The sequence below is a fragment of the Oryctolagus cuniculus genome, chromosome 16, assembly GCF_051225735.1.
Source record: "Oryctolagus cuniculus isolate XC-2025 breed Fujian yellow rabbit chromosome 16, ASM5122573v1, whole genome shotgun sequence".
Classification (NCBI taxonomy): Eukaryota; Metazoa; Chordata; class Mammalia; order Lagomorpha; family Leporidae; genus Oryctolagus; species Oryctolagus cuniculus.
This window is the reverse complement of record NC_142882.1, coordinates 14,960,794-15,032,882: the sequence shown is the minus strand read 5'-3', so window position 1 is coordinate 15,032,882 and position 72,089 is coordinate 14,960,794. Positions and strand designations below refer to the sequence as shown.

Genomic DNA, 72,089 nt, shown 5'->3' with positions numbered 1-72,089 from the left:
GGCAGAGAGAGAGAGAGAGAGATGTCTTCCATTTGATAATTCACTCCCCAATTGGCCACAACAGCCAGAGCTATGCCAATCCAAATCAAAGATCCAGGAGCTTCTTTTGGGTCTCCTGTGTGGGTGCAGGGGCCCAAGGAATTGGGCCATCTTCCACTGCTTTCTCAGGCCAAAGCAGAGAGCTGGATAGTAAGTGGAGCAGCCAGGTCTCAAACTGGCAGCCATATGGAATGCCGGTACTTCAGGCCAAGGTGTTAACCTGCTGTGCCACAGCACCAGCCCAGAAAATACAGTTTACCAATAGTTCTGCACATGATATATCCTTCCATGAATCAAGACACCATACGGTGCACTATGATATCCATAACATTGTGAATTTTCCTGTGGGTCTTGGGTTGATGGTTAAAATTGCAGAGTTTTCCTAGAAGAGTGCACTGACCAATGCTTGGTCCTCAATGAAGAAATGATATAATGGCCTACCGACTTCAAGGAGGTGTGCTTACATTTCAATAGGGTTACACACAGATGGACCTGATATCCTTCTGAGACGAAATTGTGAACCTCTGAAATAAATATCAAACTTTAATTTCACTTCTTGACTATACATAATGTAGTCTTACTTACACATATTCTACGTTGATGTCTATAGAAAATGAAAGTTTGTAGAAGTCATCATACTCTTAGATTGAGCATATTTGCTCCTGTAGCAGTTGAGTGAATAAAATAAATGCAGCTAATGGATATGTTTTTCTTTTTATAGTGAAATGTACACGGTGTTGACATTACCTGTAGCTACCTGACTGTGCCATAGAACTCCAGAACATCTAACTCCCATTGAGTGAGAGAGGGAGAGAGGAAGGGAAGAGAGAGAGAGAGAATTTTCTAAACACCAATGTCCTTTCTCCAGAGATTGATTTTTAGCTTGTTTGTCAAAGATTAGTTCATTGTGTTTATACAGATTAATTTCTGGGGTTTCCGTTCTGTTCCATTGATCTACATACATATTAATATGACAATATTAGGCTGTTTTCATTTTAGTTTCTCTGTAGTATATCTTGAAATGTGGTATTGTGGGGTCTTCAGCTTAATTTCTATTGTTCAGTATTTCTTTAGCTATTTGAGTCTCTTGTGTTTCCCTCTAAATTTTAAGATTTCTTTATTTGAAAGGCAGAGTTACAGAGAGAGATGGAGAGACAGAGAGAGGAGGAGAAAGAATCCATCTGCTGTTTCACACCCCAGATGGCCACAATTTTGCTCAACAGGGAAATATGAAGAATTTCAAACAAAGAAACATGGAGTCTTTTGCCCCTTCAGATGCAGAACAGTGCATCCATGTGCAGATCACGAGTACTCAAACCAGGCGAGAAGTCACTGCCTCCCCAGGCTGGTGATCTTCTTAGCCTTTGAGGAATACCTGGGGATGTCTCTGGCCTGCATGGCTCTGTGCTTCTCAAAACAGTGACCATTTCCACCATGCTGGCCAACACCATCTCTGTGATTCTGGTCTTCTGAAAACCTGGAAGAACAATGAGGTGATTGCTGGTATCAGCTTTTAACTTCATCATTCCCATCTGCTCCTTGATCCAACTGGCTCTATGTGGCATCTGGTTGCGAACCTCTCCTCCATTTATTGAGTTAGATGCACACTCTGAGCAGGGTGTCTGGCTATTTGAAAGAATTATTAAGGGATTCAAAGGGAGATATAGACTCAAATACAATAATAACAGGGGACTTTAATACCCCACTTTTAGCAATGGACAGATCAACCAGACAGAAAACCAACAAGCAAACAACAGAGATAATTGACACTATACACCAAATAGACCTAGTAGATATCTACAGAGCCTTCTACCCCACAGATACAGAGTGTGCATATTTCTGCCTGGTGCACAGAACTCTCTCTATGATAGACCATCTGCTAAGTCATAAAGGTAGCCTCAGCATATTCAAAAAAGTGAAATTATACCATGCATCTTCTCAGACCACAATGCAATGAAGCTCAAAATCAACAACTCAAGAACCTCTGTATCATATGCAAACATGGAGAATGAACAACATGATTCTGAATGACCACTGTGCCATAGAAGAAATCAAAAAATCTCTAAAAACAAATGAAAATGACAATACAACCTATGAAAATTTATGGGATACAGCAAAAGGAGTATTACGAGGAAAGCTTTTCAGAAAACTCTAAGATGGTGGAATAGGGAGGAAGCACACTGATAGTCCCAGAAAAGATAGTTTAATAAAAGTGGAGATACTATAGTCTCAGGGAAAAAAAACTGAGAGAAAACTCAGTTAGGGGAAAAAACTGAGAGAAAACTCTTCCAGAACTAGTGGGACACGGTGGACCTACATGGAGGGCACAGGCACCCAGGGCTTGGGACCCCAGCCACCTCATCTATGCACCAGCACTGGAAAGGGAGATGAGGCGAAACCACAGTAGCCTGAGACACTGGCAGAAAAGCAGCAGGAAGTGCCTAGAGGGGAGGAGGCTTGAAGCCCCATGGGGGAAAGTTCACCAGCCTAACTAGAGGAGAGAAAATAAGTAAATAAAAGGGACAAGTACAGACACGATTCTCTCCACTTCCCTTAAAAAGGCAGGGAAAAATACAGCTGGCACCATTTTGGACATACATAAAAGCTGTGCCAGCTCAGGGCTGTGCCCACCCTCAGCCAAGCAGAAAAACCTGACTCTGGTGGGGAGAAATGACAGGAGACTAAGATCCAGTGACTATGTGGAGCTTATGAACTGGGACTGCGGAAAAAAAAAAAAAAACAAAACTGAGGGTGTGTGGGAGAATTCACAGTGTGCCTGAGATGTGAGTACTCTCAGTGGGAGAAGCCAAAAACTCAGTAACCTCAGCAACCCGGTGGGAGACATTGCAGGGGAATCTGATTACACAGAGGACTGCACAGATCCTTTGTGAGGTTTTTGGGACAGAGCAGATGAATATTATACCCGTTGGAGCTAGCGCTCAAGTATTGATTGTCATCAAGGAGAAGAGGTAAGCTGAGCAGAATTATTTCCCTTCTGAAAAGAGAGAGAGAGAGAGAGAGAGAGAGAGAGAGAGAGAGAGAGAGAGAGGTTTTACCACGCCAAACATGGGTGTGTCACATTTGGCACACCTTTAACCCTGAAAAACTGAACAGAGCTCTCTGGCCACACCTACCACAAGCCTCTAGAGAGTCACCAAAAGCAGACAGTCCACTTAATCTAGAGTCATAGTATAACCAGAAAAGCCACCACGGCGAGGGAAAAAAAGAAGAAACCAAAGAATATTTATACAATGCCAAAAAACAAATGCAGAAACAGAGGAAACAAGAACAAGGAAGACATTATGATGCTCCCAAATGGACATGAAACTCCAATACAAGATTATGAAGACGATGAGATAGAAGAAATGCAAGATACGAATTTCAAAAAATTTATGATAAGAACATATAGAAGTTATCAAAAACAAATGCATGAACTACCGAAATCCATACTGGAAGTACAGAAAAATCTCTCTCCTGAAAATGAAATCTTAAGGAGGAATCAAAATGAAATGAGGAATTTAATAGAACATGAAATTGAGATATTGAAGAGACATCAAAATGAAATGAAGAATTCAATAGAACAAATGACAAACACATTGGAGAGCATTAAAACAGAATCAGTGAGATAGAAGACAGAATATCAGACTTAGAAGACAGAGCACAGGAAAGTATACAGCCAAACCAAAGACAAGAAGAGTAATTAGAAATCTAAAAAATATTGTTGGGAATCTACAGGATACTATTAAAAAACCCAACATTCGGATTCTAGGAGTTCCTGAAGCATGGAGAGAGAAACTATTAGAAGGCCATTTTAGTGAAATACTGTACTTACAGTATGGACTTCTGTAGTTCATGCATTTGTTTTTGATAACTTCAAGATGTTCTATTATAAATTTTTTAAAATTCATATCTTGCATTTCTTCTATCTCATCGTCTTCATAATCTTGTTCATTTAGGAATGTCATGATGTTTTCCTTGTTCTTGTTTCCTTGATTTCAGAATTTGTTTTTTGGCATTGTGGAGATATCTTTGGTTTCTTCTTCTTTTTTTCCTCACTCTTGTGGCTTTTGTGGTCATACAATGACTCGATTAAGTGTACTGTCTGTTTTTGGTGAGTCTCTAGAGGCTTGTGTTGGGTGTGGCCAGAGAGCTCTGTTCAGTTCTGCAGGGTTAAGGGTGTATCAAAGGTGACACACCCAGGTTTGGCGTGGTAAATCTTCTCTCCCTTTTTTTACTCAAAAGGGAAATAATTCCACTCAGCTGAGTTCTTCTCCTTGATGGCAATCAGTGCCTGGGCGCTAGCCCCAGTGGGTATAATATTTGTCTGCTCTGTCCCAAGGACCACACACAGGATCTGTGCAGTCCTCAGTGTAAGCTCAGATTCCCCTGCAATGTCTCTCACCACATAGCCAAAGTTGCCCAAGTTTGTGGCATCTCCCAATGAGACTACTCAAGTCTCAGCCACACCATGATTTCTCCCACAAGCACTCAGTTTATTTCTTTCACAGTTGCAATTAATAAGCTCCATATAGTCACTAGGTCTTAGTCTCCTGTTATTACTCCCAACCAGAGTCAAGTTTTTCTATTTGGCTGAGAGGGGCGTGGCCCTGAGCTGTCACAGCTGTTACGTATGTCCAAAATGGCACCTGCTCTATTCTCTCACACGGCTCTGTAAGGTGAGTGGAGAGAAAGAATAGTGTCTGTACCAGTCCCTTTTATTTTTTTCTCTCCTCTAGTTAGGCAGTGCACTTTCTTCCATGGGGCTTCAAGCCTCAGTCCCTCTAGGCTCTCCCTGCCACTTTTCCACCAGTGTCTCAGGCTACTGTGGTTTCGCCTCACCTCCCTTTCCAGTGCTGGTGCATAGATGAGGTGGCTGGGGTCCCAAGCCCTGGGCGCCTGTGCCCTCCATGTAGGTCCACCATGTCCCACTAATTCCAGAAGAGTTTCCTCTCAGTTTATTCCCTAACTCTTCCCTGAGACTACAGTATCTCCACTTTGATTAAACTATCTTTTCCCAAACTGTCTGTGAGCTCCTTCCCTATTCACCATTTGGAGCCTTCCATCTGCAATGCATCATCTACTACTCAAATATACAAAATGCTTAGATATAAATATGTTCAGTGTTGAAATTCTAGGCAAATATAACTTATACAGGTAAAGCCAGTATAGTAGTATTTCACGTGATATGACTTCATGACGACATTTCTTAATGGTTTGCTTTTTAATGAATATTTTCTTAAATATCCATTTCATAATTCATTTATTTTATATTAATTTTTAAAAAAGAAATATTTTTAAGAATAGGTAATTATGTTCTTTAATAATACTGAATGATGATAAAATACTCAAGTGTTCTAAGGGCTTTGCTAATGAGTACACCCATCCCAGATTCTTTCACACATATCACTGCCAAACATAGAACACAGTAGCTTTGGAGGATTCTGGGCTGGAAATTGATTGTATTTCCAAGGTAACTCAGGTTATCCTATGGTAAAATATGAACCCCAAAATTGTGAGAGATCAAAGCAGTAAAGATTTACATTAGTTTCAGAGTGAACATATAACAGTGGTTTCTTTAGAGAGGGGGTTGTGTCCAGCGCCGTGGCTCAATAGGCTAATCCTCTGCCTGTGTTACTGGCACACTGGGTTCTAGTCCTGATTGGGGTGCCGGATTCTGGATTCTGTCCTGGTTGGCCCTCTTCCAGGCCAGCCCTCTGCTGTGGCCAGGGAGTGCAGTGGAGGATGGCCCAAGTCCTTGGGCCCTGCACCTGCATGGGAGACCAGGAGAAGCACCTGGCTCCTGGCTTCAGATCAGCACGATGCGCTGGCTGTGGTGGCCATTGGAGGGTGAACCAACAGCAAAGGAAGACCTTTCTCTCTGTCTCTCTCTCTCTCCTTTACTGTCCACTCTTCCTGTCAAAAAAAAATAGGGGGGGTTGTGCTCCCAGAGACATGGAGAAAAGATGAGGGAAAGACCACTGCCCTGATGATGCTATGTGCAAAGTTCATGCCTTCTCAGTTGGAATCGCAAAACTTATACAGCCTGTGGGAATCTTGCATGTTTTCTTCCATGCTCTTAGCAAGGAGTAACTCTCCTTAAAGCAAGGGGCATGTGAAATGTGATCTTATCTGTACTCAGAACAATGGAATGCAGCATGGGGATGGCCTCATCCACAACAATGTTCCATGTTGTTGCCATGATCCACACCGTACCCCTGTGAAGAAGTATTTTTCCACAATCTGTACATTGACAAGACTCTACATCATCATGTAATAAGCACACATTTGCAGAGGAAACTGATGCTCCTCTTGAAAACAATAACACTAGTTACTGGGGAAGCCTTTTCTTCACACATTATAGATGTATTTGTCTGGATTTTATCCCTTTATTATCTGAATACATCACTAACATGTACAATATATTTAGGACTCGTATATGCATGTACATAGCACAAACTCATTAATTAAGCTAGTTGGAAAAATTAAAGTCTAGGAAAAGGCAAATGACCATATGTAAAAATTAACCTCAGAAATTTATTTCACCCTCTAATTTCTAGTTTTATTTATAGTAATAGGACTTGAAAATGTCTGTGTCCCTACTTATAGACAGTCCTTAGAAAACAAGTGAATTTTTCAAAGGATTCCAAAGATATATTCCTCATATATCCTAAATTAGAAATCATATGACCCAGAAAGCAAGAGTTAGATCAAACTATAAATAATTTAAATATAGTCAGAAGATTTGGAAGTTTTATTTTTGGTCATACCCAGATTCTCATAATATCAAAGAAAATCACACTCTCATTAAATAGTCCAAGGGTAGAAATGTAAAATAATATAAGTAAATATACATACAATTGCATTTATAAACTGTATACATTTTTGTAAGTTTTGACCTACCAGATAACACAAGGTGTCTTTAAACAGAAATTGTGAACTCTGATGATCTGTGGATCGACTTGTATTTGTTGAATCAAAAATTGACCTTGAATTTCATTTATTCAACTTAAAAACCATTTTTAAAAAACCTACACAAAAATCACAGTAACCTATCCATCCATGTTTTGCTTATGTTATTGAAGAACTACAATTAGCTTCCATAAAGATGCATCCAACCATTGCCACTCTTGCAACTACATTTATTGATCGAGTTAAATCAATCACCAATTTGTTGTAAGGGTGCATGGACAAATGTTTTTCATCATTTGAGCTCATGTCACAGTGGCTACCATACTACAAACACAAAAACTCAGCTTCTACCAAAAAGAAACCTTGACGATAGGAAGATTGAGGGAAAATAAGGACTGCTGAGTACACTTGCATCCCCCACATCTCATTGAGTGCTCTCTCTCTTTCCAGTTATGACTGTCCTACAGCTTCAGCACTTCCAAGGAAAATCCAATTTACAAATAGTGTTTGGGATGATATATCCTTCCATGATCAAGACACCTTGTGGCAAACCATGATATCCAGAGTGTGTGGATTTTCCTCTGGGTCTTGGGTAGTTGGCTAAAACTGGAGTTTCTCTGCAAGAGTGCACATGACCAAAGCTTGTTCATCAGTGCAGAGATGATAGAATGGCCTACTGCATTTAAGGGGGTGTCGTTCCGTAAGAAGAACCAGAAACAGAGGGGGGTGAGAAGAGATGAAGTATGAACCTTTACTGTATTTTGATGCACTATGAACACAATTAGTTTACACAAGATGATGTATAATGGTAAGTTCAGGGATGACCTACTGCCCTTCTCTGGGTGTGTTGACTTATTAGCAATTCATGAAGCCCGTTTCTCTGTTAAAGTACTATGGGCTGAGAGATATTAGGCAGAGCCATGAAGAGGCTTTTGGGGTGTACATATGGTCATCAGTGGCAAATGTGACCTTTCACCTTCTTGATGAATGGTCATGTGGAATGATGAAACTGAGTGTGTTTTTTTAATTCCAATGTTAATTCTTTCTACAGTTGCCAAATGCCTCAAAACAGTTGACTGGCCTAACAACTCTTGGCCCCTGTGAACACAGGTTTACAGAGCTCTGTTCCAGCAATGCCCTAGGGAGCAATGAGAGTCCAAAGCATGTTTTCCAAAGCTGTTTTTCCCCATAATGGAGAGTGGCAGGTGCATAGCCTCAGGGCAGGGTGATGCCATGAGTTCCTGGATGGGACAGAAATGAAGCAATAAAATATATAAAAGCCAGAGTTCTTCTTATCAAAGGGACATTATGGCAAGGCCTCAGCCCTGAGACTCTTTTGATATTTCTTCCTTGAGATTCTGGTTGTGTCCCTGTGTGACTCAGTAGTTAGCACATATTGTCTACAGCTTGAGGGCATACAGAAATACTAGCATCAGTTGTGCCCTACATAAAAATCTGGTCTCCCTACGGGGGTTGAGGCAACAGACATAATCAAAACAATTTTCTCTTAATATCAGCAAAGACTCCAGCCTTTAACTTTATGTTGGGTTCACTTGACATGTTGTTTTCTGTGATTTTTCTCAACATACTCCTGAATTCCTCATACAGTTCACAGGACATATCTCCCAGGAACTGTTATAATTCCATGAGACCAAGTGTCTACAGAGATGGAGTCCTGGTACTGGGTGGGATTTTCCCCCTTTACTTCCTGGAACCAGAATCAGACATGGTCCGGTTATCTTTTTTATCCAGGCCAATGGATAAAATGGAGACATACAGGTAAGTCCAACATTGATTTATGTGTCAACTGTGGTTCAGACTGTGAGAGAGTGTTTCCTTCTATCTGTGAGTTGTTGATTGCACTTAAGAATTTAAAAAAAAAATCATATACAGAAGCGGCAGGAATGCAAATCAATGAATCAATGAAAGCTGAGTTCCTTCCCTTTTTTTGCTTTTTGCAACCTTCCCTTTCCATTTTCTGCTTGCTCTCCACTACTGCAGAGAGTGAGAAACAGACATTTTGTATTCACTCTATTGATCTCACCTCCTGATCAGCCTCCAAGAGTCTTGAAATTAATGTGCAGGGACTTAAGACCCGGCAGCCTTCTATATGGGGAAAGAAGAAGTAAACTCATCAGCTTGCAGCTGACAGCAAGTGCTATGAGTGAATAAAAATCACCTTATAGGGGAATTAATTGCAATTAAGCAAAATGATAAAAGTAAGAAACACTTCAAAATGTTTCAAAATGTAATGCTCTTATTTTTCATTCAGATAAGTTAAAGTAAGTATGGAACAGTTTTCAGTAGCATATTTTTTGATGGTTATACTTAGTGTATTATAAGTAAACACTGTTTCTGATATAAAAAGCTTTTGAAATCAACCGTTTACTCATTGGAGCAAAATTTGACTATTTTTAGGTAAAAAAGCAAAGTTTCAAATTCTGTAAGAATAATACAAAATTGTGTGAACCTTGAGAAAAATGCACTTGCCCTAAAATCAAACACTGCCATTTGCAAAATATGTAGACATAGTGCATGAATGTAAATCATCTTGAAATGACAATCTAACAACTACAACATTCAAACACATGAATCAATGCACCTAAACAGCAGATAATCGCATAAATTTATTTAATCCCACATAATCTATTGACAAATATGTATTTTATTGACACTCAAATTACATTTAAAATATAGAAGTAAGGAAAAATTTCAAAGAAGAGGCAAAAAGCTATCCACTGTGTGAAAACAAAACATCTACACTCTTGTTCAGGTAACATTTGTGAGCCATTACTAATACCAACAAATTATAATTCTGCATAAGTCATGCAGAAAATGTTAAAGAATAAAAAAATGAAATGATAAAATAGAATTCAGTGATGTGGAAAACAGTGTATAAAAGTAAGGTGAACATTGTAAATATTCTGAAATTTCACATTCTGAAAAAAATGCTCTTTTTCAAGGCAAATATATTTGAACAAAATTGCTTCTGTGAATGATGATACAGGAAAATTACAGAAAGGGCTCATGAAAATGGCTTTGGTGAATAGATTAGAGATGTTCCCAAATGATAAAATGACTGATAAGTCAGATGGTATTCAACTATTTCAGAAGGTACTGAAAATAGAGATGTTTGCCTCTTGGGTTCCACCCCTAAGTAGAAGTGAAATCCCATGTTGGGACACATCAAGGCTTTTTTTTTTAAGGGATCGAGTAGGTGAATGTGATCATTACAAAATTTTCTTCAGAGGAGTCCAAAGGGGAATCCCACAATTTCCTAGAGCCCTTGGAACCTCACTCACATCTCCTCCAGTTGCCAGAGCTGAGACACCACTCAGTAACAGTCTGAGTCTGACCATTGCTGCTTCACGGCATGGCTGTGGTGTTGCTCTGAATTCCTTGGCCTCACCCATCTCCCTGATGTTGCTCCTCTCTTTAGGTGGCTGTGGAAGAACTACCAATACGTGCTGGCCTTCCGCTTTGCTATCCAGGAGATCAATAAGGACCCCCAGCTCCTCCCCAACCTGACCCTGGGTTTCCAACTCTACAATTCTGTTACCAGTGGCCAGTTCACCCTGAGGAGCACTCTGCACTGGCTGACTGGAAAGCACCATCTCATCCCTAACTACACCTGCCAGACACAAGGCAAGACGGTTGCCATAATTGCTGGAACCACATCAGCATTTTCAGCTGAAATTGGGACAATGTTGGAGCTATACAAAACCCCACAGGTAAACGGGTTGTGAATTCTTGTGAGAAATGCTTCCATCTCCCACCAGACCTGTGACATCTAAGGCAAGGTCCTGTGGAAGCCAAGTGACATAATCCAGTATTAGTTGAAACAGACTTTGGGGAATTCCTTGGATTGTGAGAAAGGGAAGGAGCAGTGGAAGGTGAGAGCCTCAGCCCAGATCCACATCTAGGGCCAATGTATGATTGTTGACTTTCAGAGAAAATACACACAGCAAAGAGATATCCTAGGATGACTGCATGTTAGATATGCATATATAAAGACCTAGGACAGTACTGTCCATTTGGAACCCACTTAGGACAATGGCAGTTCCAAAGATCATCAAAGAGTGTTTGGGGCTGAGCTAGATTTAGATATTTCACTCTCTCCCTACGCTCAGTCCTTCCTTCCTCACATTCAGCAGATTCCTTCACAGGGCCTCCAGTTCACTTTCCATGTTCTACTCAGAGATTTCAATCTTAGTGTGTGTTTCATGGACGGAGAAACAAAGACGTAGGTAGACAGTGTACACCCGTTCACTAGTTTAACAACCAAATCCTGACTATGGTGCTGGTGCTGATTGTCCTTCGAAAACCGAGGGGCCTGGGACTCAATTCAAATCTCCCAAGTAGGTGTCAGGAACCCAGTTACACAAGCCAATTAATCTTCTCCCAAGGGTCTGCATTCACATTCCCAGGACTTTTAAAGGAGACCCACTTCAAACAAGTAGCAATCTACACACATCACCAGCAAGCTCAGACAGGAACGGTATAGAAAAATTCTTTGTGAAAAGCAATTTTAACAAAACTCTGAGATCAAAGGTGAGTGTATTCTTCAAGGCAATTTAGGTTATGCTAGCAAAATTAATGAAATTCAAACTATCAAGAAATCAACACAGTAAAAATTGTCTCAGAGGTAACATATAACACCAGTTTCAGGGGGAAATTTTCCACATACAACATAGGGTGAGAAGTGCGAAGGACCAATGTCCTGGTCCAAAATCCATGCACTCTTCTTCCCTCAAATGAATATGAAGATTTACAGGTATCTTACACATTTTTGCATGCTGTGAATGAGGATATCCATTCTCATCCTGAAAGCAATAAGCATTGAAGCATGGATTTCTCTGAACCCAGATGATAGAACATGGTCTTCTCTACCCACAAACCTCAGATCATCATGGTTTTCTTTCCATTCAGATCACATATGGTCCTTTTGATCCCATGCTAAGTGAGAGAGACAAGTTTCCATCACTCTATCAGATGGCCACTAGTGACAGCTCTCTGGCCTATGGAATGCTCTCCTTGCTGCTACATTTTGGCTGGATTTGGGTGGCGATCTTTGTATCTAATGACATGAAAGGAGAGCAGTTCCTCCAGGATATTGAAGCTGAGATGGTAAAGAAAGGTGTCTGCTTGGCCTATTCAGTAAAGCTCCCTGACACTAAGTCAAGGTATGAAGAAACTGAAATCTCTTTCCTAGAGGGGATCCGAATTTCATCAGCAAATGTGCATATTCTATATGGTGATGTGATGGGCCTCTATACCGTGGAATTTCTAAGCAAATACTGTTTAACCCTGGGGAAGGTGTGGATCATGGATACAAAGTGGGAGATAGTTGTGAAGGAGACAGACCACATGCTGCACTCTTTTCATGGAGGCTTCTCATTTTCACACCACAAGGGGGAAATCCCTGGCCTCAACCACTTTGTCAAGACAGTGGACCCTTCCCACTACCCAGAAGATTTCTTCCTCAGTCAACTATGGCTTCATGCTTTTCACTGCTTACCTCCTGGGCCACTTTGTGGAACAATTGGAGTCTGCCCACCAAATGCTTCCTTTGAGTTTTTCCCAGGACGCATTGACATGCTGACCATATCTGACTCCAGCTATTTCATCTACAATGCTGTGTATGCAGTGGCCCATGCCCTCCATAAGATGCTTTCAGAGCAAATGGAAAAGAGATCTCCAGGAGACGCATCTCAACCTAGGATTCTTCCATGGCAGGTAAACGTCTCTCAAAACAGGATATGCATTGCACTTCTGATGGCATTCTCGGGTATTTCTATTGTAGTACCACATGACCATGTTTTCATGCTGAGATTGGCATGATGATTAGTGGGCTCTTTCACACCACACCAGGCATAGATACACCTTTAATTGTTATCTGTGTGTGGAGGATTTTTTTATCTGCTATCGAACACTTAAAAAACATTTCCTGCTATGGAACTTGTTGAAAATATTTAAAAACAGTATACATACTTAGAAATGCACTTAAGTCTACAGATAAATAGTTTTGGTCATCTGATCACACTGATAACCAACACCCAAATATACAACATAGTATTTCTAGTACCCAAATGAGCTCCGTATCCCCCCCCACTCAATTTCTTTTTTCACATGTGAAAGAGGAGCATATTGTCATTAACAAGATATGATCTAGTGAAGCAATATTAAAATTACATAGCCAATGATCTGACACCACAGAATTTTATACTCTATATATTAACTAGGACAAATAAGAGAAACATGATATTTTTGTAGTTCAGGCTTATATAATTTACTGTAATGACCTCCAGTTTTAAATGTCATGATTTCATTCTGAATCATGTCTGAGTAATATGCAAATATATATCACAATTCCTTCACCCAGTCATCAGTTGATGGACATCTAGATGGTTGCACTTCTAAGGTATTGCACATTGAGCTGCTATAGAATTCTGAGTGCAGGTGACTCTTTCATGTGTTGATGTCATTTCCTTTGAATACATTCTCAGGTGTGAGACTACTGGGCCATGTGGTAGAACTAGTATTGGTTTTCTGAAAAATTCCTCTCCTGTCTTCCATTATGGTTGTACCAGCTTACAATCATTCCCATAAAATGTATTGGGGTATTTTTTTCCAGACCCTCAGCAGAATTTATTTTTCAAATTTTGGATAATATTCATTCAAAGTGGGGCAAGTGAAATCTCACTTCAGTTTTTATTGGCACTTCCCTGATGGTTACTGGTCCTGAGCATCCTTTCATGTTTCTCTTGACCATTTTTATTTCATCCTTTGAAAAATGCCTGTTCATATCTTTAGTTCACTTCTTAACTAGATTGTTGGTTATGTCGTTGTTAAGTTTTTTGAACTCCTTATACAATCTGGAGATTAATACTTTATTGGATCCATGTTTTGCAAATATTTTCCCCCATTCTGTAAGTAGTGTCTTCACTTGAATGAGTGTGTCTTTTGCTGAGCAGAAGTTACTTAGCTTAATGTATATTGTTGCCTTTATTGCCTTTATTTCTTGGATTTTATCCAAGAAATTGTTGCCTAGGTAAATATCTTGCAGTGTTTCCCCAATGTTTTCCTCTTGTAGTTTGATGGTTTTGGTTTAAAGCTTAAATCCTTGATAAATTTTAAATTGATATTTGTATAGGGTGTAAGGTAGCAGTCTGATTTCATATCTCTAGATGTGGAAATCCAAATTTCCCAACACCACTTGTTGAAGAACTGTCTTTTTCTTGGGAATCAATTTAGCTCCATGTAAAATTTTCAATTCATACTCAATAATGACAGATCATAGAAGAATAATGTTATTCACTGTAGGATGAAATGCTATAAAATACCTTAATAAAGCTCATTACAAAGACTTGGAAGAAGGAAATGATTAAAACTACTCTTTTGTTTGGAAGGATTGCAAAGCTAGGAAATATGGACTATCATGTATCCCACAGCAGCTAAAAATCTATTTGGTTATAAATATTCCCTGTAATCTCAAAAGGTAGCTGTATTCTCAACAAAAAATAGTCAAAGTGCAAAGAGAGAAATAAAAGCCATGGAACAATAAACTCTACTGAGGTAAAAAATGTTATACAAATAAACTACACATACACAGCATACACATTTTTGTAAGTTAAGAACTACCAGCGGCAGCCAGAGATGTACAAGCAGATTTGGGGAAATGTTTATTTAGAAAAATTATGCTTGGATTTCTAATTCATTGAATTTAATTCAACTGATATTATTTTCAGTTTTCTTAAACTTTTAAAAAATCATTTCAAAATCAGAATTACTATGAGAAAGAGAGAGGCAGAGAAAAGAGGAGACAGATCTAGCATCTGCTGATTCACTCCACAATGGCTGCATGTACCAGGATTAGGCCAGGTCAAGCCAGGATGCAGGAGCATCAGTTGCTCTCCTACATGAGTGCAGGGGCCCAAGCACTTGGAACCTCAAGTGCTGCCTTCCCAGGCACATTAGCAGAAAGCTGAATCAGGAGTAGAGCAGTTGGGGTTTCCATCGGCACTCACAGGGGTGCTGGGAATTGTGGAAAGTGGCTTGACCTGCTGCACCACAAGATCAGCCCAAATGTTGTTAAATTAAAACAAAATTTACTGATATAAAAGAACAGATTTCATGTATTTCATTGATACAATTTTAAGAAGATAACCATCCTTTCTTCCTTTCCCTTCTCAGTCACCCCTTCTTCCATTCCTTTTTTCCTTTTAATTTTTGCAACAACGTAATTTCAATTTACTTTAAATCACAGAGTTAATGCCTCACTAATCATGATGTTCCTCAAATGAAAAGTAGAAAGATAACTGCTCCAAGGAATTTACACAAGGGCGATAAACACAAATCAAAGCCTGAGATGTCAGTTTCATTTTTATATATTGTGTTTTTTTTTTCTTCTATTCTATATTATATAGTACCCATCACCAAAACACACTTATATATTCTATTTAAGGAACTGGTATATTTCACTATGCATAATGGTATCCATGTGAATCTATTTTTTTGCTAAAGAGAGAATTTCACTTTTTGGTGGGGAGACAGGGTCAAAATTTTAAAAGTGCACACAAGTGCACTCACAATAATCAAGATATTTTGCATATAAAGTCATGCTATAAAAAAAAAGTCATGCTATTCTCATGTGGAAGAACTAAGATGAGCTTTCCTAAACCAATAACCAATCTTTCATGGTCAGCAACCCTGTGGGACTCATCCTGTGATTTCTCTGTTTAGAATCAGATGCTCCCCGGCCGGCGCCGTGGCTCACTAGGCTAATCCTCTGCCTAGCGGCGCCGGCACACCAGGTTATAGTCCCAGTCAGGGTGCCGGATTCTGTCCCGGTTACCCCTCTTCCAGGCCAGCTCTCTGCTGTGGCCAGGGAGTGCAGTGGAGGATGGCCCAGGTGCTTGGGCCCTGCACCCCATGGGAGACCAGGAAAAGCACCTGGCTCCTGGCTCCTGGCTCCTGCCATTGGATCAGCGTGGTGTGCCGGCTGCAGCATGCCGGTTGCGGCGGCCATTGGAGGGTGAACCAATGGCAAAGGAAGACCTTTCTCTCTGTCTCTCTCTCTCACTGTCCACTCTGCCTGTCAAAAAAAAAGAATCAGATGCTCCCCATCACTTTAATAGGGGGGAGGCAGAATTCCCCACTCTTGAACCCATGATTTTTTTAATGTATTTCACAGGTAGAATTATAGACAGTGAGGAGACAGACAGAGAGAAAGCTCTTCCTTCCATTGGTTCACTCTCCAAATGGCCGCTATGGCCAGCACTGCATAGATCCAAAGCCAAGAGCCAGGTGATTCTTCCCGGTCTCCCATGAGGATGCAGAAGCCCAAGCACTTGGGCCTCCTCCACTGCTTTCCTGGGCCACAGCAGAGAGCTGGACTGGAAGAGGAGCAACTGGCACTAGAACCCAGTGCCTGTATTGGATGCTGACACTACAGGCAGAGGATTAACCAAGTGAGCCATGGCGCCAGCCCCAAACCCATGATATTTTGATCAGTCAGAAAAAACAGCCTCTGCCCAATAGAAACCCTGAGGATAGACAGGAGGGAAAAGAAGAATTTCTAAGTCGTGTGCACCTCCACCTCTAATCTGAATGTTCTCTCTCTTTCCAATTGTGCCTCCCCTCCAGCTTCATCCACTTCTGAGGAAAATCCAATTTACCAACAGTGCTGGGGAGGATGTTTCCTTCCATGAAACGAGACACCATATGCCACACTACGATATCCACAACATTGTGAATTTTCCTGCTGGATTTCGTTTGCTGATTAAAATCGGGGAGTTTTCCCCTGAGTGTGCACGTGGAGAATCCTTGGTCCTCAATGAAGAGATGATAGAATGGCCAGTTGCATTCAAGGAGGTGTGGATCCATGGGAATATTGGATACATACAGAGGGCTTGATGAAAGTATGGGAGGATATTATGTGTGAGAATTTACATAAGCATTCAATTCTCAATTCACATATTGGCTTCAAAAGATATGGTGTTCCTTACACATATATGAGCCAGTGTGTATTAGAAGTGCATGTTTGGATTAGATATTGTTGTTTTTCTCTGGGCATGTTAATGCATTCCTAGGTTGAGTGACTAGAAAGAATGTTAAGAAATAGAGATAGAGATCAATACTTAGACATAAAATTACTAAATGTATGTCACTACAAATTCTAAAATTTTATTTCACCTTTGTATTCATATAATGTGAAAAACTTCATGTATTACATGTATATTTATAAAGATAGTGATATTTTCATCATTTAGTGAGTCATTATTATGTTTTGATGCAGTACAAACACAGTAAATTATGAATTGAACATTTGTAGAAAAATTTCTGATTTTCCTTTGTCATTGTGGGTGCTAATCAGTTCAGTTTTTTTTTTCTGAATACCACCTCACAGCTGTGATCAAAAATTTTATCATCATTGTGCTGTTGAAATACCCCAGACAGTTTTGCGGGTATTTTTTATAACTATTGTGTGTTATATAACAAATGCATTGGCAGTATCAGGAATTGATGCCCTCCCTGGGTATAGAAGTCCAGAAGTAGATAGATGCACAATCAATGGATTATTACATTTGTTCACCTTTTCTTTGTGGGCTTGTCTTTTTCTTAGTAGTTACTATCAGAAGTGTATCTAGTCATCAGGCTTTTTGAATATTTTTCTGGCATGTAAAATCTTCTACTCAATCAAAGAAAGAGGCGTGTAAAATAGTCTCAGACATACACATTCTAGAAGAATTACCACATAAAAAGCTAAACTGAAAAGATTTCAGAGGAAGCAATTCAATAAAGAGACAAATGCCCAGAAGCATAGATCCAGTGATGAGCAAAATTAAACCCATCAGGTGGCCTCATAATATTTGGTAGGCAGTTGACAAACCTGGAATGAGCATCTTAGAAACTCCAATTGGATGTCTAAATAAAATCAATAAGATACAGCCTGAGGAAGACATAGTGATGACCTTGGGGTGAAAAGGCAATTAGAGACATCCTATCACAGTGCCTAATGTCATGCAAAGCAATGACCATCACTTCTCTTTCCCCATCAGACTCCTCAGTCTTTGTGTAGCCAAAGGTGTGGTCCAGGATTCAGGAAAATGCCACAGGAAGGAAAACATGTCTGCTGCTATACTTGCGTTGTTTGTCCAGAGAGAGACATTTCCAATCATACAGGTAGAATACATATAACTTACCTTGAGAACTCTACCATCTTAACTATTTCTTGATAAAAAGGAAACCAAGAATATTTACGATGAGATAATAGTTTTCACTCACTATTTCCATACCCTTGTTGTATGTTCACTATTGCCATCTCATTATGTGTAAGCTGTTTTCTGGAGGTGCTAATCATCTCAAGCTCAACTGTGACACTGATTCGATCTGGTATCATTCTTTTCGATCCAACACTGAATGAGATTCTCTCAATCTGAAATCTAAACAAGAAATATAATATTTGTATTTGTTAAGGCTCTGTATGGTTATCTAGAAGTCTTGAATTCAAAACTTTTTCATAGACAACTGAAAAACAGGGAGCTAATCCACATGAATTGTGATGGGAATATTGTATTACTTTCTGTGCTACATCTTTGACATGTTGCATGCTGTTCAGTACACAGAATGAATGACACCACTTGTCCTTTATGGATATACAAGAAGAAGAGAAAAAATAAGCTGAAATATAGACACAAATATCAAATTATATATCAAAGCCAAATGTTTGAGAAATGTAAAAGTGTACTAAGACTCATTGGTAAATAGTTCCACTGTTCAATGTATAATAAATATGTTTATAATAATTTGAATTCTTCCAAAATAATGTTTCAATTCACATCATCTTAGCTCTAGAGATATTTTGATTTCAGTATCTTCAAACATTCTATACAGAGTTTCCAGTATGAAGAAAACAGAAAAATGACTTCAAGTGTCAGTGAAAATATTCAACATGCAGTAATTTAGTGAAAGAAAGAAAACTAAAGTATCATGCACTGACCCATTGTACAATATACACTTGCCTATATATTCCTGGTGTATCTCCAAGATAGGTGCCAGATGTACCTACAGATTCCATGAAAAGTAAAGGGAACACATTGAAAAGAATTGGAGGAGAAAATTCCTCTAAATTTTTGCAAATATTTATATTCTATTTTTTTACAAAATAATTTATTTATATGTTTGAAAGTCAGAGTTGAAGAGGGGGGGAGAGCATAATAGAGAGGGAGAGAGGATACAGTGAGGATCTTCCATCAGGTAGATTCACTCTCCAGATAGCTCCAATGGCCTAGACTGGGCCAGGCCAAAGTCAGAAACCAGGAGCTTCTTCCAGGTCTTGCAGAGGCCCAAGCATTTGGGCCTTCCTCTGCTGGTTTCCTAGGCACATTGGCATGGAGATCGTTTGGAAGTGCAGCAGTCAAGACATGAGCAGGCACCTGTTCAGATGCCATCATTGCAGGCAGTGGCTTTAACCACTACATCACAACTCCACTCCCTGAAGCTTGTACTCTTGCAAGAGTACCAAGGATAAAAACAGAGTAGGACTCTTACTGCAAGTATAGCTCAACTAACACTATTTCCTTTCTTTCTTTCTTTCTTTCTTTCTTTCTTTCTTTCTTTCTTTCTTTCTTTTTTTTACAGACAGAGTGGACAGTGAGAGAGAGACAGAGAGAAAGGTCTTCCTTTGCTGTTGGTTCACCCTCCAATGGCCGCCGAGGCTGACACGCAGCGGCCTACGCACCGCGCTGATCCGATGGCAGGAGCCAGGTACTTCTCCTGGTCTCCCATGGGGTGCAGGGCCCAAGCACCTGGGCCATCCTCCACTGCACTCCCGGGCCATAGCAGAGAGCTGGCCTGGAAGAGGGGCAACCAGGACAGAATCCGGCGCCCTGACCGGGACTAGAACCCGGTGTGCCAGCGCCATTCGGTGGAGGGTTAGCCTAGTGAGCCACAGCGCCGGCCCACCATTTTCTTTCTTTTTAAAAAAGATTATTTTATTTGAAAATCAGAGAATCAGTGAACGAGAGAGAGAGAGAGAGAGAGAGAATCTAATTGTTCACTCCTCAGATGGAACAATGGCCTGGGATGGGCCAGCAGGTACTGGGAGCCAGGAGCTTCCTTTTGGGTCTCCCACATGGGTGTTGGGGTCACAAGTGCTTGTGGAATTTTCTGCTGCTCTTTCTAGGTGATTAGCAGGGAGCTGGATTGGAAATTCATCAACTTAAACACAAAACAATGTCCATAAGGGATCTGGCATTGCAGTTGGTGGCTTTACCTACCATGCGACAACACCAACCCTATTTTGGTTTGTACAATTGAAATTTGATTGAAAGAAAGACATATTTTCCAACTGGCCTGTTCTTAATGACTTCTTTCATGCTGTAGCAGTAGAAGTGCATTATTTCAAGTGAGACAATGTGGTGTCCAACATGCTGTTCACATGAGCTATAATGGTGAACAAGCCATAATTTCAAGTTAAGAAGAATGCCTAGTTGTCTTTGAGTAACATGATGAAAATACCACTTATTTCCATAGAACCACAGAATGACAATCAGCTACAATTCCCATCTATTCAACCTCAGTATCACAACATTTATATGGAAACATGGACAAGATGAATCCATGTAGGAAATTAGGAATGGAGGTCCCAGGAATGAAAGATCATTTATATAGGTCATTTCCATTTGAGGATAAGGAGGAAAATCCTTAAACCTGATGATCCCAGACAAATATTCTAACCCATGTGAACAAAGGATTTATCTAGAGATGACACTGAGGACTGTAGAGAGGAGGGCTGGGAAGAATCCAAGCCCATATGAAATATAGAAAATTCCTCATTGTTTAGAAATTAAACACTGAAAAAAATCTCTGACAGATAGGATGAGAACGCAGATCCCCATGTGCTAAGGAGCTAGTTTGAATGAGTTTCCTTCACCTGCAGATGAACATTCTGCCTTGGTTAGGTGCACAGAAATACTTTAGTGTTTCTTGGTATACATCACCCCAGGCTGAATTCACCATGAAATTGCAAAGGTGAGCTTTTTCCTTAACAGGGAAAAAGGAGCAAATTGTGAAATGGAAACACAGACTCTTCCTTTTCCCCACAGATGCAGAGCAGTGCATCCCATGTGCAGATCACGAGTACCCAAACATGGAGAGAAACCGCTGCCTCCCCAAGCTGGTGACCTTCTTAGCCTTTGAGGAATTCCTGGGGATGGCCCTGGCCTGCATGGCTCTGTGTTTCTCTGTCCTAACAGCTGCCGTCCTCTGGGTCTTTGTGAAGCACCGAGACACTCCCATCGTCAAGGCCAATAACAGGACCCTCAGCTACATCCTGCTCATCGCCCTCCTCCTGTGCTTCCTCTGCTCCTTACTCTTCCTTGGCCGTCCCAACACAGCCACTTGCCTCCTCCAGCAAATAGCATTTGGCCTTGTGTTCACAATAGCTGTTTCCGCTGTGCTTGCCAAGACCATCACTGTGATTCTGGCCTTCAAAGCTCTGAAACCTGGAAGAACGATAAGGCGGTTATTGGTATCAGGCACTTCTAACTTCATCATTCCCATCTGCTCCATGATCCAACTGGTTCTCTGTGGCATCTGGTTGGGAACCTCTCCTCCCTTTATTGAGGTAGATAAACATTCTGAGCACGACTACATCATCCTGGTGTGCAATAAGGGCTCAGTCACTGCCTTCTACTGTGTCCTGGGCTACCTGGGTTCCTTGGCCCTGGCCAGCTTCATTGTGGCTTTCCTAGCCAGGAATCTGCCTGACACATTCAATGAAGCCAAGTTTCTGACGTTCAGCATGCTGGTGTTCTGCAGTGTCTGGGTGACCTTCCTGCCTGTCTACCACAGCACCAAGGGGAAGGTCATGGTGGCCGTGGAAGTCTTCTCCATTTTGGCCTCCAGTGCAGGGCTCCTCGGCTGCATCTTTGCCCCCAAGTGCTATGTTATTCTCATAAAACCTGATAAAAATTCTTTGAAAGCTTTAAGGAACCAATGCACTTGTAGGAGACCCTAAAATATTTTTCTCAATGGTTTCTCTACATTTTCAAATTTTGTAAACAAAAACCAAATTGGTAGTAGATTTCCAACATTGTAAAATAAGCAAAACTAAAAAAACATTTCTGTTTAGGTATTTGGCCTAGCAATTAATTAATCTTGTCCCACATGACAGTAGCTAGGTTTGTGATTTGGTTCTGACCCCTGATATCAGATTGCTACGATATTAAACACTTTGTGTCCCTGTCAATTTTTTTCCTGGCTCCTGGCTTCTGGACTCAATCCAAGATAAACCACTATGGGAAATGAGACGTGAAGTAGTGAAAGGTTGGACTCTCAACCATCTCTCTCTTTCTCTCTGCTTCTCTCTCTCCCTCTCAAAAATGCAAAGCAGGCTAGAAATATTTTCATATAAACTAAAAGGAATCACTGTTTAAAACCGAAACAAAGCTGAGCATCAACATATAAATAGCAATTACATTTCATATGATAGGGCTATCCCTGAAAATATGCAGAGTAATTAATTTCATCTTTGTTTATTACTTTAGATACCATATATGTTCTTATTTGTTGTTTTAACTTTTCTTTAATTAATAGAAATTTCCAAAGTACAGCTTTTGGATTACAGTGGCTTTTCCCCCCATAACTTCCCTCACATCCACAACCCTCCAATCCCCAGCACCTCTCCCATTCCTTTCACATCAAGATGCATTTTCAGTTATCTTTATATACAGAAGATCAATTTAGTATATAATAAGTAAAGATTGCAACAGTTTGCACCCACACAGAAACACAAAGTATAAAGTACAGTTTGAGTACTAGTTATAACATTAATTCACAGTGTACAACACATTAAGGACAGAGATTCTACATGAGGAGTAAGTGCAGAGTGACTTATTGTTGTCTTAACAATTCACACTCTTATTTATGGAGTCAGTATTCACCCTAGGCACTTGTCATGAGCTGCCAAGGATATGGAAGCCTTTTGAGTTCACCAATTCAATCTTATTTAGACAAGATCATAGTCAAAGTGGAAGTTCTCTCCTCCATTCAGAGAAAGGTACCTCCTTCTTTGATGGCCCATTCTTTCCACTGGGATCTCATTCACAGAGATCTTTCATTTAGGTCTTTTTTTTCCAGAGTGTCTTGGCTTTCATGCCTAAAATACTCTCATGGTCTCTTCAGCCAGAACCAAATGTCTTAAGGGCTGATTCTGAGGCCAGAGTGCTGTTTAGGACATCTGCCATTCTATGAGTCTGCTGTGTATCCTGGTTCCCATGTTGGATCAATCTCTCACTTTTTGATGATATCAGTTAGTATTAGCAGACACTAGTCTTGTTTATGTGATCCCTTTGACTCTTAATCCTTTCAATTTGATCCATTGTGAACGGAAACTGACCACTTGGACTAGTGAGATGGCATTGGTACATGCCACCTTGATGGGATTGAATTGGAATTCCCTGGCACGTTTCTAACTCTACCATTTGGGGCAAGTCAGCTTGAGCATGTCCCAGTTGTACATCTCCTGCCTCTCTTATTCCCACTCTTATATTTAACAGGGATCACTTTTCAGTTAAATTTAAACACCTAAGAATAATTTTGTGTTAATTAAAGAGTTCAACCTATAGCATTAAGTTGAACAAAAAACACTAAAAGGGATAAAGTATTAAGTTTTTTATGTTCATATTTGAAAACATGTCTCAGTTATAACTGCTTTATGTTGTTTCTCTAAATGTCATGGAGAATTTGTCATTTTGTGGTTATAAAGTGGAGTTTGTTTCCAAATACAAGAGTCAACTAGACCATGAGCATTCTTCTCTTTGAACACTGTATTGTTCACAAACATCTTAGTTACTAAGTATTTTCTAGCTATTTGGAAATGGCATTTTTATTTTTACCACATCTGGAGGTGTTTTTCATGAATACATAGGAGTGATTCTATAACTGTCTCATCTACCATTGGACTGCTATCATTTTGGCCTTTGCTTAGAGTTCTTATTCCAGGAGACAATGATGCTATTATTGAGGTGAAATTCACATACCCAGTAAGAACCACTGTAGTATTTGACAAGGATGTGGTATTACAGTACTTTCACATTCAAATTCTACATTGATTTTCTATAAAGTATGTTCAAAAGTTTGAGCAATAATCATGTCTGTAGATTGAGCCTTTTGCATCACCCTGTAATCAAAGCCTTTCTGCATTAAGCAGCCACTTTCAAGTTTCCATGAACGTTGTTTATGCAACCATTCATCTCCTTTAGTTGCTATGTGTTTACCTACTCTGGACAGTTGCTGGCAATGGAGTGAGATAATATGAGACCTCTTAGATCTAGCTTCTTTCCCATGGCATTACATTTTTGATTCACCCAATTATAGCAGGTACCCTTCATTATTTTTATAGCTGTATAAGATTCAATCTTATGGCTTTTCCACATTCAACGTATTCAATCATTCAAAGATGATGATTTGGGTTGTCTGCAAACTTTCATGTTATGAACAGATTCTTCTGAGCATTCTTGTAAAAATATATATTTGGTACGCACCTTCAGCTCTTCTGAGTGCACAGCGTATTTCCAATGGTTCTGAGAAAAATGCAGTGAATATATATGTTTATTTCAGTAAAAACTTTTGGTTTTTATTTATTCATGTTTTAGACAAGTATCTAAAACTGAAAGCAATTAAAAACACACACCCCAAAATAACTGACTTACAAGTGAAAAGTTTTAGAAAGTAATGAAGATACTGAAGAAACAAAACTTTCTATTATCCAAATATATGAAATACTTAGATATAAATATGTTGAGTGTTAAAATTTTAGACTAATATAACTTATAAAAGTATAGTCAGTATAGTAGTATTTTCTATCATATGACTTCTTCATGACATTTCTTAATGGCTTGCTTTTTAATGAATATTTCTTAAATATCCATTTCATAATTCATTTATTTATTTTATATTAATTTTTTAAAAAGGAAATATTTTCTAAAACTAGCTAATTATGTTCTTTTTTGTAGGCTCTTTGAAGATTTTATACTCGAATATATCAACTCTTGTCAAATTAGGATTCTTAAGTTAGATTTTCTTTTTTTAAGACCTATTTATTAATTTGAAAGAGAGAGAGAGAGAGAGAGAGAGAGAGAGAGAGAAAGGTCTTCAATCCACTGGTCCACTCCTCTATTAGACACAACAGCCAGAGCTACACCTATCAGAAGCCAGTAGTCAGGAGCTTCTTCCAGATCTCCCATGCAGGTGCAGGGGTCCAAGGACTTGGACCTTCTTCTATTGCTTTGCCAGGCCATAGCAGAGAGCTGGATCAGAAGTGGAGCAACTGGGACTTGAACCAGCAATCTTTTGGGATGCCAGCACTGCAGGCATTGGCTTTACCCACTATGCCACAGTGCCAGCCCCAAATTTAGATTTTCAGTGAAATTAATGCATCCAATTCAGGGCTTCAAGCAGTCAGATAATTCACAATGTTCACTTCATCTTCATTTATTGATTTCCTGGGTACTGAATTTATCTATGTCTTTTCACATTTTACAATGGAACCTTCACTATAGATTGCCATATTTCTTAGGCAAAAATATGAAGTTTTGCAATTTAAAATGTGTTTATGTTATTGTGAAGAAGAGAACAGATGTTCTGTTTTCTCTCTATGAATTTCTTTGCTCCCCTTTCCTTGGAAATCTGGACTTTTCTAATTTCCTACATTTCATCCATAATTTGAATGTCAAGTAAATGGTTACTTGTTCACTATGCAGGAAGAAATATATTTATTCAATCATTTTTCAGTTGGAGTACATTGATTCTTAGTTTTCAGTGTTGAATTAAATAATAAAGTGCCATAGCACTTTTGCTCCATCATATGAAAATTTTTACAGTATGAAGATGACAGTGTTTCCTTTTTAGCATAAAGATACTTTCCTATTTTGTCATATTATGTTGCACATAGTATCATTACATATCTATTAAATCTTTTTTCTGTGTTCTAAACAAATATTGCTTTCCCATACACACCTGAACCAAAATTGGTGTTCTGTTCACAAGGAGCAATTACTTTTTGGACACTAAATAAATGTGGTACCAAAATTATGCTATGGGCTGGTGCCACGGCTCACTAGGCTAATCCTCTGCCTGCGGTGCCAGCACCCCAGGTTCTAGTCCCGGTTGGGGTGCCGGATTCTGTCCCAGTTGCTCCTTTTCCAGTCCAGCTCTCTGCTGTGGCCCAGGAGTGCAGTGGATGATGGCCCAGGTCCTTGGGCCCTGCAACCACGTGGGAGACCAGGGTGAAGCACCTGGCTCCTGGCTTCGGATTGGTGCAGCACACTGGCCACAACGTGCTGACCATTGCGGCCGCTTGGGGGATGAACCAATGGAAAAAGACTGTCTAACTCTGCCTGTCAAAAAAAAATTATGCTATGGAGACTTCCAATGTGTCATTATATTTATTTTAATGATAGGAGTGATGAATTAAATTTTTCTTTAATCATTTTACCTTAGTGATACACTTTTTTATTATGAAGGATATATTTGTTCACCCCAGGGTTACTTTTAGCTTTTGCTATCAGCTGAATATTGAATAACTTAATCTGCTTTCCCCAAATGGGAAGTTGTCAGCTATTCTATACCATGCATAAAGTTAGTAGAAAACCTGAAGACTGAAGAATATACACTCATTAAATTCATGTCTTAATAAGAGCAAACAGAAATATACTAATACAAAAAGTAGGCCTAAGTGTTATGAGGAAAACATCAACACAATGATACAAGCTACAACCTTGGTAAACAGGGAAATATTGGGCAGTGAAAGAAGCTCATTCCAAGGGGTAACAAAGTGAAACAGAGGTTCTAGATTGTCAGGCATTAGATGGAACAATGATGAGAAAGGCAACAACATTTAATGAGGTAGTGCATATATCAGAATAGATAGGCACCTCTCCAGGCAGATCTGGACAGTGGCAGTAGTGGTTCTGGGTCCCAACAGTCTCACCAATGCCAAGACCCCAAGAGTTGGATCAAAGGGATGTGCTCATGGGGTGGACACAAAAATCTTGATACCTGCCCTCTGCTTCTAAAAGGCTGGAGAGCAAATGAAAAATTCTATGGAAGCACAAGGGTGAGGACCTCTGATTTCATTGGTATGCCTTCCTCCAATACATTTTTCAGCAATACCAATAGGGACAGAACACACAGGCACAAAAATATACTCACATGCAGTCACAATGATACCTAACACATACACACGATCTTCAATTTGCCAAAATGCTGACACTGTATTTTCTGGCTTGAATATAAGTGTCGAGTTGTGCCTCTTTCTGCAGGCCATCTTTGTAGACATTTATCTTCAGAGAATTTTGGCGGCTTCTGACCTTCAGATCCACTGAAGTGTGCAAGTGGTACAGCTGTAGGTAGAGAAAAATCATGTGAGCCATTCTAACCGGGGTGAGGTGAAACCTCATTGTGGTTTTGATTTGCATTTCCCTGATTGCTAGTGATCTTGAACATTTTTTCATGTGCCTGCTGGCCATTTGGATTTCCTCTTTTGAAAAATGTCTATTGAGGTCCTTGGCCCATCTCTTAAGTGGGTTGTTGGTTTTGTTTTTGTGGAGTTTCTTGATCTCTTTGTAGATTCTGGTTATTAACCCTTTATCTGTTGCATAGTTTGCAAATAGTTTTTCCCATTCTGTCAGTTGTCTCTTCACTCTCCTGACTGTTTCTTTTGCAATACAGAAACTTCTCAATTTGATGCAATCCCAATAGTTGATTTTGGCTTTGACTGCCTGTGCCTCCCGGGTCTTTTCCAGAAACTCTTTGCCTGTGCCAATATCTTGAAGGATTTCTCCAATGTACTCTAATAATTTGATGGTGTCAGGCTGTAGATTTAGGTCTTTAATCCATGTTGAGTGGATTTTTGTGTAAGGTGTAAGGTAGGGTCTTGCTTCATGCTTCTGCACGTGGAAATCCAGTTTTCCCAGCACCATTTATTCAATAGACTGTCCTTGCTCCAGGAATTAGTTTTAGATCCTTGATCAAATATAAGTTGGTTGTAGATGTTTGGGTTGATTTCTGGTGTTTCAATTCTGTTCCATTGGTCTATCCATCTGTTTCTGTACCAGTACCATGCTGTTTTGATTACAACTGCCCTGTAGTATGTCCTGAAATCTGGTATTGTGATGCCTCCGGCTTCCTTTTAGTTGTACAAGATTGCTTTAGCTAAATCAGAGATGATGACATGTCAAGATATCTCCAGCGTTAAGTCAGATACCAGAGTGTCAGTTGAAATAGGGAGAATATGGGGTAGATACTGTCTGCAGGGTCAGCCCTCTGCAGGGAGAACTGGTCTCTGTGTAGGGAACAACCAAGTCCCAGGATAGCTGTGTCCTCAGCCTATTTAATGTGTGTGACAGTCTAGTGATTCAAAGACACAGCTAGTAGCCAAATTGAGACATTTCTAAGTCAGTCACTTTGCCAAGAACTCGCCTTTGTGTCTCTGTTGTCAGGAAAGGTCAGACCTCTGGTCGTTTTATTGCTTTATCCCTCTCCATCCCAGGAAATCAGGAAAGCACCCTGCCCTGATGCTCTGTGCCTGTGACTGGGAAATAGATTATAAAGGATGCGTGGAGATGGACATCTGTGACTTGTCTCTCCTGATGCCAGGATTTGAATCATCCTTATGCATGATTCTGACTTTTCTTCCCCAGGATGTGTGAGGACCTGACTGCATCCCAGGTCCAAGGGTATTCTTTCTCTCCAATTAAACTTACCTGAGTATTGCAGACCCTCTTTCTATAAATTGACATCTAAAAATTATTTAGATAAGCAGGTTTTCTTAATAGATTTTAAACAAATCCAAAGTTTCTATGATTCAACAGGGGAAATACATTTCCTTAATGTTTAGAATGCTTACTTCAGGCTGGCTGCGGCTGCTCTCCCAAGATGGCGGCTCCTTGGGGCGAGTACTTCAGCGATGGGAGCCAGGTGTCGTGCCAGATGTGCCCGGAGCAGCGGTTGCAGGGCTAGGTGGTAGCCTTCGACTACCAGTCCAAAATGCTGGCTTTAAAATGTCCCTCTTCCAGCGGAAAGCCCAACCACACAGACATCTTGCTCATAAACTTACAGTATGTTTCAGAAGTGGAAATTATGAATGACTGCACAGAAACCCCTCCTCCCTTAGCTTCACTCAATGTCAGTAAGCTTGCCAGCAAAGCACGGATGGAGAAGGAAGAGAAGCTGAGCCAGGCCTATGCAATCAGTGCTGGTGTCTCCCTAGAGGGCCAGCAGCTCTTCCAGACCATCCACAAGACCATTAACGACTGTAAATGGCAAGAAAAAAACATTGTAGTTATGGAAGAAATTGTTATTACACCCCCATATCAAGTGGAAAACTGTAAAGGCAAAGAGGGGACTGCACTGAGCCATGTACGCAAAATAGTTGAAAAGCATTTTAGAGACGTGGAAAGCCAAAAGATCCTGCAGTGTTCACAAGCCCAGCAACCACAGAAGGAGGCTGCCCTGTCCTGAGTCCACACGCACTCAGGACTCCTCCAGCATCCAGCACTGCAGGGTGGTGGCTTCGGCGGAGGCAGGCTGGGAGGGAAGGGATCCTGTATTTCCTGTTGGCTCTTGTTAACAGAGGGTCTGTTAGAGTTTAAAAAAAAGTCTGCCACCCCCAAGAATGACTCCAAGAGACTCTCTCATGCAATAAGCAAAGGGTTAAGGGTTTATTAATCCAGCATGCTGGGGCTCTCTGAACGTGCAAGAACAGAGGAGCCCCGAGGAACTAAAGCATAGGGTTTATAAAGGCAAAAACCACAGAATCAGGAGGGGGGATACACGTTTGCTAAAAATCAAAAGAGAGTACATAGTTACTGGGGTCAACATAACAAAAGTCCTAAGTGAAATTAATGTCCATTATAATCTTGACAATACCAGTTACAATCGTACAATTATCAATTATGATCTTGACATTAATCCAAATTATAGGTAAGACATAGACAAATCACATATTTATCATTAACCCAGGTGCAACCTTTCTACTTTCAAGCTTGAGCAATCATGCTAGGGGGTTTTTGTGCTCTGCCAAGGGTGACGTAGTGTACTGCTATTGTCCGAATATTTGAGATCATAGTTTCAGACAAGAGTCTCACAGTGGGGGGGGGGTGCTTTCCCAGAATGGAGTCTCAAGTACTACAAAATGGAGTCCCTACTGTCAAGGTGCTACTACAGGTCACTTGAGAGATGGGCCAAGGACCTCAATAGACATTTTTCAAAAGAGGAAATCAAAATGGCCAACAGGCACATGAAAAAATGTTCAAGATCACTAGCAAACAGGGAAAAGCAAAACAAAACCACAATGAGATTTCACAACACTCCAGTGAGATTGGATCACATACAGAAATCTTCCAACAACACATGCAGGTGAGGATGTGGGGAAAAAGGGACACTAACCCACTGTTGGTGGGAATGCAAACTGGTCAAGCCACTATGCAAGTCACACAGGGGATTCTTCAGAAACATGAATAAAACCCTAGCATACAACCCAGCCTTTCCACACCTTGAAATTTAACCAAAGGAAATCAAATTGGCAAACAAAAAAGCCGTCTGCACCTTAATGTTTATTGCAGCTCAATTCACAATAGCTAAGACCTGGAATCAGCCTAAATGCCCATCAACAGTAAAATGGATAAAGAAATAATGGGACACGTACTCCATAGAATAGTACACAGCAGTCAAAAACAATGAAATCCGGTCATTTGCAACAAAATGAAGGAATATGGAAAACATTATGCTCAGTGAATTAAGCCAGAAGCAGAGGGACAAATATCATATGTTCTCCCTAATCGGTGACAACTAACTGAGCACCAAACAGGAAACATGTTGAAGTGAAATGGACTCTATGAGAAATGGTGACTTGATCAGCCATATTCCCGACTGTTGATGTACAATGTAATACATTATCCATTTTAGTATTTTTTGGTTCAAGTACTATTGGTGAACTCTGTAATTAACACACAATTATTCTTCGGTGTTTAAATTTTAACTGAAAAGTGATCCCTGTTAGGAATTTGTAAAACATTATGCTGAGTGAAATAAGCCAGTCCCAAAGGGACAAATACCATATGTTCTCCCTGATCGGCGACAACTAACTGAGCACGAAAAAGGAAACCTGTTAAAGTGAAATGAACACTATGAGAAATGGTGACTTAATCAGTCTTTGCCCTGACTGTTAATGAACAACGTAATACGTTATCCCTCTTAGTATATTTTTGGTTTGTTCTACTTAATACTTTTGGTTGAATAATGTAATCAATACACAGTTATTCTTAAGTGTTTAAACTTAATGAAAAGTGATCACTGTTAAATATAAGAGCAGGAATAAGAGAGGGAAGAGATGTGCAATTTGGGACATGCTCAAGCTGACTTGCCCCAACCGGTAGAGTTAGAAACATACCAGGGGATTCCAATTCAATCCCATCAAGGTGGCATGTACCAACACCACCTCACTAGACCCAGAGATGAATTTCTGTTCACAATTGACCATAATGATAGGACTAAGAGCCAAAGGGATCACATAAACAAGACTAGTGTCTGCGAATACTAACTGATAGAATAAAAAAGGGAGAGGACGATCCAGCATGGGAAGTGAGATACACAGCAGACTCATAGAATGGCAGAAGTAGAAACAGCACTCTGGCCTCAGAATCAGCCCTTACGGCATGCGGATCCTGCTGAAAAGCCCATGAGAGTATTTTAGGCATGTAAAGCCAAGACACTATGGCAAAAAAAAAAAAATGACCTAAATGAAAGAACTCTGGGGAGTGAGATCCCAGTGGAAAGAACAGGTTGGCCAGTGATGAGGCTCAACAGGCTAATCCTCAACTTAGCAGCACCAGCATCCAGGTGCTAGTCTCAGCTGGGATGCCGGATTCTGTCCCCGTTGCCCCTCTTCCGGCCAGCTCTCTGCTGTGGCCCGGGAGTGCAGTGGAGGATGGCCCAAGTGCTTGGGCCCTGCACCCCTTGGGAGACCAGAAGAAGCACCTGGCTCCTGCCTTTGGATTAGCACGGTGCACCGGCCACAGCACGCGAGCTGTGGCGGTCATTGGAGGGTGAACCAACGGCAAAGGAAGACCTTTCTTTCTGTCTCTCTCTCTCCCTGTCCACTCTGTGAAAAAAAAGAACAGGTCATCAAAAAAGGAGGTACCTTTCTCTGAAGGGAGGAGAGAACTTCCACTTTGACTATGACCTTGTCTAAATATGATAAGAGTCGGTGACTCAAAAGGCTTCCATAGCCTTGGCAACTCATGACAAGAGCCTAGGGTGATTACTGATGCCATAAACAAGAGTGTCAATTTGTTGAGTCAACAACAGGAGTCACTGTGCACTTACTCCTCATGTAGGATTTCTGTCCTTAATGTGCTGTAATTGCAATTAAATGCTATAACTAGTACTCAAACAGTATTTTTCACTTTGTGTTTCTATGTGGGTACAAACTGTTGAAATCTACTCAATGTATGCTAAACTGATCTTCTGTATATAAAGAGAATTGAAAATAAATCTTGATATGAATGGAAGAGGAGAGGGAGCGGGAAAGGGAAGGGTTGTGGGTGGGAGGGGAGTTATGAGGGGGAAGCCAATGTAATCCATAAGCTGTACTTTGGAAATTTATATTCATTAAATAAAAGTTAAAAAATTTTAAGTAGAATTTCTTTCCCAAATAGAAAAGTCAACTTGTCCTTGAGCAGTCTTCTCTTTGGACACTGTATTGTTCATGAACCTCTTATTAAATAATTACAGCCTAAGTATTTTGAAACGGTATCTTTATCACATATGTAGGTAGTTTTCATGGTTACATAGGAATGATTCTATAATTGTGTCCCCTATCGTTTAACCACTTTCTGTTTGGCCATTGCTTAGAGTTCTTATTCCAGTTTCACACAGGAAAGAATGATGTTTCTATCTAAAGATTCAATGCAATCCCAATCAAGATACTAAAGACATTCTTCTCAGATCTAGAAAAAATTATGCTGAAATTCATATGGAGACACATGAGACCTAGAATACCTAAAGCAATCTTGTACAACTAAAAGGAAGCCGGAGGCATCACAATACCAGATTTCAGGACATACTACAGGGCAGTTGTAATCAAAACAGCATGGTACTGGTACAGAAACAGATGGATAGACCAATGGAACAGAATTGAAACACCAGAAATCATCCCAACACCTACAGCCAACTCATATTTGATCAAGGATCTAAAACCAATTCCTGGAGCAAGGACAGTCTTTTCAATAAATGGTGCTGGGAAAACTGGATTTCCACATGCAGAAGCATGAAGCAAGACCCTAAATACACCTTACACAAAAAGCCACTCAACATGGATTAAGACCTAAATCTACAGCCTGACACCATCAAATTATTAGAGTACATTGGAGAAATCCTTCAAGATATTGGACAGGCAAAGAGTTTCTGGAAAAGACCCGGGAGGCACAGGCAGTCAAAGCCAAAATCAACTATTGGGATTGCATCAAATTGAGAAGTTTCTGTATTGCAAAAGAAACAGTCAGGAGAGTGAAGAGACAACTGACAGAATGGGAAAAACTATTTGCAAACTATGCAACAGATAAAGGGTTGATAACCAGAATCTAAAAAGAGATCAAGAAACTCCACAACATCAAAACCAACAACCCACTTAAGAGATGGGCCAAGGACCTCAATAGACATTTTTCAAAAGAGGAAATCCAAATGGCCAGCAGGCACATGAAAAAATGTTCAAGATCACTAGCAATCAGGGAAATGCAAATCAAAACCACAATGAGGTTTCACCTCACCCCGGTGAGAATGGCTCACATACAGAAATCTACCAACAACAGATGCTGGCGAGGATGTGGGGAAAAAGGGACACTAACCCACTGTTGGTGGGAATGCAAACCGGTCAAGTCACTTTGGAAGTCAGTCTGGAGATTCCTCAAAAACCTGAAGATTACCCTACTGTTCAACCTAGCCATCCCACTCCTTGGAATTTACCCAAAGGAATTTAAATTGACAAACAAAAAAGTGGTCTGCACCCTAATGTTTATTGCAGCACAATTCACAATAGCCAAGACCTGGAACCAACCTAAATGCCCATCAACGGTAGACTGGATAAAGAAATTATGGGATATGTACTCGTTAGAATACTATTCTGCAGTAAAAAAAAAAAAAAAAAAAAAAAACAATGAAATCCAGTCATTTGCAACAAAATGGAGGAATCTGGAAATCATCATGCTGAGTGAAATAAGCCAGTCCCAAAGGGACAAATATCATATGTTCTCCCTGATCCGTGACAACTGACTGAACACCAAAAAGGAAACCTGTTGTGAAATGGACACTATGAGAAACGGTGACTTAGTCAGCATAGCTCTGACTGTTAATGAACAACTTAATACATTATCCCTCTTAGTAGTTTTTTTTTCCGTCTGTTCTACTTAATATGACTGGTTTAATTCTGTAATTAATACACAGTTATTCTTCAGTGTTGAAATTTAACTGAAATGTGATCCATGTTAAACATAAGAGTGGGAATAAGAGAGGTTGAATGTACAATTTGGGATATGCTCAGGCTGACTTGCCCCAAATGGTAGAGTTAGAAACATACCAGGGGACTCCAATTCAATCCCATCAAGGTGGCATGTACCAATGCCATCTCACTAGTCCAAGTGATCAATTTCAGTTCACAATTGATCATAATGAAAGGACTAAGAGTCAAAGGGATCACATAAACAAGTCTGGTGCCTGCTAATACTAACTGATAGAATAAAAAAGGGAGAGAACAATCCAACATGGGAAGCGAGATACACAGCAGACCCATAGAATGGCAGATGTCCTAAACAGCACTCTGGCCTCAGAATCAGCCCTAAAGGCTTGCGGATCCAGCTGAAAGGCCCATGAGAGTATTTCAGGCATGGAAAGCCAAGACACTCTGGAAAAAAAGGACCTAAGTGAAAGATCTCTGTGAGTGAGATCCCAGTGGAAAGAACAGGTCATCAAAGAAGGAGGTACCTTTCTCTGAAGGGAGGAGAGAACTTCCACTTTGACCATGGCCTTGTCTAAATGTGATCAGAGTCAGTGAACTCAGGGGGCTTCCATAGCGTTGGCAGCTCATGACAAGAGCCTAGGGTGATTATTGATGCCATAAACAAGAGTGTCAATTTGTGAAGTCAACAACAGGAGTCACTGTGCACTTACTCCTCATGTAGGATCTCTGTCCTTAATGTGCTGTACATTGAGATTTAATGCTATAACGAGTACTCAAACAGTATTTTTCACTTTATGTTTCTGTGTGGGTGCAAACTGTTGAAATCTTTACTTAATGTATACTGAACTCATCTTCAGTATATATAGAAAATTGAAAATGAATTTTGATATGAATGGAAAGGGGAGGATTGCGGGTGGGAGGGAAGTCATTGGCGGGGGAAGCCAATGTAATCCATAAGCTGTACTTTGGAAATCTATATGCATTGAGTAAAAGTTAAAAAAAAAGCCCAATAATCACCAAAAAAAAAAAGAAAAAGAACATGATACTTGGTTAGAACTGAGGAAATATCAATAAAGTATGAAGTTTATTAACAAAAAAAGAATGATGTTTCTATGTTGCTGAAATTCATATACACAATATGAATCAATGAAGTATTGTACAAGAAAGTGGTATTATAATACTTCCACAATCACATTCTACAATGATTTTGCATAAAATATTTTCACAAGTTTTTGCAATTTTCATGTCTGTGTAGATTGAAGCCCTTTACATCACCCATTTTCAAAGCATTTCTCCACGAAGCAGCCGCTTGCAAGCTTCCATGAATGTGGTTCATGCAACCATTCATCTCTTTCAGTTGCTATGGGTTTACCTATTCTGGACAGTTCCTAGCAATGGAATGAGATAACATATGACATCTTAGATCTAAATTCTTTTAGATGGCATTGCATTTTCAATTCATCCAATTTATAGCAGGTATCCTTCGTTATTTTTATAGCTGTATAACATTCATTCTTACGGATTTCCCACACTCAATTTATTCATTCACAAATGTCTATTTCTGTTGTCTCCACACTTTCAGTGTTATGAACAGATTGTTCTGAGCATTCTTGTAAAAATATATGTTTGGGTAGGTACCTTCAGCTCTTCTGAATGCAGAGTGGTTCTTAGGAAACTGTAGTGAATATATATGTTTATTTTAGTAAAAATTTTTAGCCTTTATTTACTCATGTTTAGTCAACTTTCTGAAACTTAGGGAAAAAAGACACTCCCCAAAATAAGTGACAATCAAAGGAAAAGTTTTTGAAAATAGTGGAGATACTGAAGAAGCAAGACCCTACTATACAAATAACAAAATACTTAAATGTAAATATGTGGAGTTAAATTTCTGGGCACATATAACTTACAAAGCTATAGCCAGTAAAGTATGTTTAACATATGACTTTTTCCTTATGTTGCTTTTTAATGACTTTTTTCTTAAACATCTATTTCATATTCATTTAATTATTTATATCAATTTTTAAAAATACATGTTTTCTGAAACTTGGTTATGATGTTGTTTAATAGTAGTAAATGGTGAAAAAATACTCAAGCAGTTTAAGCGCTTTGCCGATGAGTATACTCATCCCAAACTCTTCACATTTACACAGCTACTACAATAATCAGAAAAACTACAGCTATTCTTAAAAATGACACTCAAGTGAGCATTCAAAACATTAAGGAGATGCACTTTCTCCCAGTTAAAACATTAGAAATTTCTAGTTTGCTTAAAATTTAAGATAACCTGCTAAATTTTGCAGTGAAGAATAATGACCATCAATAAAGAATCAGGATAATGAGTGAGTGGATTAATTCTGTGCAGGGGTAGGTGAGAAAGATGAAAGTGCACCTTTATCTGGAATGTGTTCTGCCATTTATAAATCCAGCAGGGTTTTGTAAACCTGGAAGTGATAGGAGACAATAGTGGATAGAGTTCCTGGGGTGCACCTTGATGTTCTCACTTCATCTTCTTGATAAGGCTTCATATGGAAGGCTATAATTGGGTATTTGTTGATTACATTATCAATTCTTTCAAACTGTGCAAATACCATGAACATTCTACTGAAGCAACAGCCCTAGGAGCTCTGTGTACACAGTTTGCAGAGCTGCTTGCTTCTTTCTGAGGGTTCTGTGGTCCCTAAACACTTATTGAATCATGATGAAATTATAGAGGCCAGGGAGGAGAGCCAGTCAAAATATATATTTTTCCAAACAGTTTTTTCAACAAAATGCAGGTGATAGGTGCAGAGCATCAGGGCAGGGTGCTTCCATGAGTTCTTGGGACAGAGAGGGAGAAAGCAATAAAATGACCAAGAGGTCAGACCTGTTCTGACCACAGTGACAAAAAGGCAAGGTCTCAGTACTGTGACTTAGAAATGTCTCCCTTTGTCTTTTAGCTGTGTTTTTGGCTGGTTCACTAGACTGTCATGCATATTCTATAGGCTGAGGACACAGCAATCCTGGGATTTGGCTGTCCCCTACACAGAGATCAGTTCTCCCTGTAGAGGGTGGACTGCAGGTAGCATCTACCCCATGTTCTCCCCATTTCAGCTGAGACTCTGGTCTCTGACTCTATGTTGGGGAGATTTTGACATGCCATCATTTCTGATTTTTCTCTGCCTACTTCTGCTTCCCTTGCACACTTCACTGGAAAAATATGTCAGTAGCTGCCAAACTTATCTGAAGATAAATGTCCACAGAGAAAGTCTACAGAAAGACACAACCAGACTCTTACGTTCCAGCCAGAAATCTTGTAAGCTCAAGGTTGTGTGTATGTGTTAGGTACCACTGTGACTGCATGTCAGTGTATGTTTGTGTCTGTGCATGTTCTGTCCATATTGGCAATTCTGAAATGTATAGAAGGAAAGAAGATCATGAAATCTGAAGTCCTCACCCTTGTTTTGCTTTCCATAGACTTTTCCATTTGTTCCCAGGCCTTTCAGAGGCAGAGGATAGGCACCAAGATTTTTGTACCTACCCCATAAGCACATCCCCTGATACAGCTCTGGGGGCCTTGGCCTGGAAGAGACTGTTGGAACACAGGACCATGACTTCCAGTGTCCAGATCTGTCTGGAGAGGTGCCTATCTATTCTGATGCATGCACTACCTCATTCAATGTTGCTGCCTTGCTTATCACAGTTCCATCTTATATCTGACATTCAGTTCTTATGGGAAGACAAGAATCTCTATTTCACTTTGTCACCCTTTGTGATGAGCTTCTTTCCCTGCCCAATATGTTCATGTTTTACCCAGGTTATGCCCTGTATTAGTGTGAAATACACTTTTCTCATAACATTTACTCAGACTTTTTGCATTAGTATATTGCCAGTTGCTTATAATAAGATGGGAAATTTACAAGTATATGTTCTTCAGTCTTCAAGTTTTCTACCAACTTTGTCATAGTACAGAACTTAATAGATATGATCCAACATGGGAAACAGGATACACAGCAAACTCATAGAATGGCAAATGCCCTAAAAAGCACTCTGGCCTCAGAATCAGCCCTTAACTCATTCAGATCTGGCTAAAAAGCCCTGGAGAGTTTCTCAGGCATGGAAAGCCAAGATACCTTGTCAAAAAATGACCTAAATGAAAGATCTCTGTGAGTGAGATTCCAGTGAAAAGAACGAGCCATCAAAGAAGAAGGTACCTTTCTCTGAAGGGAGGAGAGAACTTCCACTTTGATTATGGCCTTGTCTAAATAAGGTCAGGGTTTTTGAACTCAAGAGGCTTCCATTGCCTTGGCACCTCACGACAAGAGCCTTGGGTGATCACTCACATCATAAATAAGAGTGCCAATTGCTAAATCAACAACAGGAGTCACTGTGCACTTGCTCCCCATGTAGAATTTCTGTCCTTAATGTGTTGTACTATGAGAATTAATGGTAAAACTAGTACTAAAATAGTACTTTGTATTTTGTGTGCCTGTGTGGGTTCAAACTGTTGAAATCTTTATGTAGTATATACTAAGCTGATCTTCTGTATATAAAGATAATTTAAAATGAATCTGGGCTAGTGCAGTGACTCACTGGGCTTATCCTCCACCTGTGGCACTGGCACCCCAGGGTCTAGTCCTGGTTGGGGCAGCGGTTCTATCCCGATTTCTTCTTTCCCAGTCCAGCTGGCTGCTGTGGCCCAGGAAGGCAGTGGAGGATGGCCCAAGTGCTTGGGCCTTGCACCCGCATGGGAAACCTGCAGGAAGCACCTGGCTCCTGGCTTCGGATTGGCGCAGCACGCCAGCTGAATCAGCTGTTTGGGGGGTGAACCAATGGAAAACGAAGACCTCTGTCTCATTAACTCTCCCTGTCAATAAAATAAAATAAAATGAATCTTAATGAAGAATGTGATGGGAGAGGGAGTAGGAGACGGGATGGTTTGTGAGTGGGAGGGTGGTTGTGGTGGAAAAACCACTATAATCCAAAAGTTGTACTTTGGAAATTTATATTTATTGAATAAAACTTGTCTAAAAATACATAAAATGACTCAATAGAAGACATCCGCAAAGTAATTTTTGTGCCAGATCCATTAGTGTCCCACAGGTGAATACTCTGTGTGATCAGAAATCCAATTTTAGTCAGGAGTGTATGGGAAAGCAACACCTTTTAGACCACAGGAGAAAATTTTAAATTCATGTGTAAACATAATACATACAACACAGTGTGAAAAATAGAAAAGTACCTTTATACTAAAAATGAAACACTGAAAACTTGAAACTGTGAAAATACTTCATATGAAGGAACAAAACTGAAATGGCACTTTATTAGTTAATTCAATATTGAAAACTAAAAAATAATGTATTCCAACTGAAGAAATGATTGGATAAATATATTTATTCCCATATAATTAACAAGTAACGATTTTCCTGACATTCAAATTCGGATAAAATGTAGGAAATAAGGTAAAGTCCAGAATTCCAAGGAAAGCTGAGCAAAACAACTCATAGTGAGAAAACGGAACATCTGTTTTCTTATTCACAATAACATAAACCCATCTTAAATTCCAAGAACTCATATTTTCAGGCAGGAAATGTGGGAAAATACAGAGAACGTTCAATTGCCAAATGTGAAAAGACAAAGGTAAATTCAGTATCCAGGAAATCAATCAATAGAAGCAAAGTAAACACTGTAAATTCTCTGATACCAGAAGTCCTGATTTGGATGCATTTGTTTCACTGAAAATCTAACTTAACAAACCTGTTTGACAAGAGCTGATATACAAGAGTAGAAAATTATCAAAAAGGCTGGGAAAATCACACTGGTGAATATGGTCAGAGATGATAATACTCTCACATATATGAACAAGTGGCAAACAAGGTTCTATTCAAACTATTCCAGAACTTACAGGAAACAGAGATGAACCTTGGTTTCTGTTCTTACGCAAAAATGACCTATCACATGGGAGTCTACCAAAGCTTTCCCAAAGGGCTCATGAAGATGAAGTGGTGCATGGACACAGTTTGCCTCTGAGAAGTCAGAGGGACATTCCACCATCCTCCAGGGACCCTGAAGCATCACTAACACCCTGAATCCAGACTTGGCTACCTCAGGGTTTGGCTATGAAACTGCACTGAAAGACAGGCTATCACCCTTCTCTCTAAATCTGCTACTTCATTTAGGTGGTTAGGGAAGAACTGCCCAAACATGTTGGCCTTTTATTTTGCCATCCAGGAGATCAATAAGGACCGCCAATACCGCCCCAATCTATCCATGTGATTCCAAATCTCAATACCTTTGTCATGGACCAATTCATCCTTAGAAATGTTTTGCATTTTCTTTACAAAGAGCATTTACTCCCCCTAACTATAAATGCCATACACAATACAAAGCACTTTCTGTCATTGCTGGAACCCTGTCAGCAGTTTCTGCCTAGACCAGAACACGTTGGAACTCTAAAAACCCCAATGGCAAATGGATTCCTAATTCTAAAGAGCCATATGTGAAGCTCCACCCACACCATTCTCTTGCATCTGATGAAAGGGAAATGTAGAAGCCAAGGATGGGTATCCTACCATGGCATAAAACATATCCCAGAGAGTTGGCTGGATTCTGAGAATATTGACAAGTGGGAGAAGTAATACAGGTAGGAAGCAGTGCAACCTGAGAGACCCCATTCTTATTCCTGTCTGGGGATAATATACCTATTTGCACCTTCTGTGAATATTGGCTATTGACTAATCACAGAACTGCGGTTCATAAGCAATATTTACAGCACACAAAAATGTCTTGTCCTAAGACAAGACTCTCTTAGAAGGCATCCAGGGACCAAGGGTTGTTCGATGTGTAGAGGTAAAGACCTGGACATCTGGTTTCCACTTCAGATGAAGCTGAGGGCCGTGCTAGTCCTGAAGATTCCCCAAAGAGCATTTAAGGCTCAGTTACAGTTACACTGGAATTCACACACTCATCTGCTCAAGCCCAAGCCTGCCACAATCTCTTCCACAAAAGCAGATTTCATCAAAGCACACCTAGTGAACATTCCCATTACAACCTCTTACTGTTTTGTTTGAGAGGCAGAGAAACAGTGAGAGAAAGACAGAGAGCTCCTATCTGCTGTTTTCTCACTAAAAGCACATATCAATGGCAGAAGCCCATCTGGCTCTGGTAAGAAACCAAGAGCCAGGCACTCAATAGAAGTCTCCAATATAGGTGTTAGGAATCCAACTACATGGGCCATTTCTGCTGACTCCAATGGTCTGCATTAGCATCTCAGAGATTCTTAATGGAAGAACCATTTCAAACATGCCACAGTCAGGACATATAACTGCCAAACACAAAATACAATAGCTTTGGAGGGTTCTGGGCTAGAAATTGATTGTTTTTCAAAAGGTAACTCAGGTTATGCTGTGGTGACACATGAACCCCAAAGTTGTAAGACATTAATGCAGTAAAGATTTACATTAGTCACGGAGTGAACATATAACAGTAGTTGCTGAGAGAGGGGGTTGTGCTCCCCAAAATCAAGAGGAGAAAATAAGGGAAAGACCACTGTCCTGATGATGCTACATGCAATGTTCATGTCTTCCTCAGTCGGAATTGTAAAGCATACACAGCCTCGGTGATGGTGCATTTTTTCTTTCATGCTATGAGTGGGGAGTCACTCTTCCTAAAGCACTGGGCATGTGAAATGTGATCTTATCTGTGCTCACAATGATGTAGAACAGCATGGGGACTGCCTCACCCACAACAATGCCCCACGGTGCTGCCACGATCTACATCTTCCCAATGTGCAGAAGCACTTTTCCACAATGTGTACAATGACAAGACTCGTCACATCACCATGTAGTCTGTGCATATTTGTAGAAGACATGCTCATGCTCATCTTGAAAGCAATATCACTACAATATCTGGATGCCTTTTTTTCCAGGAGTTATAGATGGATTTTTATTAAATTTATACCTTTATTATTTGAATCCATCGCTTATGTGTAGAATATATTTAAGAAATATATTTAATTGTCTTTATATATAATTAATTTATTATTATATTTATATATTTATATAATTATTTACATATTTATATAATAATATAATAATATATAATTATATAATCATTATATATTATATTAATATTACATTAATTAATTAATACATTGATATTAATATAATATATAATAATTATATAATAATTATATGTTTATATATTGTATAAATAATAAATATATTTATATCATAATATCTTAAAGAAAATTCTATAGAAGCTCAATGCTTCTATAGATTATATATGCTTCTATTGAATTAATATAATATATATTATATATATTATATAACTAATATAATATATATTATATATACTATAATATATATATACATTATAATATAATATATAATATACATATTATTATATAATTATTATATAATTAATTAAATGAATTAAAGTCTAGGGAAAACGCAAATACCCAGATGTAAAATTTAACCTCAGAAAGTTTATTTCACTATCTAATTTCTATTTGCACTTATAATAATATTATTTCAAATACTCTGTGTTCTTATTTAGTCCTTAGAAAAGAAGTGAATATGTCAAAGGATTCCAATGATATATTCCTAATATATCCTACATCAGGCATCATGTGATCCAGAAGAAAAGGGTTAATTCACAGTATAGATAATTTCAATATAGTCAGAAGATTTGGAAGTTTTCTTTTTGGTCATACCCAGATTCCCATAATATCAAAGAAAATCACACTCAATAAGTAGTCCAATGACAGAGACAGAAAATAATCTATATAATATGATATGTATACATAAAATTGCATTTTTACATTTTTGTAAGTTTGAGCCTACCAGGTAATACAAGGTGTCTATAAACAGAAATGGTGAAATCTGAAAAAAATCCCTGGATTTATTTGTAATTGTTGAGCAAAAAACATCTTGAATTTCAATTCTGAACTAAAATGAAATTATTTTAAAAAACCTAATCCTGTATGTTCACACTTGTGTGAGCTACATAAATTAATATTAATATCTCCATCCATGTTTTGCTTATGTTATTGAAGTACTAAATTAGCTTCCATAAAGTTGCAACCAAAGCTTTGTGGAATGGACTCTACAACAGCTCATACCCTAACCACCCTTGCAATTACTTCATACACTTTTTTCTTTGGACAGGCAGAGTAGACAGTGAGAGAGAAAGAGAGACAGAGAGAAAGGTCTTCCTTTTCCGTTGGTTCACCCCACAATGGCTGCTGAGGCCTGCGCACTGCACTGATCCGAAGCCAGGAGCCAGGTGCTTTCCCTGGTCTCCCACGCAGGTGCAGGGCCCAAGGACCTGGGCCATCCTCCACTTCCCTCCCAGGCCACAACAGAGAGCTGGACTGGAAGAGGAGCAACCAGCACAGAATCCCACACCCTGACTGGGACTAGAACCCGGGGTGCTGGCACCGCAGGCAGAGGATTAGCCTATTGAGCCGCAGCGCTGGCCCATACACTTTTCTTGATTGAGTTAAAACAATTCCCAGTTTGTTTCAAGGGTGCATGAACAATCAATTTCTCACAATTTAAACTCATGAAATGGTGGCCTCAAATATACAAAAAAAAAAAAAAAAAAAAAAAAAAAACTACACTTCAACTTCAACCAAAAAGAAACCTTGAGAATAGGGAGGTTGAGGAAAAATAAGGACTTTTGAGTACACATGCACCTCTCACCACTCATTGCACTGCTCTCTCTTTCCAATTATGCCTGTCCTACAGCTTCAGTGACTTCCAATGGAAATCCAATTTGCAAACAGTGCTGGGATGACATATCATTCCATGACCAAGGCACCATTTGGAACACGATGATATCCACAGTGTGTGGATTTTCCTCTGGGTCTTGGGTTGTTGGCTAAAATTGGAGAGTTTCCCTGAAAGAGTGCACATGACCAAGCCTTGGTCACCAATGAAGAGATGATAGAACGGCCTACTGCATTCAAGAAAGTGTGGCTTCATGAGATGAATTAGAAACAGAGGGAGGTGAGAGGAGTTGAAATGTGAAACTTTGAAATATGCATTTAATTCTCACTTCACATGTATGCATAAAATATGAAGTTTCTCACACATGTCCTCAGCCAGTGTCTATTAGACGTGGAAGTTGGTATCAGCAGTGGAGAGAATGATAGGAACATGAAGAAAAAAGCAAATTAAGCAGACAGAGGCACACACACAAACACATAGATGCTACATATTTTCCTGTACACATTCTGAAATGCTTAATCATATATGGTGAGAATCATTACTGTATTTTGATGCACTATGGACTCAAGCAGATTACACAAGAAGATGTGTAAGTGGATCAGTTTTGTGGAGGAGTTGGTGTGGGGATGAACTTCTGCCCTTCTCTGGATATGCATACTCATTGGCAAATCATGAAGCCCATTTCTCCATTTGAATACTGCAGGCCTGGGAGAGACATTAGACACAGCCATGAAGAGACTTTCTATGATACACGTAGGGTCATCAGTGGTGAATTTGACCTTTGGTCTTCTCTATGAAGAATCATGTGAAATAGTGAAACCGATTGTGTGTTTTTTTTTTTTTTTTCTGATTCCAACACTAATTTTTCTACAATTACCAAATCCCAAAAACAGGCGACTGACCTAACAATGCTTGGCCCCTATGCACACAGGTTTACAGAGCTATATCCCACAATGCTCCAGGGACAAAATAGAGTCCAAAGCATGTTTTTCCAAAGCTGTTTTTCCCATAAAGGAGAGCGGCAGGTGCATAGCCTCAGGTGATGCCATGAGTTCTAGGATGGGACAGAAGTTTATCAATGAAAATATATAGAAGTCAGAGCTCATCTGATCTTAGGAACATTAAGGCAAGGCCTCAGCCCTGTGACTCCCTTTGAAATGTCTTCCTTGTGATTCTAGCTGTGTCCCTGTGTGACTCAGTAGACTAGCACACACTGTTTATAGGATGAGGGCATACAGCAATACTGGGACCAGCTGTGCCTACATAGAGATCTATTCTCCCTGCAGGGGGCTGAGACAGAAGATATAATCCAAAAGAATTTTTTACTAATATCAACAGAGTCTTTAACTTTATGTTGGGTTGAGTTGACATGTTCTTTACTGTGATTTTTCTCAACCTACTCCTGAATCTTTTATACAGTTCACAGGACATACCTCCCTGGAACTGTGATAATTCCATGAGGTCAAGTGTCTACAGAGATGGAGACCTGGTACTGGGTGGGTTTTTCCCCCTTTACTTCCTGGAACCAGAATCAGACATGGTCCAGTTATCTTTTTTATCCAGGCCAAAGGATAAAATGACAGTAAACTGGTAAGTCCAACATTGAGTTATGTGTTAACTGTGGTTCAGATTGCAAGTTTGTGTGTGTTTGTATTGGTTAATCTGCTTAAGAATTCTAAAAAATGTACACAGAAGTTTCAGGAATGCAGATCAATGAAGGCTGGTGTTCCTTCCCTTTCCATTTTATTTTTTTCTCTACTCCTTCATGGGAGGAGAGAGAGATGGATATATTTTGTATTCATCTGATATCCTGAACAGACTCCTAGAATCTTGAAATTAATGAGACAAATGGAACTCCAGCCCATATCCCCATCCCCACCCCTGCCTGCCCCATCCAAAACCCATGGAACAGAGAATGGCCTGAGGACAGTGTTCGATCTAAGGCACTCACTCTAGGTGTCACTGCTAACAAATGTGCCTGGTAGAGAAGCTGTTTGTGTCTGAGATCCACCACCTGACATACACACTGCCTCCCATACATCAACACTTGCAATCTACTCAATAGAAGTCTTTTGGGAACCCGCTCCTGAAAATAAATCTTTACTCTTTAATCTATGGTATTCTGTATGGGAACTTTGAGAATCTCTTTTGCTCAGGAGGAGCCCATGCCACAAGCATAGATGCCTGTTGTGGAGACTGCATAGAAATTGATTTGTTATCATCCATTGACTGGCACCTTTCACTGCACAATGTTTCCATGTTTTATCCATTTTGTGGCTTTTATCAACCTGTAGCATACTTTTCTCATACTATTTTTTAAAGATTTATTTATTTATTTGAAAGTCAGAGTTACACAGAGAGAGGAGAGGCAGAGAGAGGTCTTCCATCTATTGGTTCATTCCCCAGTTGGCTGCAATGGCCAGAGCTGTGCCAATCTGAAGCCAGGAGCCAGCAGCCTCCTTGGAGTCTCCTACATTTGTGCAGAGGCCCAAGCACTTGGGCTATCTACTGCTTTCCCAGGCCATAACAGAGACCTGGATTGGAAGTGGAGCAGCCAGGACCTGAACTGGCAACCATATGGGATGCCAGCATTGCAGGCGGCAGCTTTACGGGGTATGCCACACTGCCAGCCCCCTTCTCATAATATCTTAATAGCTAGGTCTACATTTGGTATCAAGATACTTGTGCTTACTTATTATTGATGTAAAATATTGATGTAAATTATTGATGTAACTATTAAGAATACATGTTTTTCTTTTTTATCAAAATTCTATTCAGTCTTTTTTTATATAACTTATTACATATGATTTATATCTCACAACTTGGAAAACCTAAACCTTATGAATGTTAGGATATACTGTACAAAATATTGGTTATTCATCAAATAATTTACCAAGTATCTTTCATGTGACAAACTAAACACGCTATGCATGGTTGCAGTATGCATCATGAAATCAGTGGATGTCTACATGTGAGACAGATTTGTTTTATCTAGAATGATCACACATCCTGGTTTGCTTCCTACAGCCTATTTATGCCAATAATCCTTGTGTATTCATTAATATCACCCTATCTTATTATTAGAAGTGTACCAGTTTGGAAGGTCATTTACATGGTCACTGTAGATACTGGAAGGAGTATGAGAACTGTTTACAGAAAGGAGATAAAGTTCTGACTGTGCCTTCTCTCTGTTGATGACATCAAGCCTTATGCCCTTCATCTGCTAATTAAGGATATTACTACTACAAAACAAAATTCTTATTATGATAAAGTTAAAGGTTTATAAAATGCTTGTTCCCCCACCAGCAAGTGTCCAGCATCTTTGTAGATGAAATGTAATTACTTTAAATGTATTTACTAAGAATATATGTTTTTCAATCTTCTGATATATAAACTTTACCATTGGTGTTATCTATAAACTGAATATTTGGCAAAATTGATCAATGAAGCAATCATAGACTTGTTCTGCCTCTAGACATCATATTCTAAAATCAATCTTGCTTTATCATCAAATTTTTAAAAATCTTCCAAGTTTAAAAAATATTTCACACACAAGTACTTTTGCACATTTTTTTATGAAACAAGGCCATATTTCAAAACATGGATCCTGTGTCAAATCACCATTCTAAACTGCTTTAAGTTCCATGTTTTGTGAAATAATATCATCGAGATCACTAAGTGGAATCTAATTAAAAACATTTCTTATATTTTAAATTTGTTTCAAGGTTATAGGAATCACAGAAATAGTTTGGAGAGATCTCTATTTTATTATCACTGCAGCTTATTGCATACACTTGAAAGATGAGTTAAGAACACTGAAAAAATTTGGGTTTTGAGTGAGATGTCAGTCATGAATACACATATCTAGCGCTAATGCTTATGATCTCTATAGGGTTTTTATCAACTTTGTACACGGTCCAGAACTTAATACCGGGCAGGCATGTATTTGGGGGAAAAAGAAGCAAACTTCTCAGCTTTCAACTGACAGCAAGAGCTACAAGTAACCAAGCACTGAAAAATAAAGCTCTTCATGAAATAAATAATTGCATTTAAGCAGAATGATTAAAAGCAAGAAACATTTCAATCAATGCTATTTGCCATTCAAATAAGTAAATCTAAGAACTAAACAGACTTCAGTAGCATATAGATAGAGAAATAGATAAAATGGAACTTCGTGGATGAGGAAAAGAGTGAATTAAAATAAACATTGTAAGTATTATGACAATTTGAAATTCTGAATGAAATGCTCATTTTCAAGACAAACATAACTGAATGAAAATACTTCTGTTAGTATTTGTATATTATAACAGAAAATTACAGAAAGGGCTCATGAAAATCCCTATGGTGAATAGATTAGAGATGCTTCCAAACGCTAAAATCACTGACAAGTCAGATGGTGTTCAACTATTTCAGAGGGTACTGAAAACAGAGATGCTTCCTCTTGGGTTCCATCCCTAAGTAGAAGTGAAATCCCATGTTGGGACACATCAAGGCTTTCCTGAAGGACTAGGGAAGGTGAGTGTGATCATGGACACAGTTTGCTTCAGAGAAATCTGAGGGTCATTCCAAAATCTTCTAGAGCCCTTGGAACCTCACTCACACCTCCTCCATGTGCCAGAGCTGAGGCACCACTGCGTGGAAGCCTGAGTATGACCATTGCTGCCTCAGGGCATGGCTGTGTTGTTGCTCTGAATTCCATAGTCTCACCCTTCTCCCCGATGTTGCTCCTATCTTTAGGTGGCTGTGGAAGAACTACCAATACGTGCTGGCCTTCTGCTTTGCTATCCAGGAGATCAATAAGGACCCCCAGCTCCTCCCCAACCTGACCCTGGGTTTCCAGCTCTACAATTCTGTTACCAGTGGTCAGTTCACCCTGAGGAGCACTCTGCACTGGCTGACTGGAAACATTCATTTCATCCCTAACTACACCTGCCAGACACAAGGCAAGACGGTTGCCATAATTGCTGGAACCATGTCAGCATTTTCAGCTGAAATTGGAACAATGTTGGAGCTGTACAAAACCCCACAGGTAAATCTGTTGTGAATTCTGGTGAGAAATTCTGCCATCTCCCACCAGACATGTCCAATTTGAAGCAAAGGTCACGTGGAACACAACTGCACATATAGCACCACAATTTGAAACAGATTCTGGGGAATTCCTTAGATTGTGAGAGAGATCACTGTCTAGGCCCAATGTATCCATCCCCACCTGCTGAGAAAGTTGACTGCTGACTATTGACAGGAAATACCCACAGCACAGAGATATCCTAGGATGACTCAATGTTAGACATGGGTATATCAAGACCTGGGCCCAGACTTTCCATTTGGAACCCACTGAGGTCCATGACAGTCCCAAAGATCATCAAGGAGTGTTTGGGGCTGAGTTACACTTAGATGAGATTTTACCCTCTCCCTAGACCTAATCCTGACTTCCTCACATTCAGCAGATTCCTTCACAGGACTCCCAGTTCACTTCCATGTGCAACTAAGAGATTTAGATCTTAGTGTTTGACAGAATAAGAAACAAATACAGGCAGACAGTGTGCACCCATTCACAGTATAATCACAAAATAGCCACCATAGTGCTGGTGCTCACTGACCATGGTGAAAGTAATCAATCCAAATCTTACAAGTAGGTGTTAGGAAACCAATCACGTAACCAATCAAGCTGCTTCCCAGGGCCTGTATTCACATTTCCAGGATTCTGAATGGAGACCCACTACAAATAGGTAGCAATCTGCACACATTACCATCAAGCTCAGACTGCAATAGCTTAGGATGATTGTGGTCTGAAAAGCAATTTTATGTATACTCAGAGATGATAGGTGAATATAGTTTTCAAGACAATTTAGGATATGCTTGAAAACAAATGAAATTCAAAGTATCAGGAGATCAACCCACACAAAATATTTGTCCCTGAGGAAACACACAACACCAGTTGCAGTGGGAGCTGTTCTCCACATGTCTCATGAGGTGAGAGGTGGGAAAGACCAATGTCCTGGTGATTCTGAATCTAAAATACATGCCTTCTTCTTCCCAAATATACATGAAGAACGTGGGTATCTTACACATTATCTTTCATGCTATGAATGAAGATGTACATTTCTTCTCCTAAAAGCAACAGGCATTGAAGCACAGTTACTCTGATCTCAGGTGATAGAATTTTCTTATGCCTACACATGATATTTCTTCATAGGACTTTTTTAAATCACTTCCCAAGACAGAAAACTCAAAACCCACAAAAGTCAAATCACACCGGTTTTCTTTCCATTCAGATCACATATGGCCCTTTTGATCCCATGCTAAGTGAGAGAGACAAGTTTCCATCACTCTATCAGATGGCCACTAGTGACAGCTCTCTGGCCTGTGGAATGCTCTCCTTGCTACTACATTTTGGCTGGATTTGGGTGGTGATCTTTGTATCTAATGATATGAAAGGAGAGAAGTTCCTACAGGATATTCAAACCGAGATGGTAAAGAAAGGTCTCTGCTTGGCCAATATAATAAAGCTCCCAGACACTAAGTCAAGATATGAAAAAACTGAAATATCCTTCCTAGCAGGGCTTCGAATTTCATCTGCAAATGTGCATATTCTATATGGTGATGTAAGGAGTGTGTATACCATGGAATTTCTAAGCAAATTCTATTTAACCCTGGGGAAGGTGTGGATCATGGCTGCAAAGTGGGAGATTGTTGTGAAGGAGACAGACCACATGCTACACTCTTTTCATGGAGGCTTCTCATTTTCATACCACAAGGAAGAAATCCCTGGCCTCAACCACTTTGTCAAGACAGTGGACCCTTCCCACTACCCAGAAGATTTCTTCCTCAGTCAACTATGGCTTCATGCTTTTCACTGCTTACCTACTGGGTCACTTTGTGGAACAATTGGAGTCTGCCCACCAAATGCTTCCTTTGAGTTTTTCCCAGGACGCATTGACATGCTGACCATATCTGACTCCAGCTATTTCATCTACAATGCTGTGTATGCAGTGGCCCATGCCCTCCATAAGATGCTTTCAGAGCAAATAGAAAAGGGATCTCCAGGAGATGCAACTCAACCAAGAATTTTTCCATGGCAGGTAAACATCTCCCAGAACAGGACATTTATTGAACACCTGATGGCATTCTCAGGTATTTTTATTGCAGTACCACATGACCATGTTTTCATGTTGAGATTGCCATGATCAGGTATAATGGAAAGTGGGTTCTTTCACAACAGACTGGGCATAGATACATCTGTAATTGTTATCTATGTGTGGAGAATTTGTTATCTGCTATGGAGCATTTTAAATATATTTTCTGTTATGCAACATGTTAAAAATAATTTTAAAATGGTCTATATGCTAAGAAATGCACATAAGTCTACAGATAAAAGAGTTTTTGGTCATCTGATCATACTACAACCAACACCCATATTAAGAACATAGCATTACTAGTACTGCAAGAGTCCTCAGTAGCAACCACTTAATTTTTTTAATGTGTGAAAGAGGAACATATTGTCAATAATATGATTTGATTTATTTTTTTATTTTTTTTACAGGTAGAGTGGACAGTTAGAGAGAGAGAGAGACAGAGAGAAAGGTCTTCCTTTGCCATTGGTGCACCCTCCAATGGCTGCCGCGGGTGGTGCACAACGCTGATCCGAAGGCAGGAGCCAGGTGCTTATCCTGGTCTCCAATGGGGTGCAGGGCCCAAGCACTTGGGCCATCCTCCACTGCACTCCCGGGCCACAGCAGAGAGCTGGCCTGGAAGGGGGGCAACCGGGACAGAATCTGGCGCCCCGACTGGGACTAGAACCCTGTGTGCTGGCGCCGCTAGGTGCAGGATTAGCCTATTGAGCCATGGTGCCGGCCTATGATTTGATTTAGCGAAGCACTACTTATAATTACATAGGAAATTATCTAAAGTCCACACAATTTTATACTCATATATTAACTAACACAAATGAGAGGAAACAATATTTTTGTACCTCTGGCTTATGTAATTTACTGTGATGACCTCCAGTTTTAAATGTCAAGATTTCATTCTTAATTATGGCTGTGTAATATTCATATATGTGAGATGATATAATATGATTTTTTATATATATATATAAGTATCTCACCAATTCCTTCTCCCAGCCATCAGTTGATGGACCTCTAGATGATTCTACATCTTATGTGTTGTGCATTGAGCTTCTGTAAAGTTGGGAGTGTAGGAGACTCTTTCTTGTGCTGATTTCAATTCATTTGGATACATTCCCAGGTCTGAGACAACTAGGCCATGTTGTAGAACCAATATTGGTTTTCTGAGGAGTTCCTCTATTGTCTTCCATTATGTTTGTACTGGCTTATAATCCTTCCCATCAACATTGTATTGGGGTACCTTTTTTTCCTGATCCTCAGCAGAATTTGCTATTTTTCAAATTTTGGATAATATTCATTCAAAGTGGGGTGAAGTGAAATCCCACGTTAGTTCTTATTGGTGCTTCCCTGATGGTTAGTGATCATGAACCTCTTTTCATGTTTCTCTTGGGCATTTGTATTTCATCCTGTGAAAAAATCCCTGTTCATATCCTTAGTTCATTTCTTAACTAGATTGTTGGTTATGTTGTTGTTAAGTTTCTTGAATTCCTTATACATCTGGAGATTAATACTTTATTGGAACCATGTTTTGCAAATATTTCTCCCATTTTGTAAGTAGTGTCTTCACTTAGATGAGTGTGTCTTTTGCTGATGAGAAGTTACTTAGCTTAATGTATATTCTTGCCTTTATTGCCTTTACTTCTTGGATTTTATCTAAGAAATTCTTGCCAGGGAAATGACTTGTAGTGTTTCCCCAATGTTTGCCTCTTGTAATTTGATGGTTTCAGGTTTTAGGTTTAGATCCTTGATAAATTATGAGTTGATATTTGTATAGGGTATGAGGTAGCAGTCTGATTTAAAATCTCTGCATGTGGAAATCCAAATGTCTGCATTTGTTGATGAGACTTAATCTAGGGAGTGAGTTTAGCTCCATGTAACATTTTCAATACAGATTCTATAATGACATATCATAGAATAATGTTTCTCAGAGTATAGTGCAATGTTTAGAATATCCTAACACAGCTCATTACAAAGACTGGGAAGAAAAAATGATCAAAAGTACTCTTTTTGTTGGAATGTATGTAAGGTTAGGAAATGTGGACTCTGGACATATCCCACAACAACTATATACCCTATAATAATATCCCCTACAGGTGTGCTGTAGTCCACGCCCTCTGTGAGACATTACTGGGGCAAATAGCAGTGGGGTGCACATTTTATCATAAAATGACTCTGAAACAGGAAAATATCCTGATCAAATTATTTGAGTAAATCAAATAAATTGAATGTCTCACAGAAGATAAATATATATTCTATATTATACATATATGTAAATTAAATTGACTTCAGCATGTTTACTTCACTATGTAATTTCTGGGATTACATCCAATATTAATTAACATCCTATTTGTGATTTGATAGACTCACATTTTAAAAGTAAATGTACTGGCCGAGAAGGCTTACAAATATAAGATTAGAGAATATTTATGAAGTTCTTGGTTCAAATTAGTGAAGACATAATGATAGTCCTTTAAAGAATTGGCTGTCCCACAACAGGTGTCAGGAGACTCTGAAAGTCAAGAGTTAATACACACTGTTCAGATACTAACTGCCATCAGGGTATTGTTTTTTTATATAGTAAATAAAAATTTACAAAGTACAACTTTTGCATTGTTGTAGCTTTTTCCCCCATAACCTCTCTCCCACCCATAACCGCCCTATCTCCCACTCCCTCTCCCATCCCACTCTTCATCAAGATTCATTTTCAATTATCTTTATATACAGGTGATCAACTTAGTATATACTAAGTAAAGATTTCAAAAGACTGCACCCACCCAACCGCACAAGATATAGAGTATTGTTTGACTAGTTGTTTTACTGTTAATTCTTACAGTACAACACTTTAAGGACAGAAATCCTACATGGAGAGCAGGTGCACAGTGACTCCCATTGTTGAGTTAACAATTGACACTCTTATCTATAAGTCAGTAATCACCCGAGGCTCTTGCCATGAGCTGTCAAGGCTTTGGAAGCCTCCTGAGTTCACCAACTCTGATCTTATTTAGTCAAGGCCATATCACAGTGGGGGTCCATTCCTCCCTTCAGAGAAAGGTACCTCCTTCTTTGATGGCACATTCTTTCTGCTGGGATCTCATTCACCGAGATGTTTCATTCAGGTCATTTTTGCCACAGTGCCTTGGCTTTCCATGCCTGTGAGACTCTCATGGGCCTTTTAGCCAGATCCGAATGCCCCAAGGGTTGATTCTGAGTCTGGAGTGCTGTTCAGGGCATTTGCCATTCTATGAGGCTGCTGTGCATCCTGCTTCCCCCGTAGGATCATTGTCTCCCTTTTAATTCTATCCTTCATTATTTACAGACACTGGTCTTATTTGTGAAATCTCTTTGACAATTATGTACTTAAAATGATCACTTTAACAAGTGAGATGGAATGGGTACATGCCACCTTGATGGGATTGAATTGGAATCCCCTGGCATATTTCTAACTCTACCATTGGAGGTAAGTTGGGTGTGCATGTGCCAAACTGTATATCTCCTCAATCTCTTACTCCCACTCTTATATTTAACAGAGATCACTTTTCTGTTAATTTTAAATGCCTAAGAATAATTGTGTATTAACTAAGGAGTTCAACTAATGGTATTAAGCAGAAAAAAAAAATACTAAAAGGAATAAAATAGTAAGTTCTTCCTCAACAGTCAAGACAAGGGCTTATCTGGTCATTGTTTCTCATAGTGTCCATTTCACTTCAACAAGTTTCCCCTTTGGTGCTCAGTTAGTTGCCATCGATAAGTGAGAACATACGATATTTGTCCCTTTGGGACTGGCTTAATTCACTCAGCATGATGATTTCCAGATACCTTCATTTTGTTGCAAATGTCCAGATTTCATTTATTAAACAGCTGTACAGTATTCTGTAGAGTACATAACCCATAATTTCTTTATCCAGTCATCTGTTGATGGGCATTTAGGTTGATTCCATGTCTTAGCTATTGTGAATTGAGCTGCAATAAACATTGAAGTGCACACAGCTCTTTTTTTCCAGTTTAATTTCCTTTGGGTAAATTCCAAGGAGTGCGATGGCTGGGTCATGTGGTAAGGCTATATTCTGGTTACTGAGGACTCTCCAAACTGTATTCCATAGTGGCTTTATCAGTTTGCCTTCTCACCAACAGTGGATTAGTGTCCCTTTTTCCCCACATCCTCGCCAGCATCTGTTGTTAGTTGATTTCTGTATGTGAGCCATTCTAACTGGGGTGAGGTGAAACCTCATTGTGGTTTTGATTTGCATTTCCCTGATGGCTAGAGATCCTGAGCATTTTTTCATGAGTCTGTTGGCCATTTGGATTTCCTCTTTTGAAAAATGTCTGTTAAGGTCCTTGGCCCATCTTTATATTGGGTTGGTTGTTGTGGAGTTTCTTGATCATTTTATAGAGTCTAGTTGTTAATTCTTTACCAGTCATGTAGTTTGCAAATAATTTCTCCCATTGTGTTGGTTGCCTCTTCACTTTCCTGACTATTTCTTTTGCTGTAAAGAGACTTCTCAATTTGAGGTAAACCCATTTGGCTATTTTAGCTTTGACTACCTGTGCCTCTGGTGTTTTCTCAAGAATTCTTTGCCTGTTCCAATGTCTTGAAGGGTTTCCCCTATGCTCTCAATTAATTTCATGGTGTTATGGCATATATCTAGATCTTTGATCCATGGTGAGTGGATTTTTGTATATGGTGTATGATGATAGGGGTCTTGTTTCATACTTCAACATGTTGACATCCAGTTTTCACTGCACCATTTGTTGAAGAGGCTGTCCCTGTTCCAGGGGGTTGGTTTTAGCTCCTTTGTTGAATATGAGTTGGTTATAGATGTTTGGATTGATTTCCAGTGTTTCCATTGATCTGTCCATCTATTTTTGAACCAGTACCAGGCTGTTTTGATAATAACTGCCCTGTAGTATGTCTTGAATTCTGGAATTGTGAATACTCCGGATTTGTTTTTATTGTAAAGGATTGCTTTAGCTATTCACGGTCTCCTGCTTCTCCATATGAATTTCAGCATCATTTTTTCTGGGTCTGTGAAGAATGACTTTGGTATTTTGATTGGCATTGCATTGAACCTGTAAATTGCTTTTGGGATAATGGACATTTTGATGATATTGATTCTTCCAATCCATGAACATGGCAGATTTTTCCATTTTTTTGTTTCTTCTTCTATTTCTTTCTTTAGTGTTTTGTAATTTTCTTCATAGAGGTCTTTGATATTCTTGGTTAAATTTACCCAACGTACTTCAATATTTTGTGGCTATTGTGATTGGGATTTATCTTAGAAGTTCTTGCTCGGCCACAGCATTGTCAGTGTATACAAAGCCTGTTGATTTCTGAGCATTAACTTTGTATCCTGCTACATTACCAAACTCTTCTATGAGATTCAATATTCTCTTACAAAAATTTTTGGGATCCCCTATACATAGGATCATGTCATCTGTTAACGGGGATAGTTTGACTTCCTCTTTTCCCATTTGTATTCCTTTAATTTCTTTTTCTTGCCTAATGTCTCTGGCTAAAGCTTCTAGGACTATATTGAATAGCAATAGTGAGAGTGGGCATCCCTGTCTGATGTCAGTTTCAATGGAAATGCCTCTAACTGTTCCCCATTCAATATGATGCTGGCCATGAGTTTATCATAAATTGCCTTAGTTGTGTTGAGGAATGTTCCTTCTAACCCCAATTTGCTTAAAGTTTCATCATGAAAGGGTATTGTATTTTGTCAAATGCTTTATCTGCTGCTATTGAGATAATCATATGATTTCAGTTTCTCAACTTGTTAATGTGATTGATTCTCGAACACTGAACCATCCCTGCATACCAGGGATAAATCCCACTTGGTTCATGTGAATGATCTTTCTGATGTGTAGTTAGATTCGGTTTGCCAGGATTTTGTTTAGTATTTTTGCATCTATGTTCATCAGGGAGATAGGTCTATAGTTTTCTTTCTCTGCTGTGTCTTTCCAGGGCTTAGGGATTAAGGAAATATTGGTGGCCAGCGTCATGGCTTACTAGGCTAATCTTCTGCCTGCAGCACTGGAACCCCAGGTTCTAGTCCCGGTTGGGGTGCCGTTCTGCCTGGTTGCTACTCTTCCAGTCCAGCTCTCTGCTGTGGATCAAAAAAGCAGTGGAGGATGGCCAAGTGCTTGGGCCCTGCACCCACACAGGAGACCAGGAGGAAGCACCAGGCTCCTATCTTCAGATCGGTGCAGCACGCCGGCTGCAGCGGCCATCTGGGGGGTGAACCAATGGAAGGAAGACCTTTCTCTCTGTCTCTCTCTCCCACTGTCTAACTCCCCTGTCAAAAAGAAAAGATGATATTGGCTTCATAGAAAGAATTTGGGAGGATTCCCCCCTTTCAATTGTTTTGAATAACTTGAGAAAAACTGGGGTTAGTTGTTCTTCAAAAGTCTGGTAGAATTCAGTGGTGAAGCCATCCAGTCCTGGGCTCTTCTTTTTTGGTAGTGCGTTTATTGCTGATTCAATTTCTTTCATGGTTATGGGTCTGTTTATGTTTTGTATATCTTCATGGCTCAGTTTAGGAAGGTTGTAAGGGTCCAGGAATCTATCCATTTCTTCCAGGTTCCTCAATTTGTTAGCTTACATCTCTTTGTAATGGTTTCTGATGATTCTTTTTATTTCTGTTGTGTCTGCTGTTACATTTCCATTACCATCATTACTTTTATGGATTTGGGTCTTCTCTCTCCTTTTGTCAGTTCGTTGGTCCAATGGTGTGTCTATTTTGTTTATTTTTTCAAAGAACCAGCTCCTGGTTTTGTTGATCTTTTGTATTGTTTTTTTGTTTGTTTGTTTCAATTCTGTTTATTTCTTCTCTAATCTATAGTAGTTCTTTTCTTCTGCCTGGTTTGGGTTGGATTTGCTGCTGTTTCTCTATATCCTTGAGGTGCATTGAGAGGTCATTTGTTTGGTTCCTTTCCAGTTTCTTGATGTAGGCACCAATTGCTATAAGCTTTCCTCCTAGCACTGCTTTTACTGTATCCCACAAGTTTTGATAGGTTGTGCTGTCATTTTCATTTGTTTCTAGAAATCCTTTGATTTCTCTTGATTTCTTCTATGACCCACTGTTCATTCAGAATCATGTTGTTCATTCTCCATGTATTTGCATATGGTGTAGAGATTCTTGGGTTGTTGATTTTGAGTTTCACTGTGCTATGGTCTGAGAAGCTGCATGGTATAGTTTCAATTTTTTTGAATTTGTTGAGGCTCCCTTTATGGCCTAGCGTATGGTGAATCCTAGAGAACGTTCCATGTACTGGGGTGAAATACGTGAACTCTGTGGCTGTGGGGTGAAAGGTTCTGAAGATATCTATTAGGTCTATTTGGTCTATAGCATCAATTAACTCTGTTGTTTCCTTGTTGAATTTCTGTCTGGTTGATCTGTCCATTGGTGAGAGTGGCATGCTGAATGCCCCTGTAACCATTGTATTTGAATCTATATCTCCCTTTAAGTTCTTTAGTAATTCTTTCAAGTAGTCAGGTGCCCTGTAATTAGGTGCATATACATTTATAATAGTAATGTCTTCATGTTGGATTGATCCTTTAATCATTATATAATGCCCTTCTTTCTCTCTTTTAATAGTTTGTGTGTTAAAGTCTATTTTGTCTGATATTAGGATGGCCACCCCAGCTCTTTTTTGATTTCTGTTAGCTTGAAATATCTTTTTCCACCCTGTCACTTTCAGTCTGCATGCATCTTTGCTGATAAGGTGTGTTTCCTGAAGGCAGCATATAGATAGATTCTCTTTTTTAATTCAATCCGCTAGTCTGTCTCTCTTGGTTGTCGAGTTGAGGCCATTTATATTCACTGTGACTATTATTAAATACTGTCTTTTTCCAGTCATGGTTCCTTAAACAAGCTGTTTATGTATTTTGAGATTTGTTTGTAGTTTAGTTGGCTCATTTTCTACATTCACCTTTTTTTGTAGTGAAGTTCTTGTTTCTGTATTTCTGTGTGCAGCACGTCTTTGAGCCAGTGTTGTAGGGTTGGATGTGAGGATACAAATTCCTTCAGTTTCTGTTTGTCGTGGAAAATCTTTATTTTCCCTACATTCATATATGATAGCTTTTCAGGGTATAGTATTCTAGGTTGTCATTGTTTGTCTTTTAAAACTTGGAATATATCATGCCATTATCTCCTTGCCTGTAGTGTTTGCGATAAATCTGGGGTGAGTCTGATTAAATTATCCTTAAATATGATTCATCGTTTCTCTCTGGCACAATTTAGGATTTCTTCTTTGTGTTTCACTGAGCTGAGTGTTGCCACAATGTGATGCAGTGAATTTCTCTTCTAGTCTAATTTACTGGGGCTCCTGAGTATTTGTTGAATTTGGTTGTTTCCATCAATTTGCCTCTGTTGGAAGTTTTCTGATATTATTTCATTGAAAATGTTATACAAATAGAATTACACATAAACTGTATACACATGTTTATCAGTTTGGACTTGCCAGCAGCAGCCAGGGATGTCAGGTTCCAGAAACTTTATTATGAAAAATTATGCTTGGATTTCTAATTTATTTAACAGAATTCATCTGATATTTTATTCAATATTGTTAAACTCTAAAAAAATTATTTGAAAATCAAAGTTACTGTAAGAGAGTGAGAGACAGAAAGAGAAAAGGAGACAGATCTTGCATCTGCTGATTCACTCCACAATGGCTTCAAGGACCAGGACTGGGAACACTCTAAGCCAGGATGCAGGAGCTTCAATTGGGTCTCTCATGTGAGTGTAGGGGCCCAGGCAGTTGGGCGATCATCTAATGCTTTCCCATGTACATTGGCAGAGACCTGAACCAGCAGTAGAACAACAGTAATTTAACCAGCACTCACAGGGATGCTGGGCACTGTGGACAGCAGCTTCACCTGCTGCACCACAAGGCCAGCCCAAATTTGCTAAAGTAAAAAAATATTGATATGAACATAATAGATTTCATGTATTTCATAGATACATTTCTAAGAAGATATCCATTCTTCCTTCCCTCCCTCCCTCATTCTCCCCTCCTTCCTTTCTTTTTAATTTTTGCAAAAATAGCATTTCAATTTGCTTTATAATCACAGGTGTAATGCCACAGTAATCATAATGATTCATAAATGAAAAGTAGAAAGACCATGTTCCACAGGAACTTACACAAGATGATAAGCAAAAATGAAATCCAAGATATCAGTTTCATTTTGATACATGGTGGGGTTTTTCTTTGCATCTATAGTAACTACTACACATCACAGAAAACAAATTATATTTTCTGATTGGAACTGGTTTATTTCAGTAAGCATAAGCATAAAGGTCTCCAGTTGCATCCATTTTTTGTCAAAGAGAGGATTTCATTCTATTTGGTAGGGGGTATATTTTGAAAAGTGCACATGTTTGCACTCACCTATGGAACCATCACAATAATCAAGATATTGCATATATAAAGTCATGTTGTTTACATTTGGAAAACTAAGATGAGCTTTCCTAAACCTCTAACAATCTTTCATGGTCAGCCACCCTGTGGGACACATCCTGTGATTTCTCTGGATTCAAATGGTCCCCATCATTTTAATGGGTGTTGGGGGGTAGAATTCCCTGCATTTGAACAATGATATGATGATCATTCAGACAAAAGTCAGCCTCCACCAAATAGAAAACCTGAAGATACACAGGAGGCAAAAGAAGGATTTCTCAGTCATATGCACCTCCCACCTCTAATCTGAATGTTCTCCCTCTTTCCAATTGTGCCTCCCCTCCAGCTTCATCCACTCCTGAAGAAAATCCAATTTACCAACAGTGCTGGGGAGGATGTTTCCTTCCATGAAACAAGACACCATATGGCACATTATGATATCCACAACATTGTGAATTTTCCTGCTGGATTTCGGTTGCTGATTAAAATCGGGGAGTTCTCCTCTGAGAGTGCACATGACCAAGGCTTGGTCCTCAATGAAGAGATGATAGAATGGCCTATAGCATTCAAGAAGGTGTGGATCCATGGAAATATTGGATACATACAGAAGGTCTGAGAGGAGATTAAGTGCGAGATTTTAAATAAGCATTCAATTCTCAATTCACATATTGGCTTCAAAAGATATGGTGTCCCTTACACATATATGAGTCAATGTGTATTAGAAGTTTATGTTTGTATTAGTTATTGCTGTTTTTACTTTGGAAATAATTATGCATTCAGATGTTGAGTGACTAAAATGAGCAATGTTAATGAATAGCGATAGATATCAGTATATAGACATAAAATTACAAAATACATGTGTACAGAAATTGTAAATTTTTTCAATTTTTTATTTATATAAGGTGAAAAATTTTCATTTCATGTATATATATACAGGTATATAGATTTAGAAGAACAGTGATATCTTAAATATGGTGAGAGTCATATATTTTAATGCAGCATGAACACAAGTAAATTATAAGTTGATCTATCCATCGCCTATTTGTAGAAAGCATTCTCATTTTCATTGTCATTGTGGTTGCCAATAAGTGCAGTTTCATTTCTGCATAGCATCTCACAGCTGTGGTCAAATGTTTTATCATCATTCTACTGTTGAAATCCCCCAGGGAATTTTGTGGGTGATTTGTGTAACTATCATGCTTTATGCCCAAAATGCATTCTTAGTTTCTTGAAATTGATACTCTTCCTGAATCTAGAAGTCCAGAAGAGGATTAGATACACAATCCATATTTTTATAACATTTGCTCATCATTTCTCTGTGGCCTTGTCTTTTTCTGAATACTCAGTCTCAAATATACACATTACATAATAATGATATGAATGTTAAAGATTTCAGAGGAAGAAATGTAGTAGAAAGAAACAAAGGCCTAGAAGAATAGATCTGGTGATGAACAAAATTACAGCAATCAGGTACCCTCATAATGTTTGGTAGACAATTGACAAACCTGGAAAGAGCATCATAGAAACTACAAATTGGATGTATGAAAAAATCAACAAGACAGAGAATGGGGAAGACAGTGATGACCTTCAGAGTGATGGGGCAAATAGAGACATCTTATCACAGTGCCTAATGATGTGCAAAACAATGACCATCGCTTCTCTTTCCCCCTCAGACTCCTCAGTCTTTATGTGGCCAGAGGTGTGGTCCAGGATTCAGGAAAATGCCACAGGAAGGAAGAGCTGTCTGCTGCTATATTTGTGTTATTTGTCCAGAGAGAGACATTTCCAATCATACAGGTAGAAAACATGTAACTCACTATGAAAACTCCACCATCTTAACTATTTCTAGATAAAAAGGAAACCAAGAATCTTTATAATGGGATAAGAGTGCCCCATTGTTCTCTATGCACACTTTCACTCACTCTTTCCATACACTTGTTGTATGCTCACTCTCGCCATCTCAGTAGTCTGGTGGTGCTCATCCTCTCTAGCTCAACACTGACACTGATTCTCTCTGATATCCTTCTTTTCCATCCAGTGCTAGATGAGGCTGTCTTAATCTGAGATCTTCTAGTAGGCCTACTAATGTCTGAACAAAAAATATCAGATGAGCATTTGTTAAGGCTCCCTAAGGATTTCTAGAAATCTTGAAATCAAAACTTTTCCATACACACCTGAGAAACAGGGAGCTACTTCACAGGAATTGTGATGGGAATACTGTATTACTTTCTGTGCTGGGTCTTTTACATAGTGCGTGCTGTGTAGTACACATAATGAATGCCTCCCTTTGTCCTTTTGTTTTCTATACTAGAATAAGAGACAATAAGTGTGAAATATACAGACAAAACATCCTAATAACTATGCAACTACATAACACCTCCAGTCCTCCAGTCCATGAAGCTTGTATGATTACCAACTTAAAACCTGAGAAGCACTTTACTACAAGTGTGGACCAACTAATATCATTTCCTTTCTTTTAAAAAATATTTCTTTTTAATTTCAAAGAGTTACAGAGGAGACAGACAGAGAGAGAGAGAGAGAGAGAAAGAGATTCCATCTACTTATTCAAGCCCCAGACATGCACAATTGACCAGGTTTGGCAAGGCAGATGCCAGCAGCCAGGTTCATTTGGGTCTCCCACATGGGTTCAGGGGACCCAAGTACTTGGGCCATCTTCTGCGGCTTTTTCCAGGCCATTAGCAGGGAGCTGGATTGGAAATGGATTACTGGAACACAAAATAATGTCCATAAGGGATGCTGGCATTGCAGCTGGTGGCTTTACATATCATGCCACAACACTGAATCTACTTTTGTTTATTAAATTGACATATGATTGAGAGAGAGACATGGTCACCAACTGGCCTGTTCTTAATGACTTCCTTCATGCTGCTGCTGCCGAAGTGTATTACTTCAACAGAGACAATGTGGTGTACATGTGGTGTTCACATGACTAAAATGATGAACAAGCCATGCTTTCAGTGAAAAGGAGTGGAAAGTTCTCTTTCAATACTGTGATGAAAATATCACTTACTCCCATACAACCATTAAAAAACTAGTAGTGGTGGCGCCGCGGCTCACTAGGCTAATCCTCCACCTTGTGGCTCCGGCACACCAGGTTCTAGTCCCGGTTGGGGCGCCGGATTCTGGCCCGGTTGCCCCTCTTCCAGGCCAGCTCTCTGCTGTGGCCAGGGAGTGCAGTGGAGGATGGCCTGAGTCCTTGGGCCCTGCACCCCTTGGGAGACCAGGATAAGTACCTGGCTCCTGCCATCGGATCAGCACAGTGCGCCGGCCACAGTGCGCTGGCCACGGCAGCCATTGGAGGGTGAACCAATGGCAAAGGAAGACCTTTCTCTCTGTCTCTCTCTCTCACTGTCCACTCTGCCTGTCAAAAAATTAAAAAAAAATAAAAAAACTTTAAAAAAACCTAGTAGCAATAATTATTTTCTATGCAATCACAGCATATCAACATTTATATGGAAAGAGTGATGAGTCCATGCAGGAAATTAGAGTATTGACTGATGTATGGAAGTCCTAGGAGTGATAGATATTTTAAATAGGTCATCTACATTTGAGTATTAAAAAAAAAAAAAAAAACTTAAACCTGGTGACCGCAGACAAATATTTTAACCCATGTGAACACAAGCTTCTCCAGATAAAAACACTAGGGACAGTAGAGAAGAGGGTTTGGAAGAATCTATGCCCATATGAAATACAGGAAATACATCACTTTGAGAAAATAAAACACTGAAAGAAATATCTCTGAGTGACAAAATGAGTCCCCAGAGCCCCATGTGCTAAGGAGCTTGTTTCAGTGAGCTTCCTACACCTAGAGACGAGCATTCTCTCTGGGTCAGGAGTGCAGAAATATACTTTAGTGTGTCCTGGTACACATTAGAGCAGGCTGGACTCACCATGACATTGCAAAGGGGACCATTTTCCTTAACAGGGAAAAAGGAGCAAATTGTGAAGTGGAAACAGTCTTCCTTTTCTCCGCAGATGCAGAGCAGTGCAACCCGTGTGCAGATCACGAGTACCCAAACATGGAGAGAAACCGCTGCCTCCCCAAGCTGGTGACATTCTTAGCCTTTGAGGATGACCTGGGGAAGGCTCTGGCCTCCGTGGCTCTGTGTTTCTCTGTCCTCACAGCTGCAGTCCTCTGGGTCTTTGTGAAGCACCAAGACACTCCCATCGTCAAGGCCAATAACAGGACCCTCAGCTACATCCTGCTCATCACCCTCCTCCTGTGCTTCCTCTGCTCCTTACTCTTCCTTGGCCGTCCAAACACAGCCACCTGCCTTCTCCAGCAAATAGCATTTGGCCTTGTGTTCACAGTGGCTGTTTCCACCGTGCTGGCCAAGACCATCACTGTGATTCTTGCCTTCAAAGTTACAAAACCTGGAAGAAGTATCAGGCGATTGCTGGTATCAGGAGCTTCTAACTTCATCATTCCCATCTGCTCTTTGATCCAACTGGCTCTCTGTGGCATCTGGTTGGGAATTTCTCCTCCATTTATTGAGTTAGATGCACATTCTGAGCCTGACCACATCATCCTGGTGTGCAACAAGGGTTCAGCCACTGCCTTCTACTGTGTCCTGGGCTACCTGGGTTCCTTGGCCCTGGCGAGCTTCACTGTGGCTTTCCTAGCCAGGAATCTGCCTGACACATTCAATGAAGCCAAGTTCCTGACCTTCAGCGTGCTGGTGTTCTGCAGTGTCTGGGTGACCTTCCTGCCTGTCTACCACAGCACCAAGGGGAAGGTCATGGTGGCTGTGGAGATCTTCTCCATCTTGGCCTCCAGTGCAGGGCTCCTGGGCTGCATCTTCCTCCCCAAGTGCTACATTATTCTCATAAAACCTGATAAAAATTCTTTGAAAGCTTTAAAGAACCAACGCAGTTCTAGGGGATCCTGAAATTTTTCTCATGCATTTCTTCACATTTTCAACTTTGTAATCAAAAGGAAGTTGCATTCCAACACTGTAAAATAAGCAAAACTAAAAACCGTTGTTGTTTAGTCAATGAGTCCAGCAATTAATATCACCTTGTTCCATGATTGTACAGTTTCCATATATGCATGGATATGTCCTCAGTTTGTCCTTTTCCACTGATCAAACCAATTCTGAGCCAATGCCACACTCTTACTTACTGTGGTGTAATAAAAAGTTTTGATATGTAGAAGGGTGTGTACCTTTGTTCATTTTTAGAATTGTACTATCTGTTTTTGGACTTCTATACTAACTTTAGTTTCAGTTCGTCGAGTTCCACTAAAAATCTTTTTTGGTATTTTGCTGAGTTAAATTTATAGGTTCAATCTGGGGAGCTATGACATCTTTATAAAATTCTGTCATCCAATATATTAATATTATGTTGCTTTTTAAATATCCTTCAAAAACATTTCCTAATTTGGTGATAAAACTCTTGTATGTCTTTGTCAGCTATTTTTCTATGTACAACTTCTGTTTCTAGTATAAAGTCAGATCTTTTTTCTATTAAATTTTTAAGTTTCTTGTTGCTTAGGCTATAGATTCTGCAATAAAGTGGATTTATTTACCAAAAAATCACCTTGTTCCACATGACACTCTTTGGGTTTGTAATTTGGTTCTGACCCCTGACCCCAGATTCCCAGGAAATAAACCCTTTCAGTGAGTGGTGATGGCTCAGAGATATTGGGTCCCTTTCAATCAGTATTTTTCCTGGCTCCTGGCCCTGGCCTCAGTTCAGGCTCAGCTACTGTGGGCACTGAGATGTGAAGCAGTGAAAGGTTGGTTTCTCAGCCATCTCTCTCTCCATTTCTCTCTACCTCTCAAAAAACACAATGCCATCTAGAAATAGTTTAATAAAAAATAAGAGTGATATTTAAAACGGAAACAGAGCTGACCAGCAAGTTATAAATACCAATGCCATTTTATATGATAGGGCTATCCCTGAAAATATACACACTGTTTGCTGCTTAGGACGCCTGTCATTCTATAAGTCTTTTGTGTGGACTGCTTCCCATGTTGTAACATTCTCTCCATTTTAATTCTCTCTATTGTTATTACCAAACACTTGATCATATTTATATAATCCCTCTGACAGTTAATCCTATCTATATGATCAATTAAACATAATATGATCACTTTAACATGTAAGATGGCATTATTACCACCCAGTTTCATGGGATTTGGAGTATCAGAGTGAGATTTTAGGTTTACCCTTAGAAGTAAGTCCATGGGGATGTATGCAAAACTATACAGTTCCTCTCTCTCTTATTCCCACCTTTATTTTTATAGGGATCTACTTTCAATTGACTTTATACACATATGATTAATTCTATGTTAAAGAAAGAGTTCAACCAATGTTATTAAGTAGGAAAAAATAAAAATAATTAAAAATAATTAAAAACTGTTCCTCAACAGATAAGACAAAGGTTGTTTAAGTCATTGCTTCTCATAGTGACAGTTTGATTTATATAGCTTTCATTTTAGGTGCTCTGTTAGTTATCACAGATCATGGAGAACATATGGTTTTGACCCTTTGAGACTGGCTTATTTCTCTCTAAGTATGATGTTTTCCAGATTCATCCATTTTGTTGCAAATGATTAGATTTCACCTTTTTTTACCACTGTGTAGTATTCTATAGAGTACATATCCCAAAATTGCTTTACCCAGTCTTAGTTGATGAACATTCATGTTGATTCCATGTCTTAGCTATTATAAATTGAGCTGCAATAAACATGGGAATGCAGATAACTCTTGCATATGCTGATTTCATTTCCCTTGGGTAAATTCCCAGGAGTGGGATGGCTAGCTCATATGGTAGGACTACATTCAGATTTCTGACGTGTCTCCAAACTGCCTTCTATAATGGTTTTCCAAGTCTACATTCCACCAACAGTGGATTAGGTTTCCTTTTTCCCCAGAATCGCACCAGCATTTGTTGTTTGTTAATTTCTGTATGAGAGCCATTCTAACTGGGGTGAGGCGAAATCTCATTGTGGTTTAGATTTGCATTTCACTGATGGCTACTGATCTTGAACATTTTTTCATGTGTCTGTTGGCTATTTGGATTATATCAAAAGTACTGTCAATATGTGAAGTGGTGCTAAATTTTAAGTTTTGATAATATAAAATGCTGCTGATATAAATGTCCGAAAGTTAAAAAGTCTAATGATTTTGTGTTACTAGACGTGATGGTTATCTTAATGAGAAAGGCCCAGAGGCCTAAAGGGTTAACTGTTCTGTAAAATACTACAGGTGCTTTCAAAAACAATGGAGTAAGCAAGTGCCTCTTGTTGGTTAATGAGGTTATAACTTTTAATGTGGCAATTTAATCTTTTGACATCTACAGTTTTATATATGGTAATAAAAAAGACCTAAAGATTTCAAGAAGCTATTAATGAAACTGCTTTATTGTTCTACCTTGTATGTTACACGTGTGCACATATTGTATGTCTATATGGGAAGATTTATTAAGAGCTTTGTTTTAATTGCCTTATAGATAAAGAGATTGCTCATCGATTTAAACTGCTAAAAATAATCAAAGACACATTTTAATCCATGTGACCTGAATCTCTATTTCAGATGTTTTAAATCTGCTAGTACAAAGAAACTAAAAATATTTTATGTGCTTGTGCTTGAGTTTGCTGCTTAAACAAGCTACACCATGTTCGATACTTTAGAGATGTTTCCAAATACATGTATTCTTTTTTTTAACTTTTATTTAATGAATATGAATTTCCAAAGTACAGCTTATGGATTACAATGGCTTCCCCCCATAACGTCCCTCCCACCCGCAATCCTCCCCTTTCCCGCTCTCTCTCCCCTTCCATGCACATTGATTCATTTTCGATTCTCTTTATATACAGAAGATCAGTTTAGCATACATTAAGTAAAGATTTCAGCAGTTGGCTCCCACACAGAAACGTAAAGTGAAAAATACTGTTTGAGTACTAGTTATAGCATTAAATCTCAATGTACAGCACATTAAGGACAAAGATCCTACGTGAGGAGTAAGTGCACAGTGACTCCTGTTGTTGACTTAACAAATTGACACTCTTGTTTACGGCATCAGTAATCACCCTAGGCTCTTGTCATGACCTGCCAAGGCTATGGAAGCCCCCTGAGTTCACTGACTCTGATGATATTTAGACAAGGCCATGGTCAAAGTGGAAGTTCTCTCCTCCTTTCAGAGAAAGGTACCTCCTTCATTGATGACCCATTCTTTCCACTGGGATCTCACTTGTAGAGATCTTTCATTTAGGTTTTTTTCCCCCAGAGTGTCTTGGCTTTCCATGTCTGAAATACTCTCATGGGCTTTTCAGCTGGATCCGCATGCCTTAAGGGCTGATTCTGAGGACAGAGTGCTGTTTAGGACATCTGCCATTCTATGGGTCTGCTGTGTATCTCACTTCCCATGTTGGATCGTTCTCTCCCTTTTTTATTCTATCAGCTACTATTTGCAGACACTAGTCTTGTTTATGTGCTCCCTTTGGTTCTTAGTCCTATCATCATGATCAATTGTGAATAGAAATTGATCACTTGGACTAGTGAGATGACATTGGTACATGTCACCTTGATGGGATTGAATTGGAATCCCCTGGTATGTTGCTAACTCTACCATTTGAGGTTAGTCAGCTTGAGCATGTCCTGGATTGCACATCTCTTCCCTCTCTTATTCCTGCTCTTATATTTAACAGCAATCACTTTTCAGTTAAGTTTCAGCACTTAAGAAGAATTGTGTATTGATTACAGTATTCAACCAAAAGTATTAAGTAGAACAAACAAAAAAAATACTAAGAGGGATAACATATTAAGTTGCTCATCAACAGTCAGGGTGAGGGCTGATCAAGTCACTGTTTCTCATAGTGTTCATTTCACTTTAACAGGTTTCCTTTTTGGTGCTCAGTTAGTTGTCACATGTATTCTTAGAATTCATAGAAGCATTAGACCTTCTGGTAAATGTTTTCCTAAGTTGTTATCTAATGGTTGAAATACCTTTCTAAGTTTTTATTTGATATTGCTATTGTCAGTAAGTGATCTGGGACTTGCTCCCTCATTTCTCTATTCTAAGCCTGACTTCTTCCCTTATTTCTCTATTTTCTTCAAGGTGGGAAACTGACTCTATACTGAAGGATTCTCTAAGATGCACAATTTGAATTTAGATCTTATAAAAGGGATGACTAACATTTTCTGTAATAATAGAATAGTCAAAAATGAGAGCTTAGATTATGATTTCACAGCTAGATTTACCTCGACATGACACAGTAAACAGACCAAACAATGGGAGAAAAAAAATTAAAGTGAGGACATAGCTTTCCTCATGTGCATTGTCTGCCTCAGAAAAAAACCACTACCAGAACCTGCCTGTGACTATAGACTTCTAGTTTCACCTAATGAAGACTAGAGATGGGACTTGAGCACCCCTTGACTTTCATCCTCTGGTCTGCTTTAACAAAAGCCAGGAGCAGAAGAAAGCTAGGTATTAGAAGCAATGTAAACATTGGTGTTGCTGTGGATTCATTCTGAGGAGGAGTCCAGTGTGAGCAACAAGTGCAGAGTCACCACACAGATACCAGGAGTCGGGTGGAAGCGGGCCAGAGGCAAGCAGCCCACAGACTCATTTATTTCAGTTGGTACAGCAGATTATATAGCTGAGGCAGCCAATCCGGTCAAGGTGTATTTATGCCCTAACCAATCACAGCCTGAAGCCAGGCAGGCTCCATTGCCAGGTGGGTTTCGAACCCATTCCTGAATAACTGACACTCACCTGCCAGTGGCCATTTTGCCATGGCTTTCTCATTCCACCACACATAGGTAGCAGGCCTATTAAAGGCAGCTCTCTACAGGGATCTGCCCTCAAAGAGACCCAACAGGCCTGTTCACTGCAGTGGCTTTCAATGTGGAAATCCAGGGCTTCAGCATAAGTCAGCTTATGAAGAGCCCTGGCAGCTGCCAGCCAAGAGTTGGATCACTGGAAATGAAACTGTCCTGGAGTCAAAGAACACCCAGGTCAGAACCACAGATCTTTCTGGCTCTAAGCTGAAAGCCCTTCACTCAGTCCAGCTTCCAGAGTAACCACCACTGCTGAGGGAATGGCCAAGTAAGGTCAGTAATATTGCAGGCAGAACTGTAAATTTCCTGTTAGAGATGCCACCTGCCTTTACCTGGCCAGCTCTCCTCACAGGCCAAGTAGGTAATGGAAGTCAACAGGATGCCTTCCCAAGGAGGTTCACACCTCCCTTAGGATGTACCCCATGGGAAGAGATAGGTCTGGACCACATAACTGACAAGGCCTTAAAACCCACCAGATTATTATCAGGCCCCTTCTGTCAGTTTCTATTTGCCTCCAAATTGGAGAACTCATGTGTGGCTTTGAAAGCACCTTTCTTAGGTTCTCCAATAATGAGAACTTTTGTCTTTTGTTCTTTTGTTCTAGATCATATCTAGCTCATCTGGGGCCTCATTCCTTTGTAATCATAACCTCTACTCTAATATCAATGGCTCTACTCCTGGCCTGTGTGTATTGATGGTTCTCTAACCCACTTAATGTTGCATGATTTTTCAGAATTTCTCTACAGAAAAACCCCTATACCCAAAAAAGATGAGTGGCTTTTCTCCAAGTCTTGGCTGGAATCAGCTTTAAACCATATCCATCAAAGTCCTCCCAAGGGTCCAGAGGCACACCCCTCATTTCCTCTCCTCTATGAGATCCTCACATTACTTGGTTAATGCCACTCATAGGATCATTAGTTGCTATTCTCACCCTGTCTTTTATTCTACCATGTCTGTGTCTGGTGGTTGGGCCATGTGGTCACCTGGGTTCCAGCAAGCAGGGGCTAGAGCCTAGGAAGGTGTCCAGGTGTAGATCAATCCATAGATAAGATTGTGGCATTTTACTAACTTCCTGCTATTTACTGGAAATGATAATGTTTACAGTGTTTACAGGAAGTGATAATGGAACGAATCAAGGCCTTCACCAAACAGGTGGTCAACCAAATGCTGCTACAGGGATATACTCAGCTCCCCACCCAGGAGACAGTGGCTTGAGACATCACTCCATGTAGCAAAGAGAACCTCATTGCTCCATGTTAGCAGAAAGTAGCTTTAAACACTGAACATCACCCCTCTACCCTTCCTGGTCTTTTGGGGTGAATATAATCCCATGCAACCCTTACTTTATAAAAAACACAAGGGGGGAATGTCAGTAAAATGCCACATTCTTATCTATGGCTTGATCTACACCTGGACACCATCCTAGGCTCTAGCCCCCACTGACATTGCTGGAAGCCAGGTGACCACATGGCCAAACCACCAGTGTCAGCTCCACCCCTTTCCTAATGGGAATCACTGCTCCTACTTCCCTGCCCATCCCCCAGGAAAATTTTTGGAGGGCCTGTTCCTGAACATGTGGCT

The 72,089-nt window shown here is 39.6% G+C and overlaps 2 protein-coding genes and 1 pseudogene across 3 annotated transcripts; all 3 read left to right on the top strand.

Moving 5' to 3' along the window:
* Nucleotides 1-16,671: 16,671 nt before the first annotated feature.
* LOC138848180 (vomeronasal type-2 receptor 116-like) lies at nt 16,672-21,970 on the top strand. Its single transcript, XM_089315563.1, has 4 exons — nt 16,672-16,821; nt 18,009-18,132; nt 18,669-18,674; nt 21,057-21,970. The coding sequence occupies exons 1-4, from the start codon at nt 16,672-16,674 to the stop codon at nt 21,968-21,970; spliced, it is 1,194 nt and encodes a 397-aa protein (XP_089171689.1).
* A 6,911-nt stretch (nt 21,971-28,881) lies between these two features.
* LOC138848183 (protein LSM12 pseudogene) lies at nt 28,882-29,475 on the top strand (annotated as a pseudogene). The gene has a single exon (XR_016222953.1). The product of XR_016222953.1 is annotated as a protein LSM12 pseudogene (transcript).
* A 16,237-nt stretch (nt 29,476-45,712) lies between these two features.
* On the top strand, nt 45,713-65,608 carry LOC127482682 (vomeronasal type-2 receptor 116-like). The gene is made up of 7 exons (XM_089315562.1): nt 45,713-45,765; nt 48,068-48,175; nt 48,913-49,204; nt 50,451-50,857; nt 61,116-61,272; nt 62,372-62,495; nt 64,695-65,608. Exons 1-7 carry the CDS (start codon nt 45,713-45,715, stop codon nt 65,606-65,608), a joined length of 2,055 nt encoding a protein of 684 aa, XP_089171688.1.
* Nucleotides 65,609-72,089: the final 6,481 nt, after the last annotated feature.

What these genes read in the sequence shown, in the direction of transcription:
- LOC138848180 (XM_089315563.1), top strand. Translation starts at nt 16,672, where the DNA reads ATGCCACACTACGATATCCACAACATTGTGAATTTTCCTGCTGGATTT. An exon ending in GGCCAGTTGCATTCAAGGAG is followed by an intron (nt 16,822 to 18,008) that starts GTGTGGATCCAT and finishes TTTCCCCATCAG; the next exon opens with ACTCCTCAGTCTTTGTGTAG.
- LOC127482682 (XM_089315562.1), top strand. Translation starts at nt 45,713, where the DNA reads ATGGTCCAGTTATCTTTTTTATCCAGGCCAAAGGATAAAATGACAGTA. An exon ending in GATAAAATGACAGTAAACTG is followed by an intron (nt 45,766 to 48,067) that starts GTAAGTCCAACA and finishes TGATCTCTATAG; the next exon opens with GGTTTTTATCAACTTTGTAC. An exon ending in AGACATTTCCAATCATACAG is followed by an intron (nt 62,496 to 64,694) that starts GTAGAAAACATG and finishes TTTTCTCCGCAG; the next exon opens with ATGCAGAGCAGTGCAACCCG.